This window comes from Aristolochia californica, unplaced genomic scaffold (assembly GCF_029961685.1).
Source record: "Aristolochia californica isolate CCGP_79_NKW_82.1479 unplaced genomic scaffold, dmAriCali1.0.hap1 SCAF_10, whole genome shotgun sequence".
NCBI classification, from domain to species: Eukaryota; Viridiplantae; Streptophyta; class Magnoliopsida; order Piperales; family Aristolochiaceae; genus Aristolochia; species Aristolochia californica.
This window is the reverse complement of record NW_027181771.1, coordinates 4,067,984-4,138,929: the sequence shown is the minus strand read 5'-3', so window position 1 is coordinate 4,138,929 and position 70,946 is coordinate 4,067,984. Positions and strand designations below refer to the sequence as shown.

The 70,946-nt window shown below is 37.0% G+C and overlaps 5 protein-coding genes across 9 annotated transcripts; 3 read left to right on the top strand and 2 right to left on the bottom strand.

The window, feature by feature from the left end:
- Positions 1-733: 733 nt before the first annotated feature.
- LOC137942667 (protein LURP-one-related 10-like) lies at positions 734-1,989 on the bottom strand. Its single transcript, XM_068788396.1, has 3 exons — positions 1,659-1,989; positions 1,204-1,434; positions 734-1,107 (listed from the first exon to the last, which is right to left on the bottom strand). Exons 1-3 carry the CDS (start codon positions 1,905-1,907, stop codon positions 961-963), a joined length of 627 nt encoding a protein of 208 aa, XP_068644497.1. The 5' UTR covers positions 1,908-1,989; the 3' UTR covers positions 734-960.
- A 6,080-nt stretch (positions 1,990-8,069) lies between these two features.
- Positions 8,070-8,847, top strand: LOC137942806 (protein LURP-one-related 15-like). The gene is made up of 3 exons (XM_068788543.1): positions 8,070-8,276; positions 8,371-8,601; positions 8,704-8,847. The coding sequence occupies exons 1-3, from the start codon at positions 8,070-8,072 to the stop codon at positions 8,845-8,847; spliced, it is 582 nt and encodes a 193-aa protein (XP_068644644.1).
- Positions 8,848-14,985: 6,138 nt separating this feature from the next.
- Positions 14,986-35,292, top strand: LOC137940599 (TOM1-like protein 6). 2 transcript variants are annotated; one of them, XM_068785759.1, is made up of 9 exons: positions 14,986-15,189; positions 16,609-16,687; positions 18,893-18,991; positions 26,807-26,920; positions 27,528-27,691; positions 27,817-27,898; positions 33,516-33,601; positions 33,811-34,083; positions 34,191-35,292. In XM_068785759.1, exons 1-9 carry the CDS (start codon positions 15,083-15,085, stop codon positions 35,062-35,064), a joined length of 1,878 nt encoding a protein of 625 aa, XP_068641860.1. In that variant the 5' UTR covers positions 14,986-15,082; the 3' UTR covers positions 35,065-35,292. The 2 variants fall into 2 exon arrangements, with proteins under 2 accessions (XP_068641860.1, XP_068641856.1); XM_068785755.1 differs by having other exon boundaries at positions 26,798-26,920.
- Positions 35,293-37,175: 1,883 nt separating this feature from the next.
- On the top strand, positions 37,176-38,037 carry LOC137942805 (protein LURP-one-related 10-like). Its single transcript, XM_068788541.1, has 3 exons — positions 37,176-37,415; positions 37,504-37,725; positions 37,833-38,037. Exons 1-3 carry the CDS (start codon positions 37,176-37,178, stop codon positions 37,995-37,997), a joined length of 627 nt encoding a protein of 208 aa, XP_068644642.1. The 3' UTR covers positions 37,998-38,037.
- A 1,982-nt stretch (positions 38,038-40,019) lies between these two features.
- LOC137934189 (regulatory-associated protein of TOR 1-like) lies at positions 40,020-52,986 on the bottom strand. 4 transcript variants are annotated; one of them, XM_068778451.1, is made up of 24 exons: positions 52,355-52,986; positions 50,218-50,320; positions 49,986-50,068; positions 49,719-49,877; positions 49,467-49,583; positions 49,197-49,336; positions 48,627-48,781; positions 48,220-48,364; positions 48,052-48,130; positions 47,304-47,405; positions 46,489-46,572; positions 46,295-46,405; positions 45,407-45,763; positions 45,120-45,309; positions 43,809-44,432; positions 43,373-43,708; positions 43,116-43,239; positions 42,156-42,280; positions 41,889-42,034; positions 41,680-41,781; positions 41,304-41,389; positions 41,114-41,195; positions 40,682-41,016; positions 40,020-40,196 (listed from the first exon to the last, which is right to left on the bottom strand). In XM_068778451.1, exons 1-24 carry the CDS (start codon positions 52,625-52,627, stop codon positions 40,052-40,054), a joined length of 4,203 nt encoding a protein of 1,400 aa, XP_068634552.1. In that variant the 5' UTR covers positions 52,628-52,986; the 3' UTR covers positions 40,020-40,051. The 4 variants fall into 4 exon arrangements, with proteins under 4 accessions (XP_068634552.1, XP_068634561.1, XP_068634571.1 ...); XM_068778460.1 differs by having other exon boundaries at positions 43,875-44,432; XM_068778470.1 differs by having other exon boundaries at positions 50,218-50,325; positions 52,355-52,443.
- Between the last annotated feature and the right edge of the window lie 17,960 nt (positions 52,987-70,946).

Sequence of the window (70,946 nt, the reverse complement as noted above, 5' to 3'; positions counted from 1 at the left end):
TCTGAGCCACAAAATCTCCGCAGGTCATTCTGAAGCATCCAATCTTTCTTTCTCTTCATTGTGCATCGAAGAGAAGATCCATCCTGCTCATGTTCATGCCATCATAGTTGACATTATCATATGGTTTAGACAAACAAAACTGGTTTGATTTGCATAATGAGTTGTTCACTTCTAATAATAGTCTTTTTGCAGGTTTTGAGGGAAGATCACACAAGGCAGTTTAGTTTGGGGTCTCCTCTCTAATGCTGGTTTGCTCGTATGGATTGGTTGATTTGATCATCATCTCCAAAAATTATGCTCACCTCCCAAAATTTTGTTTGAGATTATACTAGGTCCCAACTTGTTTATTATTTTTATAGTTTTTCCGTTACAATCAAAGATCACACTTATACAAGGAGGTATAATTACTATAATTTATATGTGGTCAAGGGAAAACTTGGCCAATCTCTATACCAAGGGCTTTCGAGAGAGAGAGAGAGAGAGAGAGAGAGTTTCAAAAACATTCTTTAACTCCTCTAAGGCTGTCTTTTCAAGCAAGAATTTTTGCCAAATTATCTCTAGAATTTCTAGCCATCTCAAAAACATTATTTCACTCAGGATTGAGGGTGTCAGCACAATTGTTGAAGAACACCATCATAGGCTTGTCATCTACCTGTCGGCAAACTTTAGAATTGAAGTGGGAGCATTTATTCTTTTATATAAACCGTTTATCTACTTCATAAACTCTTGTTACTTCAATTCTTTTTTTCTTTTGGGTGTGATAAACTCTTACAATGTTGCAGGTCAGAGCAGAATATGATTTCTGCAGGCAACCAACAAGTTCATCTACTGCACATCATAAGCAATCCATGATCAAACTCATCCATTCAAGAAAAAGCGATGCACGCTTGCAACAGTGTAAATGACATTAAAGTAAACCAAAAAAATCCTGATAAGAAAAGCAGATAAAACAGTTCATGATCAATCTCCTCCATCTCTGTCTTTGTTAATTTCGTCCAGCATAATGATGAGAGCAGTGATGAAGGCATAATCAACGTACGGATAGACAGTCACACCGAAAGCATCCTTTCCAAGAACAATGTTCTTCGCTGTGTACTTTTTGTTCATCTGGATCATTAAATTTGGTAATTGATCAGAAGCCATGATCAGAGTCAGATAATTCCTTCGTAAGAGATAAGAAAAGGGCAGAGACAGAGAGCTCACCTGCGCTACGATAACATTGGAATTTCCGAGGTAGATGGTGCAAGACCTCTCGAAGAAGCTTCCCTTGACATGGAAATCACAGGTGTGTTCACTTGTGTTTGAAGCCAAAAAGACATCCAGTTGCGTTTTAAACAGCTGAATCAAGGAAGCTTTCTTGACACTGAATAGGAGATTTTTGGAATCTGTACTGTCTCCCCTAAAAGCTTGCCATCTCCTGTGTGCAGACATTACCTGAAAGAAGAAAAACACCAGTAGTTTATTCCCCATCCAAATCGTTCTAAATTAATTCCGACCGCCACGAAATTTTGTCAAATAACAATAGATCTGAGAGACCCAGAAACAGAGACCAGCATAGGAATCATTTGATTGGAGAGTTGGATCAATCGAGCAGCCACCAATTCACACCCAACATTTAAATTCATTTACGATTGCTCACACAGAAAGAAGAAATAGACCTTTTGTTGCAAAGTAACGATGGGATTGCCGGCGGCATCCAATAGGATTCGCTTGTCTCTGAGACTGAAGAGTTTGCCCTTAACCTTGAAGACGATGTTGCCGTTGATGTCAGTAACGGCATAATCCCCGTCGGTAATGCTCAAAGTCTTTTCGGTGACGGTGAGGTCAACAGGGTAAGGGGTACAGAACTGAGGGGCGATCACGGCGATTGCCTGAGTTGGCGGAGCGTAGCTGCTCTGAGCCATCATGGTGGACAGATGAATCAATCCCAAGTACTCTCTCTGGTTTCTTACCGTCAAAACTTCGTATAGTGTAAAGCAAAGTTGCCGGTGGAGCTGGAACAGAAGGAGAGCCCTTTATAATACAAGATACAGGACGTTATTATAATTTAGAGGCTTATCGTCTTGTTGGGAATATCCAAGAAATAATGGATTGTGATTTAAAATTTTGAGGATTGGAATGACTGAGTCGTCGTCTTTGTCAGTTGCGACTGTCGGCCACAAATGGGCGTGGAAGAAACTTGAATCCGTCCCTTACCGCGTCTTGCAGATTGGACACGGTTACGCATCCATCAGCAAACGCGTTGGTCAATAGGTATCTCAAATGACATTGATATATATATTCACTACTAACCTAATGTAGCCTTATCCAACGTAATTTAGTTATATAAATATATATAATATATATACGGAAAGTCATTTGGTGTGAAACATGTGAAAGGGTTATCTCAGATGTCCTATCAACCACTATCTCAGTCGTTCCAATACAAAAAGTTATTTAGTGCGAAACATGTTAAATAGCTATCTCAACTAATTGATCATGATCGGATGGCTAAGATAACCGTTGATCTGATGACTGAGATACCCGTTGATCGATCGACTGAGATAGTTGTTGATCATGATCGAATGGCTGAGATAATTGTTGATCTAATGACTGAGAAAGTCGTTGATCGATCAATTGAGATAGTTGTTGATCATGATTGGACGGCTGAGATAGCGTTTCGCATGTTTCGCACCAAATGTTTTTTCTTATTGGATATATTTATAAAATACGAAAGTTCTATTGTGTGAAAGTTATGACATTGCGATTCCATCCATTCGATTTTGATTAACGACGAAGGCGAATCTCCGCTCATTCCCTCTCACTTCACCTTCACTTCACCTAACCTATTGCCTCGCTTCATCGCCCTGTCGTCGCCTGAGTCATCCATCGACATTGTAATAGCCGTTTCGTATTCTAATCTAATCTAATCTAATCTAGCCTAATCCAATAGATCTAATGTAGTCTAAGTTTGTGATCTCTCTCTTTTCCCAAGTTTTTCTTCTATTTATGATATTTTTAGTTACATGCTTATTTGGTCTATACTCTTGCTAATTTTTTCTTCTTAAACATTATTGCTTCAATCCACATTTCAAGTAAAAGACTATACTTGTTAGAAACATGATCAATTGGTATTTACATGACATCTGATAGGTCAGAAAATGATCACATTATCTCTATGGGTTGACTAAGTCAACTCACAAAACCTACTGTGATACCATGTTGAATTTCTGGAAAAGAGAAATAATTCATTGACTTATATAATTTGAGTACATGAACCTCTATTTATAATAGATGAAACAAGTATAATCCAATTACAATTAAACTACTTTTATCACAGTTTCACCCAAAGTTAAAAATTAAAAGATAAGTGTTAGAACAATTGAACAACTAAACGTAAATAAAAGACTAACAAAATTAAAACACATTTAAATTGAGACTCTTCTGTGAAGCAACCTTCCATACTAATTTTAGCTTTGTAATTTTTTTTGTTGTGAGAGTCATGTGAGTAGGGGTAGCTTCGAACCGAGCGGCTTGAGTTCGGATCGGTGTCGGCTCAGTATCTCTCGAGCTTGAGATTCAAAATCTACTCGTTTGAGTTAACAAACTGAGCTCAAACGAATCAAGGTTCTACTCGAAAGCTCTTGAGCCGGCTCATAACGGGGTGAGTCGCGGGAGTTGGATCGAGAGCGGGCGGGGGGGGGGGAGGTGGAGTGGAACGCCGAGCCGAGCCCGAACCTGCCTATGTTCGAGCCGAGCCTCATCTCGAGCCTAAAATTGTTATTGAGCTTGAGCCCACCGAGTTCGAGTCAAGCTTTGAGCCGAACTCGAGCCTCAACATACATTTAAAACTTTTCAAAAAATATATACCAAATAAAATATATATAAAATTATGCATACATTTTACATAAAATTGGGCATAACCTATATATATAATACATATATAAGATTGGGCATAACCTCTACTTAAAATTAAGCATAATCTATATATATAATACCTGTATAAAATTCGACATGACCTCTATTTAAAATTGGCATAAGCAACATACATAATACTCTATAAAATTGTTTATATATTCCATAAATACTCCAATAAATTTTTTATACATTCCATAAAATAGTCTAAACACTCCATATATTATAAATAAATTCCATACAATAATCAAACACAACAAAATTAAATGAAATATCACTATCAATTTACAATCACCCAAATAAAAACTATACATCCATTATAAATTTACAAACTATAGTTATTTCTCTTTATGCTAGAAAATAATATACGTCCTTGTTTGAGCAAAATCTCCTCCTATGACAAAAACAAAAAAATAAAATTAGTTATTGTCAGATAAAAAAATAATCTTCCACTAGTAGTTACTTAATGTCGTTAAAAATATTAAAATTACCATGATGAGAAAAACATGAAAAATCATGTAGCTGGTAGCATTATCTCTGCACTCTTCTTCTCAGGCTGTAATCATAAAATAAAATTTTAATAAATAAAACTAAAAAATATCGTAATAAATAATTAATCAAAGAAATTCACCTTTTGATTTTTTCTTTATACCGTGAAGAGTCCGAACCCAACCAGTGCTACAAATCAAAGTTTGAAATGTATTTGGTACCAAGGAAGAACGATATGAGTCTATTACTCTACCACCAGCACTAAATAATGATTTCGAAGCTACTGTGGATATGAGAATTATAAGGGGGGTTAGTCAACAAACTTAAAATTTGAAGTTCATCTTCAAATTCATTTAATTCCTCTACATGAAATTCAATTTCAAACTTGGTGTTAGTGTGGACGAGTTCATATACATTGGAAAACAGTTTCCAGTGTTAGTGCCCCAAAATAAGAAAAATATAAAAAACAAGAAAACGAGTAACTTATAATAGAATACTTAATTAAAACATAATATTTAAACCCCAAATTAGGTAAAACAAACATGATTACAACACAATAAGTAATTTAATGTATAATTAAAATAAATTAATATATTAATTAAATAAATTAGATATTGTATTCTTTAATGATTGTAGTTTATTATACATTAATACAATAATTACGTGAGCCAATTAACTGTGTACATGATTAATTATAAAAAATAAAAAAATAAAAAAATAAACTGGAAAATTTGATCAAATGCTAACTTTAACACACTATATTTTTACGTATTATTGCATCGTCCAGAGAAAAAACAGGCTAAGAATAAGATTTACAAGTTTTTTTTTTTTATAAAAACCACACGTGCGAAACTCGCATGTGTGAACTGCACGTGCGAGTTCGCACGCTGTGTGGGATGGAGCGTCGAGTGGGGAAAATAATCTCCCCCCTCAACTTAGGTCTCCGAGCACTTTAGGTATCCGGGGGTTCCCGTTCCGACGAGAACAGTGGCCGGCTGATTTGACGGCGGCAACAGGCGGTGGTAGGGGGGTGACAACGACGGGAGAGGGTGACGTTACGGAAGTCGACGGCGACGACGATGAGAGGCAGAGAAGGCGATGAGCGGGGGGAAGGATTAGGACCGGCGGCGGTGGAAGCGGCACCGGCGGCGAGAGGGAGAAGGGAGATGGAGACCGTGAGAGGGAATTTCAGAGGAAGAAGAGAGAAGGGAAGGAGGAGACAAAGAGAGCCAGGGCGAGAGAGAGACCCAAAAAAATTCGGGAGAGAAGAGAGCGAGGGCGGGAGAGAGACCGAAAAAAAGTTTTCGGGAGAGAGATTAACGAGTCGGCTCGCGAGCCGACGAGCCAAACCTGGCTCTACTCGAGCTCGACTCGTTAACCTAAACGAGCCCATTTCTGAGTTCGAGTTCGGCTCGAGCTCGATATATAACGAGTCGAACCGAGCTGAAATCGAGCCAAACACGAGCCGCTCGCAAGCCGGCTCGGTTCGAAGCCACCCCTACCGTCTGCCGCTCCGGCCGCCTCTGTCACTGTCGACAACTCCTCGCCGGCCGCTACATCCCCTTCCCTCCGATTTCTTCTTCTTCTTCCGATTTCTTCCTCTTCCTCCTATTTCTTCGCCTCCTTTGTTTTCATCGCCTTTGTTTCCGTCGCCGCCGCTTCCATCACCGCTGACGACAGGTCCTCGCTGGCATCGCACTTTTGCTCTGCATCGTCTCGACGAAAAACCAGAGTACAGAGAGATACCTAAGTTGGGGAGAAAATAATTTCTCCCACCCCAGCGTGAAGTCGATTTCGCAAGTGTGTAAGTCACATGTGCAAAATCATAAACAAGTAAAAAAAAAAAATCTTTGTTCCTCCCTTATGGCTCTTGAAGAAATTGAAAAGATATTTTAGTAGAAATACTTTTCTAGAGACTATTAGGGGTTTTTTCAATAAATATTAAAAATACATTTTTAGTAGAAATAGAGGGACCATTAGCGTCTCATATTTTTTGGAAATGTTTTTCTAATTAGAAATTTTTATTAAAAAATTATATAATTTTCTTAGTAAGATTTTCTTGCCAAGATGGGCTAGAAAACCGTATAGAAAAATTTTGAATAAGTATTTGACGGTTGATGCTATAATACTTTTAGCATGAGGCAATTTTCATAGCAATTTTGTGTTTGATATTTTATTTGATTAAATATTTATCGATAAGTATAGTAATATATTAGATTGATTATTAATTTTTATTTATTTCCCTAGAAGCGGCAATAAGAAGTCCATTTAACTTTTCTAAGAAAATTTTAAAATATTTCTTGTAATTTTCTAGTAAGTCTCTAATAGTAATAGGATTTTATTTAAAAGTTTTTTTTGGAAATGTATATCCTAGGAAAAACATTTCTAGTTTTTCCTATAATATAAATTTTCAATTAGGGCACTAAGGAGGCCATATTAAATTTATGGCCAAATTCAAAAATTACAAAATAAGCTAGACAACATTTGGGGTAAAAAAGATTAGTATTGCTGCTTTCTAATCTATTATCGAGATTCAATCCCAAACCTCCCCTATCATTCTTTTTTTTTTTTAAATGTATGCATAATTTTATAGATAATTTATTTGACATATATTTTATGTAGAGTATTAAATGTAGGTTAACCTCTAGAGCTCGAGCTCGAACTCGAACTCGATTAAAATTATTAGGCTTGAGCTCGATTACAATTTTAGGCTCGAGCTCAAGTTCGAAATCTTTAAATCAAGCTCGGCTCGAACATAGGAAGGTTCAGACTCAGCTGGATTCGATGCTACCCTTATGCTTAATTTTAAGTAGAGGTCATGCCCCATTTTATGTAGAGGTCATACCCAATTTTATGTAAAATATATGTCCAATTTTGATGTAAAATTTATGCCCAATTTTCTGTAAAATGTATGTATAATTTTATATATAATTTATTTCACATGTATTTTTTGAAAAATTTTAAATGTATGTTGGAGCTCGAACTCCAAACATGTAATTTATGAAAAGTTTTAAATGAATGTTGAAGCTCGAACTCGGCTCAAACTTGGTTAAAATTATTGGACTCGAACTCGATAACAATTTTAGGCTTGAGGCTAGGCTTGGCTCGAGTTCGAGTTCGAAATATTTAAATCAGGCTCGGCTAGAACATAGGCAGGTTCGGGCTCAGCTCGGTTCGGCTCGATGTCACCCCTACATATGAAACTCTTCCGTACTTGTTTTTAACATCTTATAATTTTCCACCAATTGTATGGTGAACTATTAACCATGGGTGCAGAATAAGGATCATGGCCTTGAACTTCAAGTACTTCAAACTAATAGTTGAATTTTTAGAAATAAGACCAAGAACACACAAACTTTTTAACAAGTTCAATAAAAAAATGATAAAATTTGAAAATTCGTAAACCAATGATTTTTTCTTCGTCCATGTTAAGAGCTCTCAGTTGATGTCGGCTTTGGACGAAGGAACACGAATCTCTGATTGACATTGACTTTTTCTTTTTCTTTTTCCACCGCAAATTTCTCGAATTCTTTCATCAAGCAACGACGACCACGGACTTCTGTTCTCTTTGATCATCGCCGGCGAGATTATAAAGAGCGCCAGGAGCCTAGGGCGTCTCTTTACCTGAGATTCCGTAGCCCGTCGCCATGGTTCTGCTCACCAATCAACCGTCCTTCCATGGCGTCATGGTCGTCGGCCCTCAGTACTGTTTGCAGGATTACGTCGACCTCACCATCACCGAGAAGGTAAATGATGCGGCGGACGGGTTTTACACCGTTACCGACGTTAAATCCCGTCTAATTTTCAGAATTGAGCACAGGATCTTTAGCTTTAGGGACAAGCGAATCCTATTTGATGCTTCCGAGGAACCAGTCATCACTCTCCAGGAGAAGGTTTCGTCTTATTTCATGCTAATATGATACTTTTTCATGCAACGTTCTTCTTCTCTTCCATCTGATTGTTGCTTTCCCTTTTCGCCTTCGACAGATAATGACTGCACATGGAAGATGGCAAGCTTTTAGGGGAGAGAGTACAAACCCCAAAGACCTTCTCTTCAGTGCCAAGAGATCTTCATTGACCCAGAATCTCAGCTTTGATTTAGATGTTTTTTTGGCATCGAACAGAAGCGAGCAAAAGTGTGATTTCAAGATCAAAGGGGACTTTTTCGACAGATCTTGCACCGTCTTCCTGGGAGATTCCGCCAAAGCTGTAGCTCAAGTAAACAAACCAGTTTTTTTTTTTTTTTTTGTGGTTAGTCTTTCAATATCTAGTTTTGAATCCCAGGGCTGATATGTTCTTCTCATTAATCCGACGATGCAGGTGAGAAAAAAACACTCTGTTAAGAACGTCATCTTTGGGGACGATTCATTTGGATTGACTATCCATCCTTATGTCGATTATGCATTTGTTGTTTCTCTTATCGTGATCTTGGATGAAATTTACAAAGTTGAAGACGAAGACTGAGAGAACTTGTCTTTGCGTTTTAACGTGGTTCTTCTTTGCAGAGGATTTGTTTATAATCTTATTGTTCCCGCAAGGTGGCGATTTACATATGGCTCTTTAGCTTGTCTCAGTTGAGTTTTTGACCTTCTATGTAAATCATCTTTGTACTCCCAACTGGCTGATGATTAAATGGAAATTCCATGGTTTCTCTTGCATTTCATTTCATTTCATTTTCTTAATGAAATCATATGAAGTTATAATGGTTAAATCAATTGTTAAACCCAACTCACCAGGGTTGAATAGGACTCAGTCAGGTGTTCCTTTTGTGGATCTTGACATGGACATCAACTTTGTAAATAGCATCAAACTTGTGTATCACCAAACTTGTGTATTACTTGAAAAATGGTAATGGATCCAACCCACTCCCTATTTATAGTTTTTTTAGTAGTTTTTTTTTAATTTTTTTTATTAAACTAAACCGTTTAAACCCTTATTGAACCATGAAGAACTGCATCTCGACTAGTTTTGTCGTAAGGAAGCTAGAGTCTCATGCATAGGTTTGGCACAAAAATGTTAAACCTAGAAGTTGTTCGATGTACTTCCTTTTCTTTTCTGATAATTTTTTTTATTTTTCATTTTATTTTATTTTAAAATGAATATAGTCAATTTTAAAATGCATAGGTTTGGAACTCCTTATTAAGGTCCTATTTTTCATGTTGAATGTCACAAAGGTCACTGCTCGTAATAACAATATCATCCACATATACTGCCATAAGAATGTTGCTCTTAGTAGAATTTTTGGTAAATACTGAGTACTCACTTTCACACCTCTTGAACCCAAGTTTTGTAATCACATTGGTAAATTTATCAAAGCAACCTTATGGAGACTGTTTCAACCCATATATTGCTTTATTCAATCGACATAGTTTCTCTCCCTCAACCACATTACCAATTGGTTGTCACATGTAGACTTCCTCAGAGAGTATATCATTCAAGAAAGCATTCTAGGCATCTAACTGATGTTACTCCCATTTAAAATTGGTTGCTAAAGAAATAAGAACTTTGATCGAGTTCATCTTGGCAATAGGAGAAAATGTTTCATCATAATCAATACCGTAAGACAAAATATAACCTTTAGCAACCAAACAAGCATTGTATTTAGCAACAAAACCATCTGGATTATACTTTAGGGAGAAGACCCATTTGCACCTGACTACCTGTTTTTCCTGGCAGAAGAGTACCCAAATGCCAAGTGGAATTGTGCTACATAGCCTGAATCTCTTCATCCATGGCAGGTTTTCACCTCATATAAGTTAAAGTCTCCTCATAGCAGGTAGGAATGGTGGAAGAAGACACTATGAAAAAAGAAACACAAATGGTGAGTGAAATGGATAGAGGAATAACAATAGTAGAGTGGAGCTCTTTGAGAAGAGCAATGGGCCTAGTATCATAAGGTGGTCCATAAACTACAAGAGATGAAGGAGGAGAACATATATCGGATCATCTGAAGACTCCATAGATGATTGATCAACGGGGTTAGATAGAGGGTCTTTAGAAGGCTGGTTCACAATTTGAATAATCCATCAGATAAGTGGCTTTCGCATCACTATAGATGATGAGAAACTAAGAGGATAGCTAGTAGAAAAATAGGGTAGATGCTCAAAAAAGGAAATATCGGCTGAGATAAACATTTTCTTCAAGGACGAAGAGTAGCACACAACTTTTTTTATCTTTGGAATACCCCAAGAAAATGCACTTAATATCCCAAAGAAGGAATTTACCCTGGGGAGGCTCCAATGTGCATCCAAATACCTTAGGTGCGAACGGGAAGGCAACTGAATCAAGAAATGTTGAATTTATGGAAAAGAAAAATACTTCATTGACTATAATTGACTTTACGTATAATCAGAGTACATGAACCTCTATTTATAATAGAGGAAGGTAGTGGAGTACAATTATAATAAAACTACCTTTGTTCCAATTATACCCAAACTCTAGCACTTAAAGATAAGTCCTAACATAATTAAATAACTCAATATAGATAAAAGACAAACATAAGTCAAACTAGAACTCTTCTAGGACGTGACCATAAGATAAAGATGCATTTGTGAGTCCTTCTTGATCTTCCAACTTATGTGATAACAATGCCAGCTCATGGTAATCATGGTGGGTCCTACTTCTATGTGTTTGGGCCCATCTTGTGGGTCTTCCTTGGTCATGTGGCCCATCTTATAATACTCTTAGATATGTGGGTCTTCTTTGGTCGTGTGGGCTTGGGCATATCTTCCAACAAGAAACAATTTGGAAAAGGGGGTGGCACCTTTTAGCACACTGGAGGGTATACGATTAATAAAAAATTAGTAGTGAGGACTGCATAAGGCCAATAAAACTTGGCAAGATTCATAGAGAACATAATAGTTGACCAACTTCTACAAGATGGTGATGTTTTCTTTCGAATACACCATTTTGTTGAGGTATACAAACATGACCATTTTGTTGAGGTATACAAACATGACCATTTTGTTGAGGTATACAAACATGACCATTTTGTCGAGCTACTTCTACCATAGGATTTACCACTTCTTCCTTGTCCTCTTCCTTGGTTTTCATTCCTCCTTCCTTGGGAGTACATGACAAAATTTTCTATTTGTTCTGGTAGAGAGGAGGATACCTTGACTGGTACCTAAAGAACTCAATTTTTTTCCAAAGGAGACAATTAGAATTCCAAAATGAATTTTGGATATTCTAGACATGATTTTGGCTGATCTAAGACATGAATTGAAGGAAATAACACACTTATCAAGATTTTTTACCATGCAAGACTTTCAAAATTAGCATATTTCCTCCTTAAAAAAGAACACTTTTCTTCCTTCAATTGTTGAAATAGTTGTCTCGTTATCTGTAATATCATGTTATATTCTAAGGTTGCATGATTAGAAGGTTTAGAGTTTGGGAGAAGAAGGTGAAAGAAGAAGAAGAGAAGAGGCAAAGAGAGTAAGAGAAAGGCAATTCATGTAGAGACAAAGTGAGATGAGACTCGGAGAGAGTTTTAGAGCACGTCCCTTGACCCCTCTCCTTTAATTCTTATTTATATATCTGAGGGCTAGAAACCTTAATACATGAGTGAAAGAAAGAACTTCAACTTTTACATAATTAAATCTCATGTCACTCACTCACTTAATTATATGAAATGTCACTATTTCCTTCAACACAACTTGCTGTAAATGCCAAAAAAAAAAAAAAAAGGACTAGTGTGGATGAGAAACTAATAATTAGACCCCATACTTGTAAAGGACCAAAAGTTGAGTTTACATTGGCATACCAAACCTCTAGAATAATACTTTTGAGTTTAAAATTTTGATTTTACCATTTTGAGGTGAAAACCTCCAAATTTACCCAAACCTTCCATTTTCTCTTCACATTCTTTGCATTCAAAGATCCATCAAGCTCTGCATATCTTCTCTCATGCTTAAAGATCTAGAGGATTTGGTCTCACTAGGAGAAGGCCTATATCTCTAAAAGAAGGTTGTGAGTTTGATTTTATTCTTTTGTATTTTTAACTTTCTTTTATATAATTTCTCTAGTACCTTAAAGCCAAAAGAATTCGTGTTCTAAAGGTTGGAATCTATAAAAAGAGTGCCCACTAGAGCTGAAATCTAGTTTGTATTAAATCTCTTGTAGAGAGATCAATTTGAGTTGAAGAGAGCCTAAAATCTCTTTGCAATTTTCAGCTTATAGAGCATATTAGTGGAATTTTTCGAGCAAGGGCTATTGGGTAATGATTGTCATTAGGGGAACATTAAGATCCTTGTGGTGTATGTTTTTTTATTACTTGTCTTATATTTTATTATTTCTTACTAAGCTCTTAAGTTTTAATTTAGAATCCTAATTCATCCTTCTCTTGAGAAGCCACCTCGGCCAACAAAAGGTTCTCCCAATTACCTCCCATCATCATCATGTGACACACCCATGAAAGATTTGGCTTCCAAATTTATCTTCACAAGCGCCACTCTAAGTATCAAATTGGGGGCTTAGAAGGGAGTGCAACAACTGCCTCCAACTTGTTAGGAATTAGGCGCCTTAATTCTAAACTAACGAGAGTAATAATAATAATCACGGAAAAAAAGGAAAAACAAGTATGAAAATACAATAAAATTTATACAGGTTGGCCTCAAGGTGAGAGTACGTCTTATCTTCCGCCGCTACAGTAATCCACTATGAAGTTGAAATAGTCTACAAAGAAAAATCGCACACACTTATATGTGTTTTTCTCTAACCTCTCTTGAGCTGCAACTCAAAGTCCTTCTTCGTGATGATAAAACCCTAATAGCGGTGCCCCCAAATATAAAGGAAAAATTAGGGCAACTGCAATACAAGAGTGAAATCCCCGAACTGCCCTTAATGAAACAACAATAAATATATCGTGGACCTTTCGGGGGTTCCATCTCCTTCCAACCCCCACGACGACTTTACTGCGAAGGTCGATCCACGTATCGACTCAATTTAAGGCGTTGATTAGGCTCCACAACTTAACACAAATGACCAAATGAAGGCGCAAAAAAAAAAAAAAAAAAAAAATTGAATATGCAAAACCAACTCTATCTTACATGCAATGAATCAAACATTCAAAAGAGCTTGTCTCCCGATATTTTATGTGTTTCGGATAGAAAGAGGGAGACAAGGGACAAGAGAGAGGGTTAATGGCAAGAGGGACAGAGAAAGAGATGGAGCAGTTAGAGCATAATTTTGGAGAGAACCAAAAGTAGAGCAAAAGAGTTAGAGCATACCTTTGGAGAAAACAAAAAGTTGAGCAAAAGATAAAGTGAGAGACATAGAGTGATGGAGGAGTAATTCTAATTCCACTTCCAAATGAGCATCAAAATTGGGAACATAAGAATATATAGGCATGCAAGCAAACTATAGTCATACCCTTTCATAAATGATAGTCGGGTAATCAAATATGGAATAGGTATTTACCCTATATCGTTTCGTTTGATTAACGATAAAAGGTAAAATTACCCAATTACATAATGTTTGTTATGTATCCATTTGGTTTAATAAATAGTGGACAAAAATCAGATAAACAAATAAAATAGGTATTTCTTAGCCGTCTCTCTCTCTTCCTTCCTTTTCCACAAATCCACAACATATTCAACAAGTTCACAATGACGATTTTTGATATGTTGTAGTGAGTGGGAAAGGAAGGGACGATCATATCCAATTATAATCCTAACCATTTAACGAAATTTTTTAATTTTCATAAATAAATTTTAGTTAAAAATGATTTCTCACTAAATTGTAAAAAAAAAAAAAACTATTAAATATTTTTCTACCGAAATGCAAATATTAAAAAAAATTGTTTCTTTGTGTTCATTGAGGTTTAAGAACCTTCTACCAAACCAATTACGTATTTGGATTGGACCCAACCGATTATAAACTTGACGTCTTATCCAATCTGGCGGTAACGGTTTCTGACACGCCATTTATGAGCCATCGGACCGGCTTTTCGCATCTTTAGTTTTCAATTTTGTGTTTTTCCGGCCCGAAATTAATTGCTAGGTTAATCATTTCCATATTATTATTATCGTTTTCTTGGCTGCCGGTGGGACCCAGCCCGCAAAAGACGGTGGTGATATGTACTTTCGGAAGTTTGTACTTCCACCGTGTAATCTCCTTTCTTGTTTTTTTTGTACTCATATGACCTAAGTCACGTGTGAAACTGGGCCCACCATTATAAACAAAGGACGCCGTCAGATTCAAGTCAATTTCAATTTTGATAGGCGACATAATTGAGGGTATTGTTGTAATTAATGAATATGTTTGGGGCGATTAATTACAAAACGTCTTGGATGTCCCTGCGCACGCCAGGAAAAAGTCGACCAATTAAACATATATTTTTTGACTTTTTTATTCTTGTCTTCTTTGCTTCCTTTATCGTGAGACGCCTTCACGAGAGACCCCCTGGATCGTGTCTTGTTTTGTTACTACAAGCGCTTCTTACGCATCCGCGTCTCACGTCAGATAATACGTGTTTTCTTACTAAGAGGGAAAAAAACAAGGAAAGAAAGAAATTGCTAAGTCAGAAAGCCTCTTTTACCGGACCTTTGTAGGAACCCTTTTTTTATGCGTATTTCCTTTTTGTTTTGTAATTATCTCAATATTTTTAGCTCGTCGTCGTCCCTGTCCGAGTAATCGCAGTTCCTGAAGCTCTAACTATCAATATTTCTCTTCTTTGTGGTTTCTCATCGATAGCAAGATGTCGTCGGCGACGGTTCGGGTCGAGAAAGCGACCAGCGATCTGCTTATCGGGCCGGATTGGACTATGAATATGGATATATGCGATTCTATAAATACTGACCACTGGTAATCGTTGGAGGATTTGAATTTCATGCGGTTTATGTGATTCACCTTGTTTTCAGACTGAATAATTATGGAGTTAGTTGTGAATTCCGTTGAGTTAGTCTAGTCATCTTTAGTTATCATGGAAAAGTGGTCTTGTTCGGTGGTACGTTGAAATCTGTTATTGATAAAAAAGAAAAACAGAAGAAGCTTTGGTTTCGAATTTCATTCATTTGCATCATGAATAGTATAATCGATTGTTGTTTTCAGTTGAACTGATTTGTTCTTGTCACTTGGTTTGGTTTGTTGACTGAATTCGTGTACCCGGAAGATAAGTTCTCTCTTTACAAATTTCTGTTTTTCCTTCTGCTGAACTTTTTTTTTTTTTTTTTTTCTAATTGCTTCGCGTTCTTTTCCCCCCTCTGTTCTGAGAGATTCATATTACTTGCGTTTGTGGATATTTGTTTGCAAACCTCCTGATAGTTAACTTATTCAAAGGCTGTATTTCCCTGTCAGGGTTTGTTAAATATTATTTGAATTCTTTCCTCGCATCTTGTTATTTCAATCTACTAGGTTGCTGCTGTTTGATCACTTAGTTCTTTTTCAGATTACTGTTCTTTTCAACGCTTTAACCTTGGCTTTTGATACTTTCAAGTTTGGATCATAGTAATCACTAGGCTGATTTGATTTGTTTTTTATTTCTTGAAAGAATCACACTAATTTGTTTCTTGGATATTGATTACATAGGATATCTAAGTACTCTATGTGCCCGTAAGATTTGAACCCAGGACTTCAAGAAACCTCATGGTGTGGCAATTGAGCTAAAGGAAACCCATGTATTATCTTGTCATTTTTTTAGAGTTTGGGTTTCCACATTTATGTTTAAGAAACTCTTGTTTTGACTTTACCTGTCTTCGTCCATATCTTTCATGAGGTGTTTTTTGTGTTTATATGGTGTTCAATATGATAAATATAGCTGAATAATTTGTTGTACAGTTAACTCTTTTGCTTGAGACTTCTGCCTAGAGTTTTAGTATTTGTGTACTCTCTACTTTGAATTTTAGTTCTAATTTTCTTCCTTTGAATTGGTTTCTGTTGCTCAATACTAACTTTAAAGAAATGATTTAATTGGTTTTGTATTGACTATCCATGAATCATAGCTACTTTTCTCTCTTTTCTCGTGGTATGTATTCCTTGAAAAATGCGACCTTTTCCATGTGTTCTTTTTTTAACTTTAGTTTGTGCTGTTCCCCCATAGTGTGTATTTGAGCTGCCGAACTTGGCACCTCTTAGATTTGTTGTGCTGGATCAAATCTTTATGGATCAACTATAACTTTTTTCTTGGCTTATGTCTTACGCTAGATCTGATAAGTGCCACATGTTATTGCTTATTGTTGCCGTGCATAATTTAGGTGGCCTGTTTTATTCATTGAATTTGTTCAGGCAAGCAAAAGATGTGGTGAAAGCTTTGAAGAAACGTCTTCAGCATAAGAGTCCAAGGGTGCAACTGCTAGCCTTGACGGTATGTGTGCTAACAAAATGAAATTTTTTAGCTTCGTAGAGTACATAGTAAGGTCATTAAGGTTGAAAATGGCTCCAATAAAGCCACAAATATCCTAACTTTCAAGAGGAAAACAGCCAAGCACATCTGATGAGCTGTTATTACTACAAACTTAGACACTAGGATTCTGCTGACCATAAACATTCCTTGATGAGTTGGACATTGTAAGTTATGAACATTCAAAACAAAAAAATCCATGAAATCTTTTTGTAAAAGGTAATTTATATACAGGACTTTTCCCAAGCAATGTGTAACTCAACTCTGGAATAGTGTTTTTGGCACATGGCAATTTCAAGAGTTTTTCAAGGTCATGCCATTCCTCAGAAGCATGTAGCATCAAGATGGAAATCAAGGCTGGATTCCCTGCTCTATCAGCAAGATAAAGCCTCTGCGAAAATAAGAGCAACATGTGCTAGGGTCTCATTCATATTGTAGGGTTGAATACCCACCCCAGATGATGTGAAGGAAGGAAGAAAAATACACTTCAAATGTCAGATACATGTGCACGAACTGTGCTTGTCCAGGGTGGCTTCTTTTCATGCCTTCAAAATTTAACTTGCCCTGGACCAGCGGGATAGTCATCAAATTTGAACAGTGTTATCCCTAAAAAAGCACATGATGTTAGTCTTCAAATTTATTCGCCTACTCAAGCAAGTTGTACTAGAATAAGGTTCTCTTATTTGACACCATGTGACAGCCGCCAATATTATTTTTCAGTAAACAACTATCCTAGATCTGGTAGGGGCAGAGGGAGCTCTCATGAGTGAAACCTTTTGGAAATGCCTCTAAATAAAAACTGAAACCAAACCTTTGAAAGAAAGTGTTCTGAACTAAAAGAGCAACGAGCAATGGAGTAATGAGTGGTCGATTGTTTCCTCTGCTGAATTGTTGATTTTATGAGGATTAGAGAGCTGGGACCCTCATCTCCAAAGCTGGTCAGGTATCCTGATCCTTCTCTTAAAGAAATATCAAATACAAGTGCTTTTATTAGTCGGCCTAAAAAAACTTCGAAGTGGAGTTGTAGAAACATCCGTAGAGAGCTTATGAATATTTCATAGAAGGATAGTACAGTACTCTCCAGAAAGTTGCCAATTCCAACCATCTTATCCTCCACTGCCTTGAGTGTGTAATTGTTTAACACTAAAGCTTGCTTTCTTCAATGGCCCCATGATCAAACAAATTTCAACTTATATTTGAATTCCATCCACCTCCACCAGCATCTGACACTCTCGAGACATGCACTGAAATACTCAGCTTTCTAACAACATGATTGAGCAAAGCATATTCCTTTGTTAGAATTGTGGAGCTGAATGATAGTCTTCCAAGAAGATAATCCATGCATCTGGCTTACTTCTGAATACCAAATTAGACAATAAAGATGGTTAACATTTACATAAGGAGATGGAGATCATGAACCTTTTGGCTTGTTGGTTACATGGCACAGTTCACCTCCATAAGGCTGCCTTTTCTGGGCCAATGTGCCATGCCTCTAGGCAGGAAAAGCAGGGTTCTTCACCTTTATGCTCCTTCTCCCAACCATCTAAAGTGTTGGCTTGCTAATTTCATCCCAGTTCACTAAGTGGTCCTTGAAATTGTCAGTTTCCTCTCCAGTAGAGTAGAGTACTTAATTCAATTGCATAAGAGACAGAGTGGAGTGGTCATTCCATCAAGTTGAACCAGAAAGAAAGTCCTCCTCTGAGGTTACCGTTCTTCATGATACACAGGCTGGTCGGTCCAGTTGAATGGGTCCAATTGAATTTATCCAATCTTTCTTTTTTTTTCTAAAGTTTCTTAGGTTTAGGAAATTTCTCATTTCTCTCATTTATAATATGGGATTACTTTTTTTTTTTTTTTTTTGAAACGGGGATTACTTTCTTTTACTTTTCCTTTTTTTTTTTTTTTTTGGTTTATGAAAGCACATCTAGCTTGTTATTTTTTGGTTTTTGTTGCTTCTTGAGGAAGTTATGCGATTTTTTCTCCCATGAAAACAGTTTTCAGGAGCAGCAAAGGATCTTTTTGAGTAAGGATGCATGTTCGTTTCATAAAATTACCTTCTAGATACATTACTTTCAAAAAAAGGAATAAAAAAGGAATGGATTGCTTAGGATTGATGTCTATGAGAAATTCATATGAATCGTTTTGTATAATTATGGCTACTACTTGCAGCTTCTGGAGGCAATGATAAAAAACTGTGGTGATTATGTGCATTTTCAAGTTGCTGAACGGAATATTTTACAAGAGATGATAAAAATAGTGAAGAAAAAGGTAAAGTTGTTTGTGCTATCATGATGTTTGTTTTGTAATGTGGCTTCATTTCTTTCTTTACAAGTTATTCTTTTTCATACTTTGACCAATAGAAGTGTTGTTTTGGTAGACTAGTGATCGACTCTTTTGACAAGAATCCTAACTCACCCTGCCTGTTTCTAGATGATTATTGGATGTGACCATTCTGTCAGAGATTCTATGAATACTTACAAAATCTACTTACACAATATATAGAAATTTATGATTAATGAGGTTTTTGAGCTGTGTAATCTGGCCAAGATCATCTAATTAGTGGTTGAAGATTGCTAAAACTTAAGAGGAATACAAGATGTAGAAAAAAAAAATCATAAAGAAATGTTAAATCCTACTTGCTATGATATCATTTTAAGGTCTAAGTCCCATCCCAAAATGAGTAGCTCCAATTACGAGGTCTCTTCCCAAGTTATAAGAATTGGTTTTGTAATCTTAGATGAATATTTAACATTCTTAACATGCCTATCATCACCTTCTTCTAGCATAGTGTCAACAACCCAATTAGATGATCTGGGATTGTAGGTTCAAGTAATGAAAACTGCTTAGAAAGAAGTCTATGGCTTCATCAAAGAACTGTGCAAGCCTCCACATAAGGTCTTTTGTTTTCATCCATGGTGCATTTGGTCTAGTCTCTTCCCAAAGTGACTCACCAAATTTAGGAGGCATGTTCCTAAGTAACACAGTCCAAACCCAAATCAATGTTGAACTATTCTTGCAGAACTAGATCTCTCACTCTTAGACAATAAACTTGATATTTAGAGGACATGTACAAGTATAGAATAGAGAGGACTTGTACAACTATAGAATGGAAACACTTTGTAATCACTTATGATTCAATTGATTACCACCAAAGAGTCTCCTCCCATTGTGAGAGGGTTTGTTGAATAACATTGTTCAGTTTTTCATGAGGGCTAAAGATCAGCTTAGTTGAATTTGTGCTAACATCTTGACCGTAAAATAGATTAGCTTACTTGTAGAGGTCATTGTAGAAAATGTGTATCACAAAGTGGTCAATAAGGCTAAAGATCACATCTTAATTGCGTTGTCCTTTTGTTGCTGTCTAGGGTGTTATGCTGCAGAAATTGACTTGCATTGTTATTTTCCTACATCTATTTTAGGTTTTTGGGCGCAGGCCTTTAAGAGGCCTTTGCCAGATCAATGTAAGGACTTGTGTAAAACAATTGTTTTAGCCACCATTTTGGGCTCTTTGGGAACATAGAAACTGGAGAACTTTTATAAACAAGTCCTGTTCGATCAGGCGAGTGATTTATTGTAATTCCCTGTATCATTTTAGATTAGTAAATTCCCTTTCTTTCAGCATACGGAAACTGTCATTCTTTGTGGGCATTGGATGACTGTGGTTGCATTTTTTTTTTCATCCAGTCCTTTCTCTGTTTCTCTGTGACACTTGCATCATTGTTAGATGTTCTTTATGTCACCCTCTTTCCTCTTTCTATTTGTCAATAAACTTAGTAAATATCTCATTTTCTCTGTTATTTTCGCTGCTACTCATGTTTTCCAGGACCCACAGTTGAACCAGGTAAATGGTGGTGACCATGAACATGGTGGTTTATATCATTTAATTGTTGATCACTCTATAATGGTAGCAACTACAATTACAACATTGCAATGACACTACAGACTTGGCCACCCTTCAATCTTATCATTAGAACAACAAGTTCCATCATTAAAAACAATTTCTAGTTTAGAATGTAAGTCATGTCAATTAGGTAAACATCGTCGGGGGTCTTTTCCTCCAAGGGATGAGTGACTATCTTTGAGATCATTTTCTTTGGTGCATTCATATATTTGGGGACCTATGATTGTATTGAACATCTCCTATTTTCAGTGACTCTTTCTTTGTTAACGACTTTTCCAGGGGTTTATGTTTTCGTTTTTCAAGCTTCTCGTGCAATAGTAATAGTGGGTTTCAGCTCATATTTAGGAGAGGAAAAAATTTGAAAGAGGTGGGCAATAGATGAACTTGAGAGAATTAGGGCAGACACAAAAGCATAAACAAAAATAGACATGTTCGTAGACCTAATTAAGGCGCCCTTGCCTTTAAATAAGATTACAACCTAATTTAGACTTAAGAGTCCTTCTCAAATTACTGTATCCAAACTAAAATCTCCTAAGTGACTAGGAGAAGAAAGCTTCAACCCAAAGGAAACTCCTAAACCTATCAACTTCTCCTACTTCAAACCATGGACAAATTTTACCTAGGGAGTACAAAACTACCCCTACTTAAAACCAATAATTCTCCTTATACCTACACCTATAAATGCTAACATACTGCTACACTTATACTCTGACATTCCACCCCCTACAGAACCTTCTCCTCAAGGTTCAAAAGTGCCATCCTCAATCGGGACCAACTGCACTAGAATTGTGGTCCTTGCTATTGTAAAGATAAAGCTAGAACCATTTACGTAAGTGGCTTGGAGTGAACATTTCATCACTATTGCAACATAGGCCCTTAGAGCGTGGTTTGTTTTATTTTCCTCGAGATTAGGTGCTTCAAGGGGTGATATTGGGACCAGCAAACGGTGGTTGTGCAGATTTGTTGGTGATCTTAAGTGGGGTTGAGTGGCCTAGGGCCAGATCCTGAGCTCGTATGGCTAGTTGCTTTTCTTCTTGCATGTGTGCCAGTGCAATGACATCAACTAACAAAAGTGGCGTACCTCAGTACCTAGTTATGGCTTGAGGCCATTGATGAATCTCCCTATTTGTGACTTTTTTTTACCAGTCAATCCTGTTGCTATCCTTTCAAATTCAGATTGGTAGGATGCAATCGAGCTGGTTTTTTGTAGCTTGTGGAGGGCAGCATCAAAATCTGTGTACTTGAAGGTCCATGTAAAAATCAAGATTTGGGTAAAGGAAGATGAGAAAATTGAGAGAAAAGGAGAAAGGAGAAGAAGAATTTTCTGAAGAGCTTGAAAAGACTTTGTTGGGAACTTTGCACAAATTCCCAGACTCAAATAAGTGTTTTGAGTTACAACCCCTATACACTTAATAAACATTAATCTCCTTATATCTCCCTAACTACACATCCTATGTACACGAAAATTTAACCACTAATATAATTTAACATGCAGAATAAAATTACATAAAGAAAATCAAACACTTAAGCGGTAAAATGACCAAAATACCCCCCCTGGATTTATTTTCTAACACTCCCCCTCAAGCTAAAGCGTATATATCCAAGAGTCCCAGTTTGTTGCAGACTGATATAAATTCTCGCTTGCCAAGGGCCTTGGTGAAGACATCTCTCAATTGATCTCCAGACAGAACAAACAGAGTTACTACCACCTCCTTTTTCATCACCACATCTCGAACTAAGTGGCAATCCACTTCTATATGTTTAGTCCTCCCAAGAAAAACTGGGTTACTTGCAATAAAGATTGCAACCTAATTATCACAAAACATGCTCATCGGCTCATCTTGGTTGAAACCCAACTCTCGTGAGATTGACCTAACTCACATCAACTCATTCACTGTGTGAGCCATCGTCCTGTATTCAGCTTCCGCGCTGGACCAGATTACAACATTCTGCTTTTTACTTCTCCAACAAACCAAATTTCCTCCTAGGAATATACAATATCCAAAGGTTGACTTTCTATCCAGTTTGGACCCTGCATAATGTGCATAAGAGAGCCTCTATCTTTATATGATTGTTAGGTCTAAAGGAAAAACCTTTTCTTGGTGCTTCTTTCAAATACCTTAAAATTATTTGTATTGTTTCTAAGTGTAATTTTCGAGGATGTTCCATAAACTGGCTCACTATACTTATTGCAAAAGAAATGTCAGGTCTAGTAACTGTTGCATATATTAACTTTCCCACTAACCTCTGATACTGTGTTTTGTCATTTAATTCATCACTCTGCTCATCATGGAGATCATGTCCCACTTTCATTGGGGTAAACTATACTCTTGAAGCATATATGTGACATTCTTACGTTGGGTCATCACAACACCTTCTTTACTTTTCACCACGTCAATGCCCATAAAGTATTTCGACGGTCCCAAATCTTTAGTTTGAAAATGTGCAGACAAACGAGACTTGGTATCCTCTATACTAGAAATATCACTCCCATATAATATAATGCATTCTACATACACCAAAAGCACCACAATTCCAGAGGGCCTCTTCATAAAAAATGAGTGATCATAATGACTCTTCAAGAACCACATAGATACTATAACCTGGCTGAATTTTTCAAAGCAAGCACTTGGACTCTGCTTCAGCCCATAAATCACCTTCTTATGTCTGCATACTTTATGTGTCTCCCCTTGAGCAACATATACTAGAGGGTACTTCATGTATACCTCTTCTTCCAGATCACCATAAAGGAAGGCGTTTTTAATGTCCAGATGATATAGAGACCACCCCAAATTCACTACAATTGAGATCAAAATACGAACAAACGATAAATGAGCAACAGGCGAAAAGGTTTCAAACAAATCAATACTAAAGGTTTGATTATACCCCTTTGCAACCAATTGAGCTTTATACCGCTCAATAGAACTGTCTGCATTATACTTGATAATATAAACCCAGCGGTAGCCAACAACTTTGGTCCCTGTTGGTAGATCACACATTTGCCAAGTGCTCCAAAACATCCATTTCAACATCCATAACTTGCTTCCAATGAGGAGACGAGAGAGCCTCATGAACTAAAGAAGGGATAATGTGGGTACAAATAAACAAAGCAAATTTTTTATAGGAGTCGGATAAGGAACAAAAAGACACAAACTGAGATAACGGATACCGTGTACCTTTACTTTTCCTGACACCCTTCTTGAGTGCAATAGGAAGATGTAGATCATTACCTCCAGGATCTTGAGACGAGTTAGAGTCATGATCCGGTGAGAGAGTTGTGATGATACTTCTTTCTGGTGTTTATATACCTGTAATGGGTTCTTGACACTGACAACTTGTGACGCTCTAACAGGCTCATCAACTGGAATAGGGATAACTGGTGCCGGTTTAGGTAAAGCAAAAGGATCAAAAGAAAAAGACACAAGAGGAAAAAAACGACACATCCTCAAAGAAAGTAACATCAGTAGATACAAATGATTTTCTAGTGGACGGGCAAAAACATTTGTATCCCTTCTGTGTGGGAGAGTGCCCAAAAAATACACACTTAACTACCTAAGGAGACAACTTATCCTGGAAGACCTAAAGACATGAGCAAAGCAAACACATCCAAACACTTAGGAAGAAATAGGAAATAATGGTGCGGACGGTAAAAGAATCTGCATAGGAATTTTTTTGTCTAACCCAGACAAATGCATTCTGTTAAACAAGTTGTAATGATAGCATCACCCTAATAAGACTTGTGCACATGCATATGTATCATCATTGTCCTAGCCACCTCCAGGAAATGGCTACTCTTTCGTTCAACTACGCCATTTCCCTAAGGGATAAAGACACACGATGTCTGATGAATAATTCCTTGTTCTAGACAAAAGACCTAGAATTTATAATTTATGAACTCAAGACCATTATCAGTAAGCAAGATACGAAGTGAAGCAGCAAATTGATTTTTTTTATTTCATTGAAGAAATGTTTGAATACATCAAAAGCCTCAATTTTTTCCTTAAGAAGGTAAATCCTAGTACGCCTACTGAAATCATCAATAAAGAAAATAAAATACCCATGACCAAATCAACTTATCACAGGACAAAGACCCTAGATGTCTGAGTGTACAATCTCAAATAGATGGTTGGTTTTATGAGGTGAGACTGGAAACGAACTTCTATGATACTTGCTCAGTTGACACGACTCGCACTGAAAAGAAGAACTCGATGGAAACTTTGGAGAGGCTTGAGTCAGTTTTGCTGTAGACGGATAACCTAGCCACAAGTGCCACTGTGGAGGAGAATCTACGGTATGTGACGCCTGAATGCTATTATGCTGATGGTTCTCTAGGTAGTATTGCCCATCTCTCTCATGAGTGGAATCAATCATCTTCCTCGTTGTAAGATCCTGAAAACACAATGAGTATGATAAAATGTGAGAGAACAATTCATTGACTTGGCTAGTTGACTAACCGACAACAAATTTAAAGGAAACTTGGGAACAAGAAGCATCAACAAAGGAGACAAAAAGGAAGTAGGAGGAACATTACCTACTCGGATAGGAAAAGTAGAACCATCTACAAGATTAACATGTTTGACACACAGAGCAATAGTATAGCTTAGTTAACGGATGATATACATTGATCTCCTGTCATATGCCAAGGAGCGCACGGTATTATTTTGTAACAAGTCGATTTCATCTTTTCAACCCAAAAAATCTGTATATAGCTCATAAACTCGAGAGAGATTACTCTTTTGTGCATATAAAGATTCTAGAGACAGCCACATGGCCTTTGCTGTCTCACAATTCATCACTTGATTTTTAAGAGTAGAATCAATACGATTGACAATCCAGGTCATAACCTAACTATCCTCTACCTCCCAATCATCATCTGGAGATTGCAAGATTAACATGTTTGATACATAGAGACTCTTTCAAAGCGGAAAATAATGATAATATACCTGACATGTGTCTGGAGGCTCCCGAGTCAAGAACTCAGGAGGGTGACAAGTGAACATGTTAAGCTGCCATGCCTGAGTCAACACTGGTAGAGCTAAGAACTGGGATGGAAGCATGAGCTATAGATGCTGATGTCGAGGTAACAGAGATCCGGGTCATACGTTGAGCAATTTGCTGTTTTTGTTGTATCAATTGCTGCATCTCATTTGGAGCACCCGGTATAATAGACATAGAAGAATCTAAACTCCCACTTCCACTATCAGGAGTTGTAGAATTAACCCATGTAGGCTTTCCAAACTTAACCTATCATCTGTCAGAATAATGATTATTTTTGCCACAATACACACTTCATTTCTAACTTACCGTCACCATAGCCTTTACCTCTGCCTTGGCCCTCTCTACCTCAGCCTCTACCTCTACCTCTAGAGGAATTTGTAGGAGCTGATGTAGTGTTGGAAGCATTATGAGCAGTCACTTCCATTATCTTATCTCCACCTAGACCATCCAATTTTTTTTCAAGAAGCAACTGATTTTGTTGTTTTCTGAACTCATTCTCATCCGTAGTAAACGGATGATATACATTGATCTCCTGCCATATGCCAAGGAATGCATTATAATATTCTGTAACAGTTCGATTTCCTCATTTCAACCCAAAAAAGTTTGTATACAGCTCATAAACTCGAGAGAGATTACTCTCCTGTGCATATAAAGAATGTAGAGATAGGCACACAGTTTTTGTTGTCTCGCAATTCATCACTTGATTTCTAAGAGTAGAATCAATATTATTGACTATCCAGGTCATAACCTGACTGTCATTTGCCTCCCTATCATCATCTTGAGGCATTGGGGGATTATCTTGGATAAACTTCAACTTCTTTCTACCCTTGAGATACATTTTGACAGACTTAGCCCAATTATGATAATAAAATAAAAAATAAAAAAATCTCTATTTGTTGTGACATTTTTTAATCATGTTCTGAATTAAGAGATGGTCACGAGTCTTTTTAATGATTGTACTGACAACTTCAGATTCTAAATGATGTAACATTCTTCAAAGAAAGAAAATAAAATTTTCCTAGACTTTAAGTAAACTGCTTTGCTCTAGTGGTCTTTGTACTGTTTGTACCATGTCTTAAAACTCTATGTTAAATGGTACTATATGCCTGTACTTTTTGCTTTATGTCCATTGACTGATCGCCATTAATGGTGCTATGTAATAAATTTTCATCTAGTTTTTTCAGACAGATATGCACGTCAGAGATAAAATTTTGGTACTGCTGGATTCATGGCAAGAAGCTTTTGGTGGACCTGGAGGGAAATATCCTCAATACTACTGGGCATATGATGAATTGAGGGTATGCTTGCAGCATCAAGTTTACTTCAGAGTATTTTCAATTTAGATCTTCAATATTGACATTTCGGATGAATCCTTCTTTTCTTTTGGTCTTTATCTTCAGTAATTAGATTGTATTACCCATTTTAAGAAGAAAGGAAAAGTTCATAACTTTTACACTATAGTGATCTTGTAACAGCCGTATTGCAAAATTAGATGAGTATTCTATTAGGACTTGGACTTGTTAGTCTGGAGTAATCCCACATAACTAAGTCAGTCAGGAAAAATCCTGTGGCTGTTAGCTTGGAGTAAACCTCCCAACTTTGGCTTGTTGTTTTGGCCAATAACTTAACATGTTATCAAAGCCAGTTCTGTGTTATTGGACTTAGTTTGTGCCCCATTAATTATTTACATCTCAGGCCTGTTAGCTTTCTGTTTACGCCTGATCATGAGGAGAGTTTAATGGAGACAAATCCCACATAACTTAAAGTTACTCATAATTTGAATAGTTATTTTGAAATGACCTGAACCCAATGTTAACAGGGTTTTGAGAGTCTGCCATGGTATCAAATAAACAGATTATAAACTTGAGAGTTGGTAATTTGATTGCTTGTGAATGCAATTTGCAGAGATCTGGAGTTCAATTTCCCCAGCGTTCACGGGAAGCAGCTCCAATATTCACTCCTCCAGTAACACATCCAACTGCAAGACATGCTATAGTTGGCTATGGAATGGCCAGTAATACTACCCGAAGACTTGATGAAGCTATGGCATCTGAGATGGAAAGTTTGAGGTAGAATTTCTTACAGTGTATCTGCTTAAGTAGTCTTGGGACATGTCTTTTATGCTGTTGCTTTTCCTCTCAATATCTTGATGCTTGTCAGCCATTCAGTTTGAATTTTTCTGTTGTATTTTCAGTATATCAAACATAAACTCCATGAAGAGTGTCTCACAGCTCCTGGATGACATGCTACGAGCCTTAAACCCTGGTGATTCTGAGGTGCGCCTTATGTTCACCGTGGTTATATTTTCAGAATTTTGGATCTTCTATTTTTCTTTTCCATTTGTTGTTCTTTGTTAGGATTAAAACCATGAACTGCTTGTATCCTTCTAGATCTTTTTGTTTATGGCAAGTAGTTATGATATAAAACATTTTGTGATTTGATTGCTGTAACCTTTTTCCTTTTCCTCGGCAAGCCTGTTATATACAGTTTCATGCAGTTTTTGTTATAGGTTAGCAATTTTGATGTAAAATTGTACGATAGATAAGATAATTGAAAAAAGTAAGGAGAGAGAGAATTATAGAGAGAAAGTGGAGAAGAAGAGCTCCAAAGGATAGAGCTGCATTGGGGGTCATGCACAACCACCAACCTATTTGTTAGGAGATTTGAACAAAAATTACAAATAAGCCCCACTTAAGTGAAACCCTAATCTCCTTATATTTTCCATTCTACATGTCCTATATACATGAAAATTGGATCATAGGCATAATTCAACACGAGGAACAAGATTACATCAAAATATATAAATAAGGATAAAGTAAAATGACCAAAATGACCTTGTACTTGTTTTTCAACGCTCCCCTTCAAGCTGGAGCATATATGTTAAAAAGTCCCAGTTTGCCACTGAAGGTCCAAAATTCACACTTCCCCAACGCTTTAGTGAAGACATCACCTAGTTGATCACCAGACCGAACATATGGGGTTGTCACCTCCTTCATAACTACATCTTGAATAAAATGACAATCTACCTCTATGTGCTTCGTTCTCTCATGAAACATCGAATTGCTAGCAATAAAGATTGTTACCTGGTTATTACAATACATAGTCATAAGATCCTTCTGATAGAAGCCTAACTCCTGGGCAACAGATTTCACCTTATATTAACTCACTTATAGTGTGGGTCATCGCTTTGTATTCAGCTTCTACACTAGACCGAGCAACCACATTTTGTTTCTTACTCTTCCAACTGATTAAGTTTCCTTCCAAAAATACACAGTACCCAGTAGATGATTTTCGGTCAAGCTTGGAGCTTGCATAATCAGCATCAGAGAAAGCCTCAATCCTTAAGTGATCATTAGGTCTAAAGGAAAGATCTTTTCTTGGTACTCCTTTCGAATATCTTAAGATTCTCTATGCAACCTATAGATGCATCTTACGCAAATGCTCCATGAACTAACTCACTACATTGGCTGCAAATGAGATATCTGGTCTAGTAACTGTAGAATATATAAGTTTACCCACTAATCTCTGATACATTGTTTTATCTTTCAATTTTTTATTTTGATCATCATGAAGATTATGTCCTACCACCATAGGTGTATCAGTTCGTTTAGCTCTCAAAACTCCATACTCTTGAAGCATGTCAGTGACATACTTCCTCTGAGTCAAAAGCAATTCCCTCTTTGCTTCTTGCAACTTCAATACCTATAAAATATTTTAGTGAACCCAGATCTTTGGTCTAAAAGTAATTCGCCAAGTGTGATTTAACTTCTTCAATACCTGATATGTCACTCCCTGATAAGATGATATCATCTACATACACCAATAAGACAATAATCCCAGATGATCTTTTCATAATAAACAGTGAATGATCACAGTGACTTCTAAGAGATCCCTAGGACATAACCACCTAACTAAAATTTTTAAACTAAGCCATAAAAAGTTTTCTTGTGTCTACATACCTTACTCATCTCCCCCTTAGCAACATACCCTGGAGGTTGCTCCATGTACACATCTTCTTCAATATCACCATATAAGATAGAATTTTTAATATCCAGCTGAAACAAAGACCAACCTTGATTCATTGCAACAAATACCGGTATTTTGACAGAAGACAGGCGGGCAACTAGAGAGAAAGTCTCAAATACATCCACTCCAAAAGTCTGGGTACATCCCTTTTCAACGAGACGAGCCTTATATCTTTCAACAGACCCATCTGCATTGTATTTAATTGTATACACCCACCGACAACCAACCACTGCAGCCCCTGCAGGTAAGTCACATAACTCCCAAGTCCCTCTATCTACTAGTGCTTCCATCTCAACATGGCTTTCTTCCAATGAGGAGATAAAAGAGCATCCTGCATTGAAGAAGTAGTGCAAGTGGAGATGCTTCCGAAGAGGAATAGGAAGTTGTAGATCACTTACATCAGGATCAAGAGATGTTGAAGAGTCATGGTCCGGTGTGAGAGAGAGATCTAGAGCAGGATGAGATGTCTGTTTGTGTCAATGTACCTACAATGGTTTCTCAGTAGGAACATCAAGTGTAGTCTGAATACAAACATCTGTTGGAACAAGAATGATAGGCCTGGGAGTTGAGGGAACATGAGGGTCAGACTCAGGCTTAAAGAACTCAAAGAATGGGACATCCTCAAAGAAAGTAACATCTATAGATACAAATGTTTTTCTCGTAGATGAACAAAAACATTTGTACCCTTTCTGTGTCTGAGAATACCCCAAAAAGACACATTTAATAGCCCGATGAGACTATTTATCTCTAGATTGCTTAAAAGCTTGAGCAAAACAAACACTACCAAATACACGTGGTGGTGCGGGAAATAGAGGTGTAGTAGGTAATACAATCTGAATAGGAATTTTACCATCAAGAACTAAAAATGGCATTTTGTTTATCAAAAGACATGCAGTAAGTACTGCATCATCCCAATATGCTTTAGGGATATTCATATGAATCATTATAATTCGAACCACCTCAAGTAAGTGGCGATTCTTGCGTTCAACAACTCCATTTTGTTGTGGAGTGAACATGCAAAAAGTCTCATGAATAATCCTTTGAGATTGACAAAGTGAGTTATACTTCCAATTTATAAATTCAAGACCATTCTCTGAATGCAAGATATTGATGGAGGCTGCAAACTGATTCTTTATTTGATTAGAAAAAAAAGTTAAAATACATCAAATGCTTTAGTTGTTTCTCGAATGAGATAAATCCAAATACGTCTACTATAATCATCAATGAATGAAATAAAATACCTATGACCGATAATCACAAGACAAGGACTCCAGATATCTGAGTGAACAAGCTCAAATAATTTACTTGTCTGATGAGGTGAAACTGGAAAGAACTCTGGTGATGCTTGCCTAGTTGACACGACTTGCACTGAAAAATAATGCTAGAAGGAAATTTTGGAACTTCTTGAATCAGCTTTTCAGGTGATGGATGACCTAGTTTGAGATGCAATTGTAAAGGTGAATTAGCCGTGTGTAACGCATGTAGAGTAATACAGTCCCCCACTCTCATGAGCGGAACCAATCGTCTTCTTCATCACGAGACCCTGAAAAACATAATGAGTAGGATAGAAATTTAAAGAGCAATTCATAGACTTAGCAATTTGACTGATGGATAACAAATTTAAAGGGAACTTAGGAACCAACAATGCAAACTATGGTGAGAGAAAAGAAGTAGGAGTAGCATTTCCCACTCCTTGTACCGGTGAAACTGACCCATCAACAAGATTGACATGCTTAATAAAAAGAGATTCCTTATAAGTTAGAAAACGAGGAAGAAATACTTGACATATATTTGGTAGTTCCGGAATCAAGTACCCAAGATGGGGAATGGCACACTGTAAATGCAAACATTCTTGTGGGAGGAGAAGTATGAGCCAAGGATGTAGAGGGAAATGGAATGGAGAGTTGTGCCATACATTGAGCAATTTGTTGCTGCTGCTGAATTAATTGCTGCAATTCATCTGTGGCACCAGGTGGACTAGGTGCTGTAACATCAGGTACAGGTGCAGTACCCTCATGTATAATAGATTTTGCCCATGGTGGCTTGCCAGACTTTATCCAACATCTATCTGAGTAATAATTAGTCCATCCACAATGAACACACTTTCTCTCAGATTTGTCATCCCCTTGGCCTCATCCCAGGCCTGAATTGTCTCTACCTCGGCCTCTGCCAGCCCCTGTGCTTCCCTTGGATGACTCAGTGTAACCGGATGCTGCAGTTGATGTATTAAGAACAGTGGTTTCACCCACTTTTGCATCTTTCCCTGCTTTGGGCACAATTGTGTTTTCAGCTCTCATTACCCTATTAAAGTAGTTGAGAGGTTAGGTACCTCATCAGAGGCAAGGAGCAGAGCCTTTATGCTATCAAATTCCGCACCCAAACCATCAAGGAATTTTGCCACTAGGAGCTGATTTTGTTATTTTCTAAGTTCCCGTTCATCCGTAGTAAATGTAAGATAAACATTGATTTCCTGCCAAATACCTAGAAATGAACTTTAGTATTCTATCACTGTCCTGTTGCCACACTTCAAACCATAGAAGTCTATATACAACTCATAAACCCTAGAAAGATTGCTTTCTTGAGCATATGAAGCTTTCAGAGATAACCATGTAGCTTTAGCAGTCTCAAAATTCATAACATGATTCCGAAGAAAAGAATTTCTGTTGTTGACAATCCAAGCCATAACTTAGCTGTCATTTGCTTTCCAATTGTCATTCGGAGGGATAGGAGGGTCATCCCTAATAACCTTCAACTTTTTTCTGCCTTTCAAATACATCCTAACAGATTTGGCTCAATTGGGATAATCGTCACTATTTAGTTTTTCAGATGTACTAGTAATAACATCCTTCCTATCAGAACTAGAAGTTTCTTTAGATGGAGTATATACCTCACCAGAATCATCCATAATGTGAATATATAAATGCAAATCAGATCAGATAAGCCTTCCAAACAAGTCAATATGATACGCCAAGGTGGGCCCCACACACAAAAATAGGGTGAAGGCAGTTACTGTGATATGCGTAGATCAAAATACCAGAATCCCAGCTTAAACGTCAAATTCCAGGTCAAATAGATTAAAAAACCATTAAATAGGTCTGACATCAGCATAAATTGCTGATGATGATGTCAGCACGGTACGTTGGGAGTTGGTGCACGTCCCAAGATCAGCATCAAGAACCCCTTTTAGGCAGTTTAAAACATCAAGATTTGTTCTAAGAACAGCAAAAGCAGTAACACTAGGGTTATGGCAGAGAGAAAAATAGAAAAGATTGGATTTTTACCAACCAGTAACTGGAAAACTTGAAAAATATCCTTCTTTTATACAGATGTCAACTTCAAAGGATGAAAAAGTCTGACAAAGAACCATACCAAATGTGATCTACTACTTTGAAACCATGAAAAAAGTAAGGAGAGTGAGATAGAGAGAGAGAAAGTGGAGAATAGAGCTCCAAAGGATAGAGGTGAGTTGGGAGATGTGCACCTATTTATTAAGAAATCTGAACAGAAATTACAAATGTACCCCTCACTTAAGTGATGTCACATTCTTCATGTTCTATATACATGAAAATTAGATCATAGACCTAATTCAACGCGAAGAACAAGATTACCTCAAGATATATGAATAAGGATAAAGTAAAATGACCAAAATGTCCTTGTACTTGTTTTTCAACAAGAATCTTAGCCTACACTCATGATTATGAGAATGTTTTTTTTATTTTTTCAGTTTGTGGCTCACTGAAAGTTACTACTAATTAAATATCTATTGATGTGGAACTTACTATCGGAAGCTTTTTTTTATTACTTTCTGTAATTGTATGAGTTCTTTTACTTGTCAATTAGCTATTACAAATTCTGATTCTCTTGTAGGCAGTTATGGATGAGGTAATCGAGGATCTTGTCAACCGATGCTGGTCCAACCAGAAAAAGCTTGTGCAATTGCTAAACTCAACCACGTATGTTTTATGCAGACATATTTTTCCTGTGTTTATTGGATGATTTCATTTTTGCGAATATTATCTCCTTACCATTGGGGCTGCCTCAGTTTTAGCTTTATTTAAAAAGAAAAAAGATGTCAAAGTTTTTTCTACTTCACTTTTTGGCTACACATCATGCAAGTTCTATGGAGGTTCTTGTTTGACTGTTGTCTTTAATGTAAGGACAGAGATGAAGAGCTCCTTGGACAAGGTCTGGAATTGAATGACAGCTTACAAACATTGCTAGCAAAACATGAAGCTATAGCCTCTGGTTCTCCTTTGCCACCTGAACCTGATAATTCTAGCCCAAGAGTGGTTGCCCCAGCTACTCCTCCGACTGGACCTCTGCCTGATGCGGTTGAAGTAGAGAATAGACCCAGTACTCCCACAACACAGATGTCAATTGCAAGTGATCAGATTGCGGAAGATGAAGAAGATGATTTTGCACAGTTAGCCCACAGGTCACCTTGGAATCTGACTCTTAATTGTCATTGTTTCTATATGGAAATTAACCAAATAAACCCTCTATAGAAGCATCCCATCTAAGTCTATGGTTTCATTCATGCAGGCGTTCAAAACCTAGTCCCATGCCTTCACAGAGTATACTTTCAGAAAGTGACCAAGCCGGAGCCTCCAACTCAGCCTTGGAGGTAAGCAAAGAATTGGCTGTTGTAAATCCACCTACACCTGTCCGAACAAACAACAAAGAACAGGACATGATTGACCTTTTGAGCATTACTTTGTCTACAAACAACCCATCTTCACCTCAAAACTCCCTTAAACCTCCACCTACATCTGATCAAAATGGACAACTAGTACCAGTTTCTCCCTTTGAGCAAGGGTATTCTCAGAGTCCTCAGACGCCTCCTATAAATCAAGGACAAGTACCATACAACAATTATGTTGCACCATGGGCCCAACCTCAATTTCAAACACAGACTCCTCAATTTCAGTACCCACAGTACACACCATGGTACCCACCACCACCTTGGGCAGCCCCTTCCTATCCAGAGTATAATATGTCACCCTCAGCTCCTCATCCTTTCCAGTCTCACCAAACCGTAGCTGCATTCATGCCTGTGGATGCTCACAAGTCTCTAATGCCATATAACTCATTTCCGTCAAGAGGGCATGATGTTAGAGCTACAAACAGAGAAATGGAAACAGCCCCCAGGCCCACATCTGGAAGCAGAACACTCCAACAAATCAATTCATTTGGAGCACGAGGAAATAATTCTCCTATGTATAGTGAAGCACAACTGAGTCCTAAACCAAGGCCTGCTGGAGCTCCAACTGGACAAAAACCATACATTCCTCCATACAGATTATTTGAAGATCTGATTGATTTAAGGAATTCTGATGGAAGTGTTAAGACGGGTATAGCTTCCACAACAGGTTTTTCTGGTTCATCAGGACAAAGTCTGGTCGGCGGGCAGAAGTAAAGTTGCTTTTGTATTTATATTCCATGAGAATTGGCTAAAACTTTTGTTTTTCTGTGAACGATTTGTAAAATATCAAACTTGGTAGATTTCAGAGGTTATATGAAGATATTATTAGTACATGTATGACCGTGGGAATTTGGCATCTTTTATATGTAAATTATGTTTGCAAAGATCGATGTCTCCGTCAGGAGAAATGTTTGTGGCAGTTACCAGTGGTCATTACAAGAAACATGCACCATCTTTAAATGGGTGGAATTGGTTTGCATCCCTTGTAACTATTTCTCTTTCCTCTCTTTCTTCGATCTTTGTTATAAACTTGATCATTGCAGACATGCAGGGTCTTGAAAATCAGGATATTGGTTCTTGGAGGTGTTACTATGAGCCCGTCAGATTGCGATTTCTCGCTGTCCCAAAAGAATCTCATCTTTCATTGGCTCATCCACATCCGGACCACTGCATCGGTGGAAGGTATGTAGCCCTTGGTTCTCATGCTCTCAAGAAGACTCCTAATGTACTCATTGATCTTTTTATACAGAGGGGGAGACCTGTCTCCTGATTCAAAAACATGAACTCTTCTGTCAATCTCATTCCGTGATTGTGCTTTCTCTTTCTTATTCCTCTTGCCAGCATCAACCTTCTAACCGTTGCTACAGGTTCCAAGTCTTCTGAACTACTGTAGAAGTCGGACAACACCCATGTATGAGCCACCTTGAGGCAGCAGTTCAAACAATTTGTCCCCGATAGCATCCACTAGCTGGAAGTGCTTGTTGGAGACACATGAACTAAGGAAATGCCGTCCTAAATTTCTTATCTGGTTGGATAAGAAGGAGACCTCTGTGAACATAAAGATCTGCTTAGATCTAAAGAACTACCCAGGTGCTAATCTCAATTCTCATGCACTGTCTCCCGAAAGTTTATACTTAATTGATACACAAACTTCTTCTGACTGTAACGGCATGAACAATGAAAACCCAAAAAACCAGTAGCTTTTGGAGCTATTTCAACTTGAAATCTAAGGGCGGATCGCAGTCAAGCTGGAAGAACTCCAGAGCAAGAAACAAGGAAACTACAACAAAATCCGTCCAGAGCAACAGAGCAACTCTTCCAGCACACATGTAAACTAAAAAACGCAACTGGACGTTTCCCTGGAAGGATTGGATCTCCCAAATAAAATATTCCTGAAAACAACAGTGATTTATACAGACCCAGCCTGAAACAAAAAAATTCATTTGTTCTACATGACTCTGTAACGGGTTTTGGAGAACAACCCATGGTGTGGTTCGATGACAAGATCCACAAGGTAAGAGAAAGAATCTGGAGCCGCCAAAAGACGCTGGAGGAGAACAGAAACCTCCTGTTTGGTATCCAATAAGGTGTGAAAGGCGAGAGATTCAGATGCATGGTTGGATAATAAACAAAAGAACCCTGAGGCGATCAATGACCAGGTGGCGCCGGAGACGCGTTTTAAGAGTAGTAGAATTCAAAATGGCTGGCTGCTGGGCCTGCGGAATTGACTATTCAAAAATATTTTAATGAAAAAAAATTTGGAGTATTTCGGATTAGCCCTTCAAATGTTTGGTCAAATCTTATTTATTTTGTTTATTTGAATCTGTTCGATCTCTCTGTGGTTGACCATGAGATGTACTGACCCAATGCTGTCGTATATTTTTAGGGACCGCATTATGTTTGAGACAAGAAGCCATGAAAGTGACACGACATCTTCCAAGTTCCAACAGACTTTGTCCAAAGAGGACCAAGACCAAAAAGTCTTCATTTCCAGGGAAGGGCCGTGCCACCTTGCGTCTCTATAGATATATATTTCCCTTCTGTGGTTGACCATGAGATGTGCTGGCCCAATGCTGTCGTATATTTTTAGGGACCGCCATTATGTTTGAGACAAGAAGCCATGAAAGTGACACTGACTTTGTCCGAAGAGGACCAAGACCAAAAAGTCTTCATTTCCAGGGAAGGGCCGTGCCACCTTGCGTCTCTCTCTATATATATATATTTCCCTTCTGTTGGGGATCGATCATTCTTCAAGCTTGGATGTTATAGAGTAAGGTTCTTAATTTGTTTACGGTTTAGTTCTCTCTTTTTGGTTTACTTCTACAATGGCCGAGTTGAGGACAGGCGCTCGTCTTCCTGTAATCGATGAAAGGTTCTGTTCGTCTCACCCACTCGACCTCACAGTGAAGAAAAAGATCGTCACCATTTTCTCCAACACCTATTTCCAAGTGTTCGACGCAAACAAGAACCTCCTGTTTCAGGTGAAGGCAGATAGGCTACGTTTCCATACTAACAGAATTCTGTTTGATGCTGCCGATTCTCCCATTGCTACTATGTGTGCCAAGGTGAATAATCTCTCTCTCTCTCTCTCTCTCTCTCTCTTTCTCTGGTTCAGCAACTAGAATAACTGTTTCTGCCTGTGCGACCTTGTAGAAGTTCTCGTGGTCAGGGAAATGGACAATACAAAAAGGAGATAGCAAAGATGAAACTAATCTCCTGTTTAGTGTAAAAGAATCAAGCAAGTTCCAGCTGAAAACCAACCTCGATGTCTTCTTGCCAAGAAATGTGGACGAGGATGTATGCGACTTCCACGTAAAACCTAATTACTGGGACAAATCCTGCAAAATCTACAAGGGCGACAAAGTTATTGCAGAAGTATCACAGCTTTCCCTTCTCTGTTTTTTATGCTTTCTGGGGGTTTTCTTTACTTCGGGATAGCTAAATTAGAGCTAACAAATTTATCTAATTTCTAATATTTGCAGGTGGTTGATACGCAAACAGGGGGTGGTTTCTTCTTCGGGAAGCATGTACTGTCGGTCAGAGTAGAAGCTGGCGTAGATTACGCCTTCGTCGTCTCTCTGCTTGTAATTCTCGACGCCATTAAAGATTCAAACCAGCAGTCTCACCAAATGAATCAACACCACTGAATCAGGCCCGGATGCTTCCCATAGCTGTTATGTTTATGTAGAAAATGATTATGTGTATATGTGTAATTTATCTGTTAGTAACAAAGTTTCCAGTTGTAACTAAGGTGTTTTTATATGTTTCACATAATCTATTATATCTTTATTATATATAAATATAATTATTCCCTTAATCTGCAATTTCTCAAGATTTTTCGTAAGACCCATAAGGGTGTTATCTCATTGAAGAAACACTAAACATTTGAACTAAGAAAAAGAGGCTTAGAATTATCTTTCTCATGCCTTAAGGTTGTATTTATAGTTGTGTGAAGGTGTTTACTATGACTATAATGACTTTAGAGGTAGATACTTCAAAAAGGAAAAAGACATAAAAGGACATGTACCAATTTGCGTAATTATAATTTTATGTCTTCTCTATGAAAATTCTCCTTATTTACTAGCCATGTTACCCCTACACGCATGGGTGTATCTTAACACTCCTCCTCAAGTTGGTGATTATAACTTCACTTACAAATAATCTTGGTCAAGAAATTTGTGTGCTTGAAAGAAATTTTAATTGCCTTAGTTTGACTCATCTTGTTCTTGTTCACATCTTGCTTGTAGTCTTCATCTTTTTCTCATCTTGTCTCCCCCTTTGATATTCTAGTCACATAAAACTTGATTACTATAACACGTGGAATTTTTCATTGTCGGTTACCTTTTTCTTGTATTTTTTCTTCTACTTCTCCTCCTTAAGTCGGGGATCTCTTTGTTTTTTACCAATAAACCTAGCTTGCACAATATAATGGTGAGTCAAGAAAAATCACTCCTAGCGATAAGACAAAATTCCATACACCAATTAAAATGGTTATAGTCTAAAACATACTCCGCTCAGTTTCAATACTAAAATAAAAACCCAACTTTAGGGAATAACAAAGAGACTACTCACTTTGTAAGGGTAGCTTAAACAAAAAAAAAAACCTCTTAGGTGAAAAATAAAAATATTTAACTCAAACTAGATGTTGGGTACACTCTTATACTTTTTAGATAGTAGGTCTATAGACTTACTCTGAAGTGATTTTAGCAAAAACAAATTAAAAAAAAATACTTTAAGAAATTAAAAGTATAAATAAAAAGATAAGTACTCACATACTTCAAAAAGGAGGTGCACTAAAATACCTCAATCTAACCTAAAAAAGCAATTACTAAACATAAAAATGTTACAATTTGAAAGTTCAAGGCTACTCTCAATCTCAAGTCTACTTGGCGTAGTCAGATTTCTCAAAACACGAACACGACCTCCCTCGATCCCTAATCCCTAAACCCAAACCTAAAACACTAAAAATTTCGAGGCAATGCTAACACCTTCAATTATCGTTGCTCACTCCTGGGTGATTCTATTAAACTCAAAAGGTTGAAATCAATGGACCAACAGTTTTTTAAAACCATTTAAGGCCGACATCATATATTTGGTGATTCTGTTAAACTCAAAAGGTTAAAATCATGTATTAAACCATAATTATTATAAATGTTCCCACCCAGAACTTGAGAAACATGATTACTCCCAGAAACTTGATCTGCTACTTTTCTCCTTCCTACCCAAAAGTCACAAAGGAACAAATAAAGAGTTCTTGATTGATTCTGTGATGCCTTTTTAAGTGTATTTTTTTTAAGAGTGTTTCTCCACTCTTAAATGTTCCTACCACAAAGTTTAGCCCTTAGTACGCATCAATCCCAATCTGTCACCTTAGGCTGTGTTTGGAACACAGAAAATGGAGATAAAGAAAAAGAAAGAAAAAAAAAATTCTCTTGTTTGTATGCCCATAGAAAATAAAAGAAAAAATAGAAGAAAAATATAGTTACAGGTAAAAAGAAAAAAAGAAAAAAATTACAATATTTTAAATTTTTTATTTCTCCACAAATTCCATCATTTTGTAAAAAAATAATAATAATAATAACTAAGAGACTGATTTTCTCTCTTATTTTTTATGAGTTCCAAAGGCCCTTCAAAACCTCAATTACTTGGACAGGTAGCAACTTAATAAAGATATGGCACTTACCAAGGCGTAGACAGGTACTCATTTCAAGCTGAGCTTTGCGAGATTGGGCTCGATGAAGATGGTACTGCAGTGATGGACAGAACAACTGCAGGCCAATTCACAGCAGAGACCGATCATACTTTTGACTGGAAAAATATTCACTGCTACCTCCAGAAAGTTTCTTCTGAATAAGCCAATACACACCTCTTACAACATTGATAATAAACAAAACAGATAAAGAGCTTCAAAGGGGCCTTGGTTACCGAGGCTGAACCATTTAAATTACAGTCGGCATCTATTCCATAAATTTATGATACTTTTCAGTACGCAAATTTTTACAAATTGAAGAGAAGAGGAATGGAAAAAAGCAAAAATATTTACAACTTTTTACCCATGCGACGTTGGGATTATTTGTCAGAGCCTCCGAGGGAGATGCAGGGCAATACCCTGCCAGCCAATGCAGTAGTACCCTCTCCTGCGGAGGCTAATGAATATATAAGATACACATTTTCACATGTGAGCCTGATGTATTCTCCCCCATAACCGGTGAGGCTTTCAGCAATATGGCCACCCAGGCGCAGCTGGTGCAATCATCTGTGTGGGCAAATGGACCAGTGCAATCCCCATGAGAATTTGAGATGGCGATTAACAGGAGTATTAATTGGTTACCTCGATTGGGAGCTATCATCGGCATAAATGGAGACACAGGCATCAGCAGCCCCTGCTGCAAGGAGGATTCTGTACGGATGGAATGTAAGGCAGCTGACAGACCCAATCTTCTGTGCCATGAAAGTATGGTAATATTTTATTATGCTGAGCTGCTCTCCTTCTAAGCTGAAGACTTTGATGATTTGTTTAGCTGAGCCACAGGCGATGACAGGGGCATGGCGATGAATGCCTAATGCTGTGAGAGAACCCCTATGGGCATGAATCGTGAGGTACGCATTAGTTTGATTTCTGACATCTAGGAATTGTATGTCACCAGCTTGAGATGCACTAACAATCTGCACAAGGAGAGTAGCTAGTGATATTAAAGAAACATGGTCTTCCCTTCTTGAAACAAATAGTACAACTTAACAGTACTTAATAAAAAGTAATCACCTTTCCCGGGTCTAGACCAGGTTGAAATCCAATGCCTACAACTCTTACTCTCTGAGTGTGTGGCTTTGTAGTACAAATAGGCCTGAGTTTCACGTGTATACAAACAAAACCAATACAGATAATTGACAACAGTTCCAGGTCATAAACCTTTAGAAAATATATTTAATTGGGAAAGAAAAAAGTCTCTTACATGTCAGGGGTCCGAACATCATATAACCTCACAGAACCATCTGCAAAACCAGCTGCAAACTGCCCTCCATGAACTTGTGAAGCAGACTGCAAAGTCACGAGCATTTATTAAGGTTCTCAAATTAGATGTCTTTGATGATATTGGAAGCATTCAAGTGGATCACGATTACTAGCTGCATAAAATCTTCCAAAAAATGACAGCACAAAAGAATTTGGAAAATGGAAAATTATACATAAGCATATATTCAGGTAACACATGCCATCTTGATTGACAGAAACCCTATCATAATCCATGCTGCTACTGATAAAAACTGATCAAAATTATAGTTGATAAATTTGAATCTCTTAAATAAGGAACAAAAAATTGGTTCACTTACCAACGCCGAAATACCACTTTCTGATGATGACGGGATTGAAGATATAAGCTGCTCTTTGTCTAGATCCCAAAGCATGATAGATGACATCTCACCAGATGCATACTATAATGGTCATAACATTGATTAAGCAACAAAATACATAACTAATCAAATTGAAGCTCAAACTAGAAATAGAATCAAAGAAGAAACAATTTTAACAGATATCGCACCAAATATCCAGATTGCTGCTGCCAATCCACAACAGCATTCACACCACGAACACCATGCCGATGGCCTTGAAGGGAAGAGAATGCAGTTACTAGTTGTTGATTGCCCCTCAAAGTGTAATCTTTCCATACACGAATGCTTCCATCACCTTCAAAACAATTGCAACTCAGTACAAAACAATGTTTTACAAACATGACTGCTATATCTTGAAGTGGGCTCACTACAACCACCTCACTAGCTCATTGGACATACCACTAAACAAATCTTACATGATGCAACAAGAAGCAAACTGTCGTCTAGCTCATTCACAAGGCAGAGCTTTGATATTCCTTTATCTGGGAACTCATGATTGTCAAAAGCATTCAGAAGAGTAGTTTCTTCATAGTTCCAGATCCTGAGGGAAGAAGCAAATCATCAAGTAAATAATATCAAATAAGATATGACAGCCTAGACAACCAAAAGTTCCACTTTTCAATAAGTGAGTACCAAGGGAGGTAGGAGGGCCCAGAAGAAATCAAGCAGCTACTGGCTAGTTAAAATTGAAATAGGTATTCCTTTTGCGAGAAGATCTACTTTCACAAAGCCCACTATCACTATTACTTAAGAGTCATAAAACCCGACCAGACCAACCAATGGAACCGGTTTCAACTAAACCGGCTGGCTATAACCCAGTCCCTTGTCCAGGTCACATATGTACAAGACCCACAATTGGGTCAAAACCTGGTTGACCAAATCTTATTGACTGGTTCAACCAGTGAACTAGCCAACCCAGCTCAATTGGCCAGGTTGCATAGCCAGGGAGAAATTTTTCAGAATACAATGGAGAGCAGGAGAAGGGGCACAACGGCCACTTTCCCCTCCCTTGGGCAAAGGCAAGTAGGAACGTCTGCACTTCCCACTATCAACATTGAGGAGGGTAAGACTCCTCCAACACAAACAGAGGGAGAGGAGAAGAGCAGCTGTGGGGCCCCTCCTTCCCGTCTCCTCCCCCTGTTCAGCGCAGAGACAAGGGATTCCTTCTCTTTCGCTGAAAGAGCACTGGGGGCGAGTGAAGCCTGCCACTCAACGCGTCTGCAGGGTGGAGGGAAGGGTGGCAGCCCTTCCCCATCAGAAGAAGGCCAGTTGCAAATTGGGGAAACTTTCCTGTCCCGATCTTTTTTTATTATTCTAAGAAATAAAATGGCATTATGAACAAGCTAAAGAATTGCAAGTAACCCACTGGTATTTACCTGATACGTTCACTCTCATCTGCAGCAACTACAATGGGTGAAAATGGTAGCAGTAAAGCTGTTTTTGTCCCTGTTTCAAACTTGGTATCCCAGCTGGTAATTGGATTACTAAGCTTGCTTACAGCTGCAATTAGAATACCCCAAGAAAACATAATGGAGATGAATTCTAAATGCATGACCAGAGGAAAAAATATACACCACCATCTCCAAAGCAGATGACCAACAAGTACATTAAAAAGTTTAAAAGAAATACATACAGGTGTGTTGGCATTTCGCAATTCGATCCAACGCTAATCTTTCCCTGTCTTCTCTTCTAGCCAATGCTTCTTCATTGTCATCCATTGGAGTAAGAAGTGGCCTTGAGAAATGCCCACAACTCCAACTATAGATAGTTGATTGCGGAAGCAAACTGCGTTCTGAGATCCCAGCAGCAGATCCAGCAGAGCTTAGAAGTGGATCAGCCAATCCTGAATCAGGAGAATTCAGTAGATGTGGTCGGAACTCCAAAGAATAGACTCGCCGCATTCCTGCTGTCAGGTAACTTTGTCGAGGGGGACTGACAGGAGGAGTTCTAAATGGTAGTTGTAAATGACCTGTAAAAGGGTCAAAAGTATGGAATAAACACTGCAGTTCCTATGATAAGCAACACAGTGAAAATCACATTGTTAGTTTACTATGAGAGAAAAAAATTACCAGCATTCATGTCAAACCAAGATGAAGATCGAACTAAACCAGAAAAGCTAGGGGAGGGAGTTGAACCTGAGAGGTCTCCCTGCCTAGCATTACGCAATGTCTTGGTAACTTGCTCAATACCGATGATAGAAAGTATCCTCCTGCCCAGGCTAGCAATGCGTGGAGATGGATCTTTGGCAAGAGTACACATGGCAAGCACACATTGCGAGTATAGAGCAGTATCCATGGGTTTTGGCCTCGAAAAGTTGATAATCCCATTACTGGCACCATCTCTCAGTGCAGCGCCACCAGAACCTGAATGCTGAGACGAATAATCAGATAGGGGAGATCCATGCATCAATCCTGAGGATGCCAATGGACTGCTACTGGAGACCCTACCACCATCTCGACTTGAGGGAAGGATGCTCTCACTACCAATTCTTAGAACAGGACCTACAGGAGAAGGAACGGTGGTGGTTGTTTGATGCATGTACTGGCTTGTGTTAGCAAAGCCACTACCAGATGGGCTTCTAACATTCGTAAAAGATGGCAGTGAAGTCAGCAGGGAGTTAGACTGGGGCTTCCAGTATGCAGCAGCAATAGATTTGAGGTGCTTGTTGTGCCCAAATGCAAAGCGAGCAAGAGCTGCCAAAATGATGCTTCAATTGTTTCAAACCAGGAAAATCAATGATATACAACCATTCCGTTAACATGTCAAGGCATGCATTCACATAGATGCTAACATTCAAATTTTGGTTTCAGGATCTTCGTTCCAGTTAATTTTCTCATCCTTCAAGTTCATATTTAATTTCTGATTTTTTTAAATAATTTAATTTCTGCTATTGATAACAACAACAATAAAAAGTAAAAGCTAAGACAGCCACCCAACCTGCTTTTGACAATATTATGCTAATAAATTTTAAAATAACAAAGCAGAAATTCATTATCATTTATACATATTCAAGACAGCATGTCATACACTGCACTCAATGAACCTGAGACTATCGCATGGAGATAAACTGAGGCCAAAAAATCCACCAATAAGAAAATATTAAAATATTTTCTTAAAGAAAACAATCAAATTCAAGTCCTACGAATTGATGGCTCAAAACCCAACTGTTGCACTAGGATTCAAGCAGTCAAAGCTAACGATGGATAGGTTCTCCAAAACCGTCACACATAAAGAACAAAGTGTCAACCCTGTGATATGTCATACCACCAGACCTGACAACTTACTCAAATTGGGATAGTAAAAAACAGATAAAAGTACAGAAAGATGAGTGTTCCAAAACACACAATTAGGAGGTGCATTTAACCAATTGTTTTACATACCAACAGCAACCTCAGCCCTAACCAGAGGGCTTCCATCAGAAACAATCTTCAGAACACTCTTAACAATATTTAGCTCAGCTCTAATCTTTTCATCATCATCACAGTCCTCATCACCTAAAAGCCCATCCCTGTATGAGTCAGTCCCAACATCTAGAAGGGTACCCAAAGCGAAAACAGCCGAAGCTCTGACCTGTCAGGAGGAAACTTTCAATGCCTTAACAATGTGATTTAGAAACAATGTGATTTAGAAACAATGTAGAGCAGCTAAAAGCAAAGACGATACAGACCTCAGGTTGAGGTTCAGAAAGCAGAGGAGTAAATATTGCAGGCGCATCTGCTTGCAAGCCTAGCATTTGAGCTTCAGAGAAATCTTCCCATAGCTTCCCAAGGCATAGGCAAAGCCATTGGAGAAGTAGAGGCTCAGGGAGAGGTTCATGTGGGCTTGTGAGTTGAAGGTGTCTCAAGCAGACATGAATCAAATTGGCTTGAATGCAAGCTTCTTGTCCACGCCGATGCCCATCAACTATTACAGCCAGCACAAAAGCAGCCATGGCTCGTTGCTCGGGGAATGCGTCCATGCTGTCAAGAAATCTGATGAAATATTTGTGGCCACCATCCTCCTTAACCAGATCAACCTGGCAAGACTAAATTTATACAAAAAAAATAAATACATAAAATATGTCAACAATTAAGTGAAACAACAAGAAAACAAAAACAAACTACCTCAGAACAAATTAGTATTGCTCTTCTCTGAATCAATTACAAACTTGTTTTGTATAACTAGTCAAGCATTATTCTTCGAATTATTCAACTTCATCCTTCGAAGAACTTATGATTAACCACTTAAAAGAATACATGACAATTGTAAAATGAACTAACGGCTAAAAATTTTATCAAGAGATACAACAAAAAGGATAATAATTTTTTTTTGAATGATGCAGATTTTATTACCAAAAAAAGGAAGCAACAACAATGAAAGGGGAAGCAAAGCCCCCTGAGCAAACCAAAGAGATAAAAACTAAAAGGGCACACAAAGCCATACAACAAAATGCTGATGAACCACAACCTCATTAGCAAGAGAATCACAACCGTGTTAGCACACATAAGAGTGTGAAACAACAAATAATCTGGCATGATAATGCCAATAGTAATAGGTATAAGACAATTAAAAATACCTTATCAAGCGCAAGTATCTTTGTCCAAATGAACACAAGAATTTGGCGTAGTTCAAGTGCCATTGTCTGAAGCAATTTAAACACATATGGGAAGATTCCAACTGAAAGGGCCTGAGTGACAATTAGAAGGTAAGTTAAACTCACCAAATAGATATCAATGACTGAAATTAAATCAGCAGGGCTATCACATGTACCAGGTCCACAGCCCAAGGTCCCATATCAAGGAATCTACCAAGAAGCACCAAAGCCCGAAATCGAAGAGATTGGCTAAGCAATGCCTGAAACATAGATGTCCAGTATAGTTGACACAGGATATTGAAAATCACATGAAAGCAATCACCAAGACTTTGTAATCAGCCACAATGTGTAATATTACCTAACCATTAAAATACACAACTAAATAAATACACCCAAGATTTTCATCATTGTTTAACTAGCAGTGTTATAAACATGGACCAGGTAAGCTGGTTGAACCCAGTCCTAGTCCAGGTCAGAAATATGTAAAAACTGGTATAGGGTTAAAATCCAGCTGAACCAGCTGGTCAGCCGAGTCACTGAGTCGTACAAGGGAACTTTCCTCAGAATTACGAGAGGGGGTGCAAACAGGAACTTTCCACAGAACAACAGGGGAGTGACCCCTGCTCCCCCTGCTGTTGCATGCCATTGCCGAAATTTCATGGGCCCCCCCAACCCTCCCCTTCTTCTGCCACCTTGTGAAACTCTCTGCATGGTGGAGGGGAGGTTATGGGTGTTCCCTCACCGATGAACAGAAAAGGAGGAATGCCCAGGTCCCCCCTCCTCCATTCTTCTGGTAGGTAGGGAAAGAAGACTCTGGCGACAGCAACTTTTTATTTCCTTTTTTTAAAGTGAGATCATCATGATTCTGGGCAACTATCCCCGTCACCTCTCTGGGTCGATGACCAATTCTAATAACACTGATAATTAGTGAAGCAAAAAGAAATCTAAGAGGGCAAACAGATGAAAGACAGTTACATTAGAAATGACTCACCTGCAGAACAATGGGCAACTGTTCAGGCGGTTTTTTGTGCTCAGATCCATGGTCAAGCCACACTTCAAAGGCTGTCAGTTGCTCAGTAAAGAAAGGGCTTGGCTGAACAAAAAAAAGACCATATTAAATAATTCCAATGGGATATTCTCAAATTGTTAACATTTAGTTGTTTCATAAACAAGATACCGAATAACATTATCAACATCCCCTCTCAACATTTCAAAAAAAAAACATCCCCTCTCAAAAAAAGAAAAAAAAAAAAAAAGAAGGCATTTATTTCAACCTGAAAATAAAAAAGAAAATGCAGAAAAATAGCCCATAAATCAGTAAAGGCCTTCGTCATACTTGGGACTCACTGACCCAATATATCAGCACTGGCACGTTCATATTGTGCCAGACAATATGCGTACAGGAAACTAAAACATGCAGATTGGAATGGTGATTCCACATTATATGAGCCACAATCATGTGGCAGGCAACACGCTCATTCTGAGTTGAAGACAATGATTTTTCAGAAGCAATTTCTTGTTCTAATTAAACTAGGAGAAAAACAGATGGCAGAAACAAGTGTGTTGCTTGAGACAGAAAGTCGGGGAGGGTAACCTATCTATTTTCAAAGGGATCGTGTCTAAGACTGTTATTGTCTAAGGCTGGGAATGAAAATAACTCATAAAGCAACTTTGGCTATTAAAAAGAAAAAAACAAACCAGATAGAAAAATAAAATAAAGTAATCATAATATGGAAGACCTGGAACTCAGCATTTGGATCATCATGAGATGATTGAAGCTGAGAAAGGCAGATTTCAGCAGCCATGTCCCATGCATCCCTGTAAGCATTTTGATCTTAAATAAATAGCAACATGAAAAAAATGTAAATCCCCAATCATGAAAAAGTCATCTTTACAAGCTGTCATACCACATATGATGCTGGTGAGTTGAAGGCAAAACTGGATAAGAAACAGGGGAACAGTTTGCAGCACGCATAATGCGCTCAGCAAGTAAGAAGTTCCGGAACAAGCTTGCAACTAATAGATCCTGCCTGAACAGCCTCTGAAACAGATCTGCAAGGAACCACTTTTAAATTTATCTCCAAATCTACTACATCTTTAAAAGACTAAGAATTTCTCCTCTCTCTTTACTTCTCTATTAAAAAGACTTTTTGAAGAAGCCAAGTGTACTGAAGACCACACAGGGAATTATCATTATTACACTGAACACAGTGTGCAAACCATCTATTATTTTCCTTCTTTAACGTTTTTTCTCGTCAACATTACTCAGAGAAAAAATGCTTCTAGAATGAAAACACAGAATAAGTGTACGTACCATGTGGAAGGACATTCCACGCAATAGTGTCAGTTACGGCAGTAAAAATCCAATTCAGCTCCCCAAGAAGTGTTTTGCGGTCATTCTGGCGTCCAGGGATCCTGTCTATAAGAGAAGTTTCAAGGGAATCATGCAGTAATGAGCGACTGCAAAACCTGAAAAAAATTGAAGGGTAAACCAACAGAGACTTGTCAGCAGGTAGTATGACTCACAATAAGGCATGCACAAACTCTCAAAAGTTGTCAAGTATGAAACAAAGAAAATCACTCTATAGTGCAACTAAACAGATGGATACTATCCGCTTCAAAAAAAAATTCTGTTGTCAAACTAATGCTTCCACCAGCATCAAAGTAAAACTTTTTAAACAAAAAAATTGAATAAAATGATGATCATTTGAGAGCATTATCATCAGGACGCATGTTCACAAATGTCAGACTAATATGCATATGTATGAATGATCTACATCAAGATAATCCCAGATTTAACAAAAGATGAATATCCCAATTGAAAGAGAACTCTAGGTACAGCTAAATGAGTTATGTAATTTAGGACAAGAATGAGAAACCTCACCATCGTAATGCCATTTTGATTGGTGTAGTAAGACAGGAGGTGAAAACATCAGCTGGAAATTCAGCGCTCTGTGGAAGAGTCTCATGTGCTTCACAGGCAGCTAGCAAAATACAATCTTTCATTGAAGATAGATCTAATCGCTACAACAAAAGGACAAGAGATTATATTAGTGAAAACAAGATGACACAAGCCTGAGATTCATAGTCGTCTTGATAATATTTCCAAAGTATATAACAATATGTAATCAAGAGCCTAGCAAGGGAAAAAAACCTCATTAAAGGCACTGACAATCATTCCTGCAGCAGAACAGTCAAACACATATATAGATGGTGACTTGAGCCAGGAATCAAGATCACTGATTGGCAATGGTATATACTGTGTGTAACTCTGTCAAATGCACAGCAAATTAGTCTTCTTTTTTTTTTATAAAGATGTATTATATTAACAAATTAGTCTTAAAAAGCAACTTCTGCAAAATGCCATATTATATAGCTGCAGAACTTGTTTTGAACAGCTGCAGACCTTATTGAAAACCCAAATTTCTCCATTGGCCGTAGGTTTAGGTACCCCATGCCCATTGTAGTGAAAAAGCACCCTATCTGACCGAGCATATTTGCGACAAGTATTACAAAGCTTCTTTACTTCATCCACCGTTGGATCTAGTTGAAGCTTGTATCGTGCCTGCAAGTAAGAAATATTAAATAATAAACACAAATAAATAAAGCTTTTGACCATGTTGGATAATAGCACCAAAGTTTAAGACGGGAAACTAAGGAGTGACCGACATACCTTAGGTTGCCACCGTTCATACTGAGCATGCAAGGATTTACCAATTGTTTCAAGAGCTTTTGGAGCAGCCATGGAGGATGGATCTGCCAGTATGGACACAGAAAACAGAAGCCAAGAAACCGTATTTCTTTCAGATGAGGGAGGGAAACAACTGATCATGCTAATGACACAAAATTAAAAAAAAAAAAAGCACGACTTTAATATGTGATAGCTACAAGTGACATTAGCTTACCTATCCAACACTCCATCCTGGCGCAAGGAGATATTTTTATCACATCTGGTGGGTCAACACTAATGTTTAAACATAAAACAAGTGCAACACACCCTGTTTTCATCTGCACTAAAAGTTAAAAAGTTCAAGTTGGTATACAAGCAATATAAAAGATCACAGAAATTAATATTTATATTGACATGTTTAAAAAAAAGAACCTTGGCATTAGTGACATGACAAACCAAAAACAAAAGCTAGAGTTCAACTGATAGTTTTGGGTATGGAGTCTCCACAAACATTATTACCAGACAAACAAAGACACTTTAATTCATGGACTGCGTGAAAAGGGAGCTATTTTTTAATGCCATTTTCTATATGGTGACAATTACTTTCTCCAGAGAATGTGCCTTTTTATACTATCATACTAAATGGAAAATATAATGGAAAGGTGGGGACGATAAACTTTTTATTTCAAATATATGGTTGAGATGAACAATGGCCTTGTTCCACCTCATCTCACTTAGACTCCCTCTCATTTTATGTAAGAAGACGGTAATTTACTTTATCAAGGTCACGTCAATTTCACACAACCTTTTCATGTGTACTAATGCAGTTTTAAGCACTTACTCCAGAGAATTTACTCTCTCTCTCCCAACATTCCCGATGCGCTAACAGGGCCTTAGTGGTTTATTTATTGTTAATTCAAGTTGCACCATCCACTAGTTAATCCATCCATTTGGATGGAGACCTTTATTTTCAATTTGCTAATTCTTGGCCCAAGTCAATGGTTTTCATATGTAAGTTTAAGGAGTTATGTAAACCCCAAGTTACTGAAGGAGCAAGTCTTATAATAGGAGTGTAAAATATATATTAGGATTACAGAAGGCCAAAATGGATTTTTTTATTTTTAAACGTTTACCATGAAACCAAACCCTTGCTTAGGGTTTTCAGCTATGACGAGCTGGGCACTACGTTACTAAAACATATAATAACATTCCAGTTATTTAACTTAACTGTAATTGGTAATCTAGTGCTTGGATGCTAATTCTTGGCTGTACAGCTGATATAGACCTCTACAAGTACAAATACATGCAGATCAAGGGTTGGAAGATAAGAAACAAATTAAAACCTTGAGTAGTAAAACATATGCATTTGGTCAACAAAGATTACAAGCCTACAGTTTCCACAATACACCATTCAAGAGCAAACGTACATCTAAAACCTTGCTCAAACACTAAACTAAAATTTCCTCTTTGTTGTAGCTCCTCAGCATTTTGAAACAAACCTTAAGGGCATAAGGTTCCTCAAGATGATTTATAGGTGGATAAAACCAAACTCTCATAATGCGACCAACGAAAGAAAGATAGTGAGTTAAATTAAATTACCATTTATTACGTTTGCTGCAAAATGACAAGTTCCACTTTCTGGTAATATGTTTTGCACAGTTATGCAAACACATCTTTCTGGTAATATGTGTTGTAAGGGTAATCTTGATTTAAAACTTCAAAATCCTACAGGTCATCAACTAGGAATAATAGTTCCTCAGAAAGTTTATGTTTTACTTTCTTTTTGAAAAAAAAAAAAGTTCCTTGGTAGGATGACCTCATTAGTGTTCTTGCAAGTTCTTTAAAAAAATTAAATGCTCCAATCTTCAATAAATTAGTCCACAAGTATTCACTCACTTACTAGAGCCACTAATAGTACATACAACATTAGTGGAGATCCGAAACAACCTTCAATGTTAAATATAATGAAGAGAAATTATCAAGTTGATGCAGTTCAGTTACTTTTCTTCTAGTGATGGTGAAGAAGTTACATATAACACCTATTTGTTTACGTATAGTTCCTGATCCAATAGCATATAGTTAAAAGAAATGGGTGCAATCAGAAACGATTTCTTTTCCTTTGCTTTGGACGACTTAGATGTGTACGTTCCCTGACCTCCACTAATCACACATTTCCCTTGCCATTTTCATGAAAAGACTAGACAAAATGAGAAGCTTGCTACATTGCCCCATTTTCCAGTATGTGGAACAGGACGTCACTTCTGATTGCAATGTACCCATATCCCGAATCTCATTATCCGAAGTCCAGAATAAATGCCGACGAGCAATGACGAGTGAAGAAAATCAATCAACAAAGAGAACCGAGCACTTACTCTGTCCTTTGGCCGCCACTTCGAGACTAAACCGCTTTCAGAAGGCCCAGACGGCACGCACAACTCAAAACCCTCGTGCCTAAGCTCACACAACACCACCGTCTGCGGCAAATACGCCATACTAGTGGTTGTACCGGCACCCGAAGTGCCCGCCCCGTTATTACTCGTACTCGGCGCGTCCGGCTCATCGCGGCCCGAGCAGTCATCGAGATGATTTGAAACCGAAACCGATGACTGTGAGAAGCGCGACGCCATCAGATCTCCCAATGCCATCCACCCAACCCGTTCAGGAATCCACCCGCCCTCGCCTTAATCTCCTCATCCTCAGTGGAGAAAAAAAAAAACAGACCACAGGTGCGGATCCTACCCTTCCCGATTGAAGACGGGAAACACCGATATCCGAAGCTAGTCGACGAAGCCGCTGAACCAGCGGCGCATGGAGATACGCAGGAGAAAGGAGAGGTAATCCAGCTCTGAGAAGCTCCGGCGAAACCCCCGTGAAAACCCTAGACGACGGAAAGCCCTAGAAACCTAACGTAAGGGAAGATGGAGGCGCAGAAACAATGGCAGAAAGAAAAGAAAGAGGGAGAGGGAGAGAGGATTTTGGAGAGAGAGTGTATTGCTGTGCTTGTGTGTTTTTATTTTTTGTTTTTCTGTTCTTTTCTCGTTTTCGTTTTTTTATCGGATTCGAATTTACAAAAAGCGTAATTTCGGAGCCGCCGCCCGTTTCTGCCTAAAGGGCCTTTATGTATGCTCCTGCCCGGACTGCCCGCCGAGCTCCTCTCACTAGAGTGCATTCCGGGGCCTCATCTGATCCCAAATCCCAAATTTCCAAGGCTCGGAAATATGTAAGTTTTGTGGGCCCATCTAACACGTGTCATTTGATTAACCGCCCATCTCGAGAACTGGAGAATGTCAAATTGGGAGACATGTGACAGCCACTTTTTGGCTCTTCCGGGAGGGATCCTAGGAAATGTCTATGGATTTTCTACATGGCAAAATAACTCTTTATTGTCTCACTAGCTGAGCTTTATCATTTGTAGTTTACATAGTTGTAACTCTTTTTTTTTTATATAAAAGAAGTCTGAGAAGAAAGTGGCAAGAGAACATAAAACTCCTCTTTTTGTCTTCAATTGAGTAAATAAGATTTAATAGTTTATAATTTTAAATTTATTTTTATCAATTTTCCCTTCATATTAAAAAAAGGCACAGAGTCAATTAAGATTTTTTTCCGATTAGGAGTTTTCGACCATTATGGAGAAACTTTTTCCTTAAAACTAAACATCACTTGATATTTTTTATTGAAAATATTACAAAAGATTTTGTCTAATCAACCGATTAGTTTATCGAGTAGCATGTACATAAGAAAACTAATGGGAATCAAATTTAAAGTATTAATGTTGTTAGATTTAGAATCTCATGATAGGTACTCGCCCAAGAGAGTAAGAGAGGAGAGAAAGAAGAAGAAGAAGAGAGGGACAACTAGGGAGATAGAGAGAGAGAGAGTGAGGATTTGAGAAAAAAGAGTAAGGACAAATTTGAGAGAAACTAATTGGTTGATTACCGTCTCAATTCATATAAGTGTAATAAATCCTCCCCTTCCCTCCCAAATCCCCAACCCTCTTGAATCTAAAAGTTGCAATGATGAATGTCACATTTGGAGATTCAAAATATTGATATCAAAACCATTAAAATAGCGTACTGAACATGAAACTAGAATTGCAGTTTTGCTTCTAAAATCCACTCTAAGAACCTACAATAATGTAAGATGTGATGAAGTTTTGCTACTTCATCACTTAGCTTCCAAAGTTGTTAATTAGTGATATGAGAGCTAATATCACAAAGACTATTAATTCAATAGAACCGTAACCTATTATTAGGTAATAATAGGGCAGGTAAATTGATTATTGTGCTAATTTAAGTTGCCTAATCTTATCAAGAATGGAAATTTTCAAGAGGAATATTGTTTCAAAATGTGACTACATCTCATGTTACTCAATCCCAATCTTTTTTACTTGTAAGTGAAGCCAATATAAATAGATTTAAGTTTAAAATGCAAATAGTATTGGTTCTTTGAACTAGAGAACCGATTCATTGTGTGAAATAAAGATCGTTTCATGAATAATAAAAAAAAAGAACCATGTTTTGTAAATGATCGGTATAAACTATGATTTATAATTGGAGCTCCCAAGGTGTGCCGTTGAAATTTAAAAAAGAAAAAGGTGAGGATTCGTTGGTATCTTAGATATCATTTGTGCCACCACAGGAAAATAAAATTATGTAAAAATTATTTTTTATTTGACCTAAATTTCAATTGAAAAAGTTCTCTTTGATTGGGCTACTTTTTTTGTACTTATGCTATCATAGGAAACAACAAAAAACTAATTATAGTGCTACATGTGTCTATACCTAAAAATAAAAACTTTAAATAAATAACAAAAATAAGGTAGAAGGAAGAGGTAAATTATCAAAAACCACTTTATAGTTCTTTTTCATTTTTTTCTTAGGTTTCTTATTAGGGTAAAATAACTCCATTAACATTTTTGAAATAAAAGGAAAAATAAGAAGAGACAAGTGAAAACTTTCCAAAGTCAAATGTTGGCGCAAACACTAGGTGAAACGAAAAATTATTTTTTGGTCATTTTTTCTGATAGTTTTCTATTAGCACTATCAAACTCATAGTGTAATAGCTCAAAATGAAAAGAACCAGTGACTGAATTTTTCTTAATAGGGGTTTATGCCAATAGGAAACCATTGGAAAAAGAATACATGCAAAAAAAAAAAAAAAATTGTTTGGTATTTGATAGGAAACCTATTGAAGAACATTTATGGAATAGTCTTACCTAACTCTTATAAGAAGAAGTCTCATGGAGCCAGAATTAATATGGTGGGCTCTAACAGGAGTCTTATGGGAAGGAGTGTTGCCCGTAGGTTGACTCCCACATTGTTTTTCATGATAACAAAACTTAATTGAACTAATAACTTGAAAATCCAAGTATTTCAAATACTATGTATTGACTTTAGAAATCAACATCGTATCAGAGCGGAAAAAGATTTGATATGGAAAAGGAGAAGAAGATGGAGAAGGAAGAGAAGAAGAAGAAGAAGAAGAAGAAAAAGAAGAAGAAGAAGAAGAAGAAAAAAAAGAAGAAGAAGAAGAAGAAGAAGAAGAAGAAGAAGAAGAAGAAGAAGAAGAAGAAGAAGAAAAATGAAAATGAAAAAAAAAAGAGTTTTTTGTTTTTCCTTTAGTCTTCTTTCCAAATTCCTATTTTTCATTAGATATTTCACTCTCTTAACATATGCCTAATATAGCAAATTATATACCTTTGGAAATATCTTTGAGTCTAGTTTTCAACTCAAAATGAATCATTTAAATCATATTTTTCTAGAAAGAGAAATTGCATATGAAACAACAAAGGTCAAGTAGCTAAAATGTTTCGTGTAGTAATGGAAAACCTCAACTTTCTGAATGGTTGTACCAATATTAATGAGGCTTTATATTGAGAATTATATCTCAAAAGAAAGTTATATGAGGCTAATTTCTATCCTAATAATTTTTTTATCTATCTAATCTTTCTAAAGAGAGATATCCACATTGGAAGAATCAAAGGTCATACTGGTATCCTATTGCATTCGAAGATCCAAATTTAAGATGAATTTTTTACTTCACTTTTTTAGTTGCTAATGTTAGTTGAGTTTCCTATTTGTTTTCAAAATCTAGTCAAGATTTTACCAACTTTAGTATCTTTTCTTTCTTAAAAGTTTTTTTTTGTTTGATCTCACATTATATTAGTTTCCTTAAGAGAAGTCTTTCCCATTATGAGTTCAATTTTCTTTTTGACTAAGCCTAAATTTTTTTATTTAGAAAGTTTTGTTTCCTAATTCTAAATTCCAAATAAGTGTCCTAACTCTCCCTTATTCCTGAATTATCTCTTGAATATTTTCTTCATAAATTGGTCAAGTTGTGTTACGAGAACTCTATTTTTATAAAGTTCCATTTTTATGTTCCATCTCAAAACTTTCTTATTGGGGTCTTTTTAAGTTTCTTTAATCATCATGTTCATAGAGGAATTATTTTTTTACTTCCCTCTTGAATAAAACCTGCTAACTTTTTATCCATCTATTGGTCTAAAAGTGTCTTTTTCTTACTTGGAAGTGTGAAGAGTTGTATTGTACTCTTCCTTCTTTTTGAAGTATGGGAGTTGCTATCTTTTTATTCATTCCCATAATTCCTCAAAGTACTTCTCTCAATTTGTGTTTGCTTATAGACCCACTACCTAAAAGTATAAGAGTGTGCCCAACATCCAGTTTGAGTCAAGTCTTTTATGTGATTCGTGTTTGAGCTACCCTGAAGAAGTGAGTAGTCTCTTTGTTGTGCCTATACGTGGGCTATTTTCCAGCCTTTGAAATTGAGTGAAGTGAGTTTCAGACTATGATTATTTTGACTGGTTTATGGAGCTTTGTCGTACAACTAGGATTGTCTTTTCTCCTCTCACCGTTATTCTGTACAAGTTGGGTCTCTTTCTAAAGAACAAAGAGATCCCCAACTTGAGGGGAAAAGTACAATAAGAAATATAAGAAAAAGCTAACCAATATGAAGAATTCCACATGTTATGGTAATCAAATTTTATGTAACTAGAATATCCAAGTCTGGGGGAAACAATATGAGAATAAGTTGAAGACAACAAACCAGATCTGAACAAGAAGAAGTTGAATGAAATGAACAATTAAAATTTCTTTTTCAAGCCACACAAGATTGGATTTTTTTTTTTGAAGCACACAAGTTTCTTTACCAAGATTATTTGCAATGTGGAGTTACAAACACCAGCTTGAGGGGGAGTGTTAAAAGACACCCACGTGTGTAGGGGTGGCATAACTAGTAAATAAGGAAAACTTTCATAGAGATGACATGTAATTATAATTATGTAAGGTGGTGTATATCTTCTTATGTCTTTTTTCTTTTGAAGCATATAAATACTTTCACACTTTCACACAACTATAAATATAGCCTCAAGGCATGGGGTAGAACATTCAAGCCTCTTCCTCTTAGTTCAAATTCGTCCTTATATATATATATATATATATATCTTTTACTCTTCATTCTCTCCCTTGGTTTTTTGTCTCCTTTCTCCCAAGAGCTAACATTCATCTTGTCTCTCATTCCCTTGAGATTTCTTGTGTTTATGTGTTGACCCTAGAAATCAACAACAATGACTATTTAAAATTGTTAATCTACTCCTACGATGTGCTCTTACCCTGGAATTAAAATATCTACGAAGTATAGCCAAACAACATCTATAGCTCAAAACCACATTGGCTCTATTATAACACCTTCTAAAACACCTTGAGACTTATGGTTAGCAAAAAGTCTAAGTACTGACACTTATATACAAAAAAATTTATAACTAGTCAAATTATCTAGAGTGACCAAAGAGCAGGAGTTTCTTGCTTTATAGTCAGGCTAACAATTGCCTCTTAGTCGGCTGGTAAAAATTATTACAACATTGAAAGTCTTCACAAGTTCCTATATGAAACTACCAATTTGACTAGCAGCACTAATAAGAATAATTTTGAGCTGATGCACATCCTTTTAAAAAAGTTTGTATAATGAAGATAAAAAGCTCAATCAAAAGATGTGATTAAAAATCAAATGACATGCAAGGTATTCTACATATATGTAAAAGTGAAGTTCATATACTTAACTTGATTGAAGAAGCAAAAAAAAAAAAAAAAAAACTCCAATAGAAGACCTCAATTCTTCAAGTTTTAAAATTTTAGCACAAGAAGACTACCAAATATGGCAAGTTGGCTTTGAAATTTTTGTGATTGAGTTGTTGTGAAAGCTAGAAAATGTTTGGGTATTTATAGGATAAAATCTTACTTTGAAAACAAAGTTGTGACTTGTTTTTAGGCCGGTTTAGCTCATGTAAAATTCAATGAAAAATATTTTCAAAATATAAAAAATATGCAAAATATTCTACTCATTCTGAGTGCCATTTTGGTAGGTCACTTTCACAATTTGAAGGTCTACAACCAAAGATATACAATTTTTGGAATAAATTAGAATTTCATTTTAGGGGTTTGGGGTTGAATCCTTTGCTTTGGGGTCAAGTCCTTAATGCTTCAATGAATCTTTTGGAGATTGAATCCTTTCTCTTACTCGAATCACATGTCTTATGTTTCCTACAGAGATAGACTCCATTTAGGAAGGGTGGAATCCTTCCTATTTAGCAGCTTCAGTATGAATCGAATTCATTTGAGTCAGTTGATTCCAATATACACATATTTCCTATAGGGATAAATCCTTAATTAATTTAAAACTTACTATAGATTGGGTTTGACTCCTTGTTTGTTGCAATTGATTGTATGAGCTCGACTCCTTCGGGTAATTTTACTAAAGCTTGATTAAAAAGTCAGAATTTTTTAGTTGGTTTTAAATCTTAATCACTTAATTCCATGTTGGTGTACTCGACTCCATATGAGTATACATTTGACTTTAGTTCTTTTACTCGTTGCTTATAATGACTTTTTAAATTTGTTGGTCTACCTTTTTTTATTGTATTCAACTAAAATGTCATGTTGTCAACTCCATAAACCTTGTGCTCTACTACATTAAGTTCTGGAAGTGTTATATCTTGAATTTTTGAATGTTTTGGGCTTCTTCTTGTTCATGTACTCAACTCCTTTCATGAGGAGTTGACCTCTTTTGTTAAGTTTCATCTTGAAACTAATATGTCACATTTAAGAATAAAATTATCAAATATCTATGTTTGTTATCCTCAAAATCTATGTACTTAGACATGTCTTTGAACTTCTTCTTCATCAATTTCCCCATTTTTTATGATGACAAATATATGATTTAAAATTTTAATCAGATGACCTGACATGCAATCTAAGTGAGATAGCCCTTAGTGAAAAGTTTTTACTTCCCCTTACTTGTTTGCCTATCTAAAAATATTTAGCTCCCACTTGCTTAAAGACTTTATACACACTCTAAATCTTGATCACCCTTCTGGAATCATCAAATTAGGCATAATTAAGATAAATATAAAAGAAATGCCATTCAATGTAAGTACAATTACAAGAGAAGAGTTGGGCGCTCTTGGATACAAAACTTTAAACATCAATGGGAGGTGGAGCTGTAGTGGAACACTGATCCTCTAGAGGTTGTTCTATGGCAATCCCAAATGGCTCAAACATAGATGTGAAGGCTTAGCTATCAACTTCCTTTGGTGTTGAAGTTTCAGTCCTTTGAGGCTCTACATGCACTAGGTTTTTGTTTGCTCCCAGCTATTCTTTCATTTCAGGATGATAGGGTACTTCCTAAGATTGGGGAGAAACTCCAAGATGGTGCTCAATCTGAACTAATCTCATGTCCATCTTATCAAGCTTTTGAAGGATAGAATCTCTAAACTCCTTTACGTTAGAGCAGAGCTGAGTGAGAACTTTCAAAGTTCGACTTTGAATTTGGAGTTGGTTCTTCTAAGGATTCTTTAGCTGAGTCTTTTTCATGTGCTTCAATGTCTTCCTCTAGCTGCTGAGTAAGGTATTGATTTCTAAGGCCAACACATAAACACAAAATATCTCAAGGGAAGGAGAAAAAAAAGAAACTCTTAACTCCTGGGAGAGAGGAGAGAAAGAAGAGGAAAAGAGAGAGATGTGTAAGGATGAATATGAGCCAAGAGGAAGAGGCTTGAATCCTCTACCCCATGTCTAAGGCTGTATTTAACAATGACTAAAATGCCCTTAGGTCTCCATGCTTCAAAAGAAAAAGACATAAGAAGACATACACCAGCTTACATTATATTTCTATCGCATCTCTATGGAAGTACTCCTTATTTACTAGCCATACCACCCCTAGACACATGGATGTCTTTTAATACTCTCCCTCAAGCTGGTGTTTGTAACTTCACTTTGAAAATAATCTTGGTCTAGAAACTTATGTGTTTGAAAAGAACTTCTAATCTTGTGTGACTTGAAAAAGAGACTTTGATTGCCTTGCTTTGATTCATCTTGTTCTTGTTCACATCTTGCTTGTAGTCTTCATCTTGTTCTCCCCCTTACTTGGATATTCTAGTCACATAAAATTTGATCACCACATCATGTAGAAGTCTTCATTGTTGGTTACCTCTTTCTTGTACTTCTTCCCCTCAAGTTGGGGATCTCTTTGCTCTTTACCAACAAACTAAGTTTGCATAAAAATAATGGTGACAGAAGAAAAAAAAACTCCTAGATGTACCACAGAGCTCCATACACCAGTCAAAATGATCATAGTCTAAAACACATTATGCTCAATTCAAAGGCAGAAAAATGGCCCGTGTTTAGGGCACAAACAAAGAGACTACTCATTGTTTAAAGGTAGCTCGACAGTTGCTCGTTGGCCGCCTTCGCCGCTGCTTGGTTTCATTTTCTTCCTTCGATTTCTTCCTCCGCTTTCTTCTTCCCCTCGCTTGCCTTGGCCTATGTTTTCGTTGCCGCCATCATAACCGACGATAGGTCCTCACTGGTGCCTCTAGACCCCTTCCCTCGGTGTCGTCTCGGTGGGGAAAACCAGAGAGACCCAAGTTAAAAGGGGAAAATAATTTCCACCCCCTCGCCCAAAGACGATTTTGCACATGCGATATAATAAGCAAGTGAAAAAAAACTCTTTCTTAAACTCCAGCTGTCCCTTCCTCATGCCTCTTGAAGAAATTGAAAAGACATTTTAGTAGAAATACGTTTCTAGGGACTATTAGTGGCTTTTTCAAAAAATGTTGAGAAGACATTTTTAGTAAAAATACATTTTTAGGGACTATTAGTGCCTCATATTTTTTGGAAACATTTTTCTAATTGATATTTCTTATTAAATAAATCATATAATTTTCTAAGTAAGATTTTCCTACCAAGATGGGCTAGAAAACCGTATAGAAATTTTTTGAATAAGTATTTGACAATTGATGTTGTAATACTTTTTGCACGAGGAAATTTTATGTTTGACATTTTATTTGATTAAAAATTTATCAATAATTATAGTATTATATTAGATTGATTATTAATTTTTATTTATTTTCCTAAAAGAAGCAATAAGAGGTCCATTTAACTTTCCTAAGAAAATTTTAAAATATTTCTTATAATTTTCTAGTAAGTCACTAATAGTAATAGGATTTTATTTAAAAGACTTTTGAAAATATGTACCATAGGAAAAACTAGAGTATAAATTTTCAACATGGGGCACTAAGGAGGCCACAATATAATTAAAAAATTACAAAATAAGCTAGACAACATTTGGGGTAAAAAATATTAATATTGGTGCGTTCTAATACATTATTGAGATTCAATCGTGACATCCCCAATCATTTTTTTAAATGTATGCATAATTTTATATATAATTTATTTGACATATAATTTATCTAGAGTATTAAATGAAGGTTAAGCTCAAACTCGGCTAGAGCTCGTGCTTGAACTCGGTTAAAATTATTAGGCTTAGGCTCGATTACAATTTTAGACTTGAGGTTAGGGTCGGCTCAAGCTCGAGTTTGAAATATTTAAATCAAGCTCGGCTAGAACATAGGAAGGTTCAGACTCAGCTGGATTTGATGCCACCCTTATCCCAAATTTTAAGAAGAGGTCATGTCCAATTTTATGTAGAGGTCATGCCTAATTTTATGTAAAATGTATGCCCAATTTTATGTAGAATGTATGCATAATTTTTTATACAATTTATTTGACATGTATTTTTTTAAATGTATGTTGGAGCTCGAACTCGAGACATGTATTTTTTGAAAAATTTTAAATAAATGTTGAAGCTCAAGCTTGGCTTGAACTCGGTTTAAATTATTGGGCTCGAGCTCTATAACAATTTTAGGCTTGAGCCTGGGCTCGGCTCGAGCTCGAGTTCAAAATATTTAAATCAAGCTTGACTCAAACATAGGTTGATTCATGCTCAACTCGGCTTGATGCCACCCCTACTGATCAATATTTCTGGAGATATTTGCATTCAAAGAAACAAAGGTCATGCTGGTATACTTTTGCATGCCATGATCTAGATTTAAGCCAAAATTTTTGCTTAACTTTTTGAGTTGTTGTTATTGACCAACAATATCAGGAAAGTATCTCATGATATACCCTTGGAAAGTTTCTGTTTGTTAACTCACAATATCTGAAAATAATCTTTAGAAGATCATCTTATTCTCAAAAACTTTCCTTGATTTATTTGTCAAATATTGCCTTGCCTAAAGATTTCAAGAAAAAAAAAGGCTAGGAAAGGTGTCTTCTTTGATTGCTAAGTTGGCACCAATTGAAGGAGAAAACTACCTTATTTAGAATATTTTTCCAGCCACTAATTTTGTGATATTTTGTTGGTATTTTGAAAGATTACAGAGAATTTGATTTAGTATCATTGCCTAAAAAATTAAGGCAAGAAAAGATTGAAATATTTGGCTTGGCTTGAGTTGCTTGGTTTACAATATTTGAGCTAGTGAAGTTGTTGATACTAAGCTTCTTTTACTTGATCATACAAGAGGTGGATTAGAGCTTGAACTTGCAAAATATTTGTTGACATCAAGCTGGGATCATTGACATTATTTCCCAGCTTGAAGGGGATAATGGAAGGAGAAGTATGAAGGATGAACACATTGGATATTGGCAACACTTGGTTCAACTTATTATTGGCAATCTATTACTCAGTTTGACTCATATACTCACTGTCAAAGCTGCTATCTGCTATCTGTTATTGGCTTAACTCCGTTTTGATTATCACCTTGAATTATTACCTTGGATTATCCTCAACTTATTACTTGGTGCATCACTTCCTTCTTCAAGGAGGGACTTGCTGCAAATTATCTTATGTGCCCTTATTACTATTAAGGACTTTTACTACCTACTGGTTATCCACTGTTATATAATTGCCTATTTGGTATGTGCTATTTGGGCCCAGGCCCATTTTAGTTGCTGTTATTGTGTCTCTTTGATTGAGACATTATTATTGAAAGACTTCTGAGTTGTTGATCGTTGTCAGCATTGATTATTCTAATGAAGAAAAAAGCACATGGTGCCCCAAAATATTATCTTCCAACGATTACCCTTTATCCCCCTTATTTGGCATTTTTACTCTACCATTTGAGAGTTGGTACCCTATGTTGGGACACTGTGATGGAGGAGCTTATTACTATAATTTTGAGTAATGCCTATAGATCCACTACCTCAAGAGGATAGGAGTGTGCCCATTATCCAACGTGAGTCAAGTCTATTATTCATCTAAGAGGTTTTTTTTTTAGCTACCTTGAGAAAGTGGGTAGTCTATGTGCCCCATAGTAGGGCTACTTTTCTGCTTGTGAAGTTGAGTGGAAAATATTTTTTACTATAACCATTGACTGGAGTATTGAGCGATATCTTATGACTAGGAGTGATTTTACTCTCTCTCTTATATTATGCCAGTTGGGTCTCTTGGAAAAAAGAGACCACCAATTTCAGGGGGAGAGAGTTCGAAGATATGGTGGACTGCCATTTTCACACACTTGGACGTGTGGCCTTTCCTATACACCACTCATAGCAAACTGGGCGTTTATGATGTTTTTCACCCCCAGCTTGAGGGAGAGTATTGGAAGATTGACACACAAGTCCACACAACCAAGGATAGGCCACACGTCCAAGTGTGTGAAAGATGGGCTCAAGCCCACAAAACTAAGGAGATGGTCCATAGGCCGACACAATGGTGGCATTATGGTAAATAAAGAGTCATCTCATAAAGATGACATTGATGTAATTATTTTATGATTTATGTCTCTTATTCACTTTTACTAGGGTGAAGGGTATTCTTGTAATATTGGTATTTTTTATATCTATAAATACAACTTGAGGGGAGGGTTAGGATTAAGTCCATTACCCTAATCCTCCTCCTCTTTTCCCTAAATTCATCACTCTTCCTCTTCTCCTCCTAAACCTTCTTTCCACAACTCTTCTTTTTCTTCTTACTCCTTAATCCTCTTCTACCTTGATTATACATCATGGAATCTTATGTTTCAACATGCCAATATTATCTTCTTCACCACTTTGCTTCCAATGCAGTATCCTACAATCAAGGATATCATCCTATCATGTCATTACATTGGGATCATTTAGTTTTCCAGACCCATAAAGACCCATATTGTCAATGCCAATGAATTGTCAGGAAAGTTATTTGCAAGCAAGAATAGTCCTTCATTTTCTCTTCCTAACAGCCCATTGATGCTCCTGACTATGATGGATATGATTAGGAGGGAAGGCTTAAGAGATGGTAGTTTTGTTACTTTGGAGTGAGTACTCTCTCCACGTTTGAGAGTAGAAGTGTGGGACTGGTAAATCACTTACTGTGTAGGATTCACATTCATTAAAAGTTTGCATTTGCTAGAATTACAACAACCTTCTCAACTCAAGGTAATTCATCAATTAAGGCTGGTTCTTTGAACATACCGGGATTCACACTTTTCTTATTGAATCTAGAAGTGAACAAAGATTCAAAGTAGGCTTAGGCAAAATAGTCTTATGATAGAATACTCGATTGTCTACCAAAAGAACAAAAAAAAATCATAAATTAGTAACATGAAAAGCACCTACCAAGAAATAGCAAGTGCAAGGGGGTGTCAAGCTAGAAGAAAGAGGGGCTTGGACCTACGGGGTGAAATTAGAAAATTTTACCAAAATTTGCATGGGAACACCAACTCATGGACAAAGATGGAATTTTTATAATTGGTCAAAGTAAGTCAAAAAACAATCTTGCATTTCTATTTTTTGTACTACTCTCTAGAGATAGGATCTTTGTCAAATTAACAATCTCTTTCACTTTTCTATAATTATGTATTTTGATTCCCTTGATTGATGTAATTGGAAATCCTCATTGAAATAGGAGTTTTCTAATAGACGTACAGGAAAAACTATAAATAAAGGAGGCCAGGATGAACAAAACATCAAAAGCATAAATAAAGAATTTATTTTAGTCCACTCTCCCTCAATCCTCTTCTCTCTCTCTCTCTCTCTCTCTCTCTCTCTCTCTCTCTCTCTCATTCTCTCAAATTCTTAACCAAGCTCCTCTCCTCTCTTTTCTCCTATTCTTCTCTCTTGTCCTTCTAGGTTTCTCTTGATTTCCCCATTTCCTCTTCTTTACTTCTCTCTTCTCTTCATCTCTCTTATTCCAAACTCTCACTTTCAATTCCTCATTTCAATTTAAAGAAATAGATAGAACCTTCTCAAGGGGGTTCTATCAACTTACTGGCAGGAACTTCAAATAGATGTTTGTAACTTTTTTGAAAGTTTAGAATTTTGGGCTCCATTTTAAGCTAAAGCATTGGATTTGAATGGAGGAGGTGTTTAGGGTCCTTTAGATGGTCCTTCTTGAGCTCTTGTTTAAGCAAGTGACGGTTTCCAAGGCATGGTAGACCTCTTTGTTGCCTTGTACTTCTTCATTGGAGTCCTAGTGGATAGACTAGGTCAAGCTAAAGATGGAGCATATTCTAAGGATGTAGGAGGAGGCTGATTTTGATTAGCTTGAGGTGGAGGAGTAGATGTTTTTCTTGTATATCTGATCAGAGGCACTTCATCCTCTAATTTTGTATCAGTAAGATCAGCTTCCCATGTAGGGTTCTTTCAAGAAGATGTGGAAGGGATTTGAGCTCTCTCCTTTCCATATTGATCGAGTTTAGTTCTTTGAAGGTTGGAAAATTGATTTTGGGGAAGAATAATTGCACGGGAAAATCTATTGAGGTTGGTTGATGTAGATGCCATTTGGTTACTAATTAATGATTTTCAATTTGAGGTGCAAACACATTGGGAGTGGATGTAATAACCTGATTTTGGTTTTTGAACCACTATAAATCGACTATATTGAATGTGGTTATGTAATTGTTGCTTGACTTGTTTAATTTGATTGTTTGAGAATTTAAATTTAGCCATTAAAATTTAGTAAACCTATTACTCCCCTTCTTTTGGGGTTTTCCTTGTTGGACCTAACACCTTTTATCACCCAAAAAGTTAAGAGGGGATATAAATGAGTTTCTCATTAATTACATAAGAAAAGATGAATAAAATAAACCAAGTTGGCACAAACACATAAAATTGAGTAAAAAATGTATCTTGAATAGAAAATCAACAAAGACAAAATGATTTTTTTTGCCAATTTATTTTCTTATCATGACACAAATGGTCCCTAGATTTGTTAATTTTATCTTGAATTTTATCTTAAAGCATAAAATGGGTGTGCAGAAGACGAGGGCATTTAGGGTGGTGGATCTGGTGGGGGCGGCCGACGAATACATTTATTGTAAAAAATGACAAATTATGAACAAGTAGTCAATTATACATTGTAAATTGTTGAGAGCTACATGCACTTTAGAGTTAGATCTGTTCTTTATTGTTTTGGTTTTAGCTGATGTGCTGGATTAGAATGAAGAATCTATGGAGGATTTTACAAATTAAAATTAGGTTTATTTTCATTTTGTTGGACTTGGGACTATATTACCTCCTTCTTCTCTGTTGGAATAAAACAATGAATTTGTTTAAGGATTTTGTTCTTTAATTTTCTCCTTTGCAGCTTTTGAGTCTTACCAGATGCAATTGGGTAGACTTAAATATCAAGATCAACTACAACCCTATTCACAGTTAACTAATGAGATCATCACCTGTCCCATTTCATTCATCCTCATGTGGGAAAAAAAGAGGAGACTTTGATAAGCTAAAGTAGAGAAGTCAAATGGTCTCTTCGATGCCCATTTGAAACAAGGGTCTTGGTTTTTCATAACCTTTCCGAGTACTGATGCTTAATGTGTGTCAGGTAAAGAGACTAAAATCAGAATTGAATAATGGGGAAAAGGGTTCACATTTAACGCCATTAACAAGGTAATAACAACATATAACATTAAGAAATATGTTCATGTTCATTACTGAGCTCTTCAATGCTGTTACTTTTCTATTCTATGATAGGACTTGTATCCTTTTTCAAGTTTCTACCACATTAATCAAGATATGTACCAGAAAAGAATAGATCATTGGTTTGTTTGTCTGCATATCCATCAATTAAACCAGATAACAAGAGAGCCTAGGATCGGTAACCTTGTCTCTGAACTTGAAGTAAGAAACTAGACAGCCTTAATCATGCATCTCCCTCATCGTTTTCCATGATAATCAGCATGTTAATAACTGTCCTCTGTAATCAACTTTATGACGACCGTTCTATGATTAATCAACATCAAGTACCAGCCTAGCAGGAGCAACAGAAGAACTAATTTTCTCCAAATGATTTTGTCACTGCTTAGGGGCTATTAGTATTTTCTTTTCTTCAGCAAATGAGAAGACATTAGTATGTTTGCTGTTTGCCATATCACTAATTAATGTTAGGTCATACCTGCAGTATGTGAACGCATTTGCAGCAGGTACACCACCAAGTTATTGATAGAGATAAAGGACAAAAGGATTGAGATAGACTCCAATTGTAAATTGTATCCAGCTACGTCACATAGCTGAAGAGCTGTAAACGCTATGATATTTGTTGTAAATGTATAAATATCTCATACCTTATTAATGAAAGACACGACAAAATTATTCTTCATTCCAAAGTTCTATAGTTATATGGTTTAGGTTCCAATCATAATCGTTCTAATTGAAGGACATACAATGACTCCTAGGCGCCTCCCAATGGTCAAAGACACCAATTATTTTTATCTTATGTTTTCCTTGGCATTCTTCACAATTGACATAGGAATGTTCCCAAGAAGACGTCCGAAACTTAATAAAAGATAAAGAAAAACACTAAAATTCCACAGGAACTCACTTACTGGGTGCTATTTATATAGGAAAAACTTGCACAAGAGAAGAAGATAATCCTGGTTCCCGGGCTTAATTTTGAAACTGATGAGTGAGAGTTATTCTTTTATTCAGGAAGGTAATTATCATCCAACTATTTCACTAAAGAATTACTTTTTTTTGTCTTAAGAGTCCTATTTTCTCCTGTGCAAACAAGATTGGTTTTATTAATTCAATCATTTTAGGTTTTCTAAGGATCTGTTTGGAACCCCATGGAAAAGAAAAGAAAAGAAAATGAGAATTTGACCATTATTATTCTAAAAAATAGCTAATGAAAAGGAAAAATTGATCATTATCTCATTTTCACAATAGACTAAAATAAAAAAGTGAATTCTAATGTGATCTCCCTTAAACCATCCATGGAATTTCCACAATAGACTAAAATAAAAAAGAAAAATAAATAAATAAAAGATGAAAAGAACCAAGCTATAGTTATGGTCATGGAACAAAGGTAGGCACAAAAAAGAGTCATGTGAGTCTTGAAGAATCAAATGCATGTGATGGGGAAAAAAGTACCAAGAGTTAGTGGACTCCATCTCATCCCAAAACCCCTTGCATCCTTTACTTATTCCATGAGGCTCGCCATTTCCCTCCCCCAACATGTCCACCTTTTCTACCAATCACAAAGAAAACGGAAAAATGAAGGCCTGGAAAAGTAAATCATCTGAGCATATAAAGAATCATCTCAAGCTGTGGAAACAAGGTTGACCTAGAATTTGGTTTCAATGCACCAATAAAGAATGCATGAAATACAAGAACCAGACTCATATTCAAACTCTGAAGAGTTATAATCTCTACAATCACTGTTGTAATTCTATAAATACCTGTATCCTCATCAATGAAAATCACGACAAATATTAGTTTCAATTCCTAAATTCTATATGGTATCTCTATCATATAAAAGGAGGTTTAAGGTTGAGACGTGGGTGCAGCCAGCGGAAATATAAGAAGGTTTCTCTAATATTCCTGTATGGGTTCCCACCTCCAAATGCAGTTCATCACTACAGGCTTTGCACAAAGCTGAGAAGGGAGATTTGGATGTTGTGTAAAGAAACATTTCACGTGGACTTCTGTAGCTAGATACTCGTTAGCTTGCCTTTGTTTTAGCATTTCATCACTGGGATCAAAGGTATTGAGCAACGAAGCTTCTTCTCGTGAGTTGGATGCCTAAGCCTTTTGCAGAGCTAGAACAATAAGCAGAAAGTGTTGTCGGGGCCTTCCAAGTTCCAAATAACTTCATTCAAGGCCTTTTTTTCCATCCTAGTCTTTTTTCAATAACACTGTAAATATGCGACTGGCTTTCCAACGACAGTGGCCTTGTTGATTCAAGATTGCCCTTCCACCATTTTTGAAGGTAGAAGCTTTTGCAGAGGTTGTAGACCCATGTATAAGGATAAAGGGTGATGGACAACTGGAAATTTTGTCATGGACAGACTGGAGGTGACCTTAAAAGCCACTCATTCCCCATATAGTTTCGAACTGCTTCCTGGCTCCCAACTACCAACATAACATACTGCAAACATGGCTTTATTAGTCTCTGGAAGATGGAAAAAGCTTCTGGGTTCCACTGTCAGATGCAGACCCAATTCTGGGTGCGAGTTTGTACTAAGTGCTGGTCTACGCATTCTTCTGATGAATTCTTACTTCTTTCCTTCATTAACTGCCCGCACTCCTAACTTCCGCTCGCGTTGGGGCAAGCTGGATTGACAGTTTGGAACTGTCTTCCGCAGCGAAGTAGAGAAGGATGTAGGAAGAATGGTCGTTGATCCTGAATTAAAAAATACGAAAACAAATATGAGAAGGTGATAAGGATAGATTGTAGCGGGCCAGGTCTGAGAAAGAGCATGGAAGGGTGTCCAGCTCGATACCCTTAACAAAAGGATCCTTTTGAAGGGAAGGTATTTTAGATGACTATAATTTATATAAGGGAAAAGAAATAAATAAGGGCATCAAGTTTATGCAAATGAGCTACACACTTTTATTTATTTATTTGGCCCTTTGATTTAGATTCGATGGATTAAATGTCTTCTTATATTGTTTATTTTCTTTTTCTATGGTGTCATAATTGACATCCTTTTCATTTAAACGAATTTTATTGTTATAAATAAAATAAAATAAAGTAGCAACCTTGTAAATATCATTGCTTATGAGAAACCTCTTCTACTTGGCTTAAATTCGTTCTTACACCTCTTCTTTCTCTCATTTGGTTTCTTCTCTCATCTTTCCCAAGAGGTAAGAGGTCATCTCTTCTCTCATTCCCTTAAGATCTTTTGTGTTTATGTGTTAACCCTAAAAATCAACAATGAACACCTAGAGTCAAGTTACATAAAAAAACCACATAAGAGGGCAAACAACCAAATTTCAATCCTAAGATACTTAAGAGCATTGGAGCTTTTGGGCATGAAATATTTCAAAACCATGTTTTACGACAAATACAAACGATTTGTAATTGTTAAATCCTTTAGGTTAGCCTATATGATGTTTAAATTTAAAATAGGTATACTGGCATAAATTATGATCGATCAACCTGCATAGGCTTGATCAATCATCCAAAATGCAATCTGGCAGAACTTATATGACCGATCATCGGTGTAGGCATGATCATTCATACAAAATACTACCAAAAAGAATTTAAGAAAGAGTTTATAAAGGATGATCGATCATCCTCTATACCATGATCAATCATACAAAACATTTCTTGGGCAGTTCTATAAAGCCTTATCGATTAATCGATGAGGATCAATGAGTTTTTTAAAAGGTTGATAACTCATGGATTGATGCC

Excerpts from the sequence above, each read along its gene's own strand:
- LOC137942667 (XM_068788396.1), bottom strand. The coding sequence starts at position 1,907 with ATGATGGCTCAGAGCAGCTACGCTCCGCCAACTCAGGCAATCGCCGTG. Across the intron at positions 1,435-1,658 it reads TCGTTACTTTGCAACAAAAG|GTAATGTCTGCACACAGGAG; the intron begins GTCTATTTCTTC and ends TTCTTCTTTCAG. Across the intron at positions 1,108-1,203 it reads CCAATGTTATCGTAGCGCAG|ATGAACAAAAAGTACACAGC; the intron begins GTGAGCTCTCTG and ends TTAATGATCCAG.
- LOC137942806 (XM_068788543.1), top strand. The coding sequence starts at position 8,070 with ATGGTCGTCGGCCCTCAGTACTGTTTGCAGGATTACGTCGACCTCACC. Across the intron at positions 8,277-8,370 it reads TCATCACTCTCCAGGAGAAG|ATAATGACTGCACATGGAAG; the intron begins GTTTCGTCTTAT and ends CGCCTTCGACAG. Across the intron at positions 8,602-8,703 it reads CCGCCAAAGCTGTAGCTCAA|GTGAGAAAAAAACACTCTGT; the intron begins GTAAACAAACCA and ends CCGACGATGCAG.
- LOC137934189 (XM_068778451.1), bottom strand. The coding sequence starts at position 52,627 with ATGGCATTGGGAGATCTGATGGCGTCGCGCTTCTCACAGTCATCGGTT. Across the intron at positions 48,131-48,219 it reads ACTCACCAGCATCATATGTG|GGATGCATGGGACATGGCTG; the intron begins GTATGACAGCTT and ends AAATGCTTACAG. Across the intron at positions 43,709-43,808 it reads TTGGTTTGACATGAATGCTG|GTCATTTACAACTACCATTT; the intron begins GTAATTTTTTTC and ends ACCCTTTTACAG.
- LOC137942805 (XM_068788541.1), top strand. The coding sequence starts at position 37,176 with ATGGCCGAGTTGAGGACAGGCGCTCGTCTTCCTGTAATCGATGAAAGG. Across the intron at positions 37,416-37,503 it reads TTGCTACTATGTGTGCCAAG|AAGTTCTCGTGGTCAGGGAA; the intron begins GTGAATAATCTC and ends GCGACCTTGTAG. Across the intron at positions 37,726-37,832 it reads GCGACAAAGTTATTGCAGAA|GTGGTTGATACGCAAACAGG; the intron begins GTATCACAGCTT and ends TAATATTTGCAG.
- LOC137940599 (XM_068785755.1), top strand. The coding sequence starts at position 15,083 with ATGTCGTCGGCGACGGTTCGGGTCGAGAAAGCGACCAGCGATCTGCTT. Across the intron at positions 26,921-27,527 it reads GGGCATATGATGAATTGAGG|AGATCTGGAGTTCAATTTCC; the intron begins GTATGCTTGCAG and ends TGCAATTTGCAG. Across the intron at positions 33,602-33,810 it reads CAATTGCTAAACTCAACCAC|AGATGAAGAGCTCCTTGGAC; the intron begins GTATGTTTTATG and ends ATGTAAGGACAG.